Genomic DNA, 71,805 nt, shown 5'->3' on the forward strand with positions numbered 1-71,805 from the left:
AATCCGGACTGATTGCGGACTATAAGGACCCCCGGCTGCGCTGCAGTGCGGTCCATCGAGGGAATTTGGGTGTCCTGAGAGGTGCTCTGTGCTGCAGGCACAGTGTTTGTGGTGGTTTGGCCCTTCTGGTTTACCGAGTGGGGTCTAAGCTTATCTTGGGCTCCTTGCCTTCAGTGTTTTCATAAATAAATAGCCAAGCTGTGTCTCTTAAGAGTATTTTCGGCCATTTTCTAACAGTAGGAATGCTGAAGTGTTAATGAAACAATATATTCTTCTTGAGTCCTACCATTAAAAGAAAAATTAATACAACCGAATAATGAGCAAACACTAATCAACTTTAAACAATAAGGGATTACAAAAAAATGCATCTGTCTTTACCTTGCCAAAATGGCAAATGTTTTTGTAATAGTAAGTTCCAGCGAATTTGATGTGCTGATGTTATTTTGCTTTTTTTTTTTTTTTTAAAAAAAAACAACTTTATCTGTAAAAGAACAATGGTTACTTGATGAATTTTGGGAAGGAACGGAATGGTATCCAAAACACCAGTGCCAGTGGGCAGGTCACGCTTCGGTTTTGCCAGTTCCACTCCTCCGCAGAGGCGTCCAGCCTGAAGCCTTAGGAGAGTGACCGGGGAGGCTGTGACTGCCGGCCACAGAACGTCAGATTCCCCAGCCCCGCCTCCTCTGGCCGTCTGTGCCGGATCCGGCAGAGACACAACACTGTAAATCTCTGCCAGGAGCTGCGCAGGCCGCAGAGCGCCCCGAGTCACCACCTTCGCCAGCGGCGGCGCGTCGGGCCGGGACGACACGGGCCTTGTGCCCAGGCAGCGCCGTGCGCCGCAGCCAATGGGAGCCGGCCGCAGCCGCCGTACCCGCAGCCAATGGGAGTCCGCTGCCGGCCGCTGTTGCCAGTCGGAACAGTAACCTCGCGCCGCGCGTGGCTTGGCTCTGAAAGCCAGGACTTGGAGGCGGGGTGATTGGACGCTCAGCAGCGCCAGCAGCCAATCAGAATCCAAACCCGCCCACCGCGCGCATGGACTGGCTGCAGCCCCAGGACTGATCTGAGCAAGAGCCAATCGGAGGCGGCGAGCGAGGCGGAGGCGCGCGGTTTGAATCGAGGCAGAGGCGCGCGGTTTAATCGGGGCGGCAGCGGCCGGGCGCGCTGCGGTGAGCGGGGCACGCTCGGCCGTGGGAGCGGCCCTCTGCCATGGAGCGGGATGAGGAGGTGCAGGCGGGGCTGGGGCGCAGCAATGCCCGCTTCATGGCCTCCATGAACCGCATCCTGGAACTGGTGAGATGTGCGACCAGGGTGGCCGCGGGTTCCGGGCGCTGTCCTGAGGCGGGCGGGGAAGCGGGAACTGAGAGCCGCGCGCTCCTGTGCCTTGGCAGGAGCGGGCTGGAAGAGGCACAAATACAGCAGGAATACAGCTACGAAACGGGTGCCTGGGAGTGACCGTGTTGGATACGCCACTCCGTCACAAGTGCGAGCTGGTTCGATAGTGTCCTTAACCCCGATTAGCTTGCGTTGGACGGGACGTTTTCCATGTATCTGCAGCAAGCGGGATACTCCCTCCGTGAATCTTTCTCCCTCGAGAGCCATTTTGTGTTTAAGGTTTAGGAACGGCTCTCCTCCGTGTACAGACGAGCGCGTTTGTTCCGGGATGTGAGCTTTGCTGTTCGGGCGGTGTTTTGTGCTGTCACCAGACTAAATCTGGCTCTCGAAGGTTTTTCTCGGCTAGTGGCACATTGGGTATTTTTACATGCTGTGAGCTGTCAGTCTTGGGTGGGGGCTGCTTTTAGTTTCTACAGTGGAAGTTTGGGTGAAACTGTACGAGAGTGACTTGGGTGCTTTTGCAAACTCTCTGGAGCCCTGTTTTGGCACTGGCTGGTTTACACCTGGAGGTTGAATGGCTTGCACACATGCTTAAAATACGCCTCTTTCTGGAGTTAATATTTCCAGATTGCCGATTTCTCGCTTTAGCCAATAAAACAACATACCGATAACTTCATGTTTAGGATAACTAAAAGTTGTTCGAAAAGCGGTACATCAAATGGATATTAAAGGTATTGCTTTGATCGTTTGTTCTAATAGTTAATGCTTTCTTTTTTAAAAAAATTAGTATAATCATCCTTTTGAAGATGACTTTGTTGTTTCCCTGGACACACTCACTTATGATACACCTGAGGGTAAGAACTCCTTAAACCTACAAGTTTATGTTCTGTACTTTTAGACTTAATAGAGCATGCAAGTATTGGCAGCTACAGAATAATTTTAAGTGTGACAGAACTGAACTTTGTTCACTAAGGTATGACATGTCATATGTAGACTTTGGTGCAATACTAAGAGTTTACTCCTATGTGCACTTTTAGTTTATTACATACTCCCATTTTAGACAAGACAATAGTTACTATCAAAGTTCAGGGAAAAAATGGGTAATATTTGGATGACTTGTAAGAATCAAAATGGAGAAGACTGAGGAAGCAAAGGAATGGAGACATTAACAGGAGTTGATATGCATGAATGGATTGTGTGTTTTCATCTTCACTTAGTATTCTGAATACTGCTCTGATAATTTTCTGCTATGCCAAACATCAGGGTGGAGTAGGTAGACTGTCCTTAACTTTTCACTGAATGTTCCCATGTGATTAGCACAAATCTAAACCCTGTGGGCCCGTGACAATATCTACCTGGTTTTTCATTGTAATGATTGCTCTATTATAGAGCAATAATGCTTATGAAAACTTATCAAGAAATAAAAAGCTATTGTTTTAAAATATTTTGCTCAGGGTTTTTAGTGGGACTTGTGACTTAGACTCTTGGTGGCTTTTCTGGGAAATTAAATGCTTCTGGCAGGTTTTATTATCACTGGAGTGAGGATTATGATACCTTGTCAGGGGGTGACGCTGGCTAAATGACAGTGCACCTATGAGAAAAATTATTCTCTGCTATAGTTGAGCAGAGGAGGGGGAAGAACAATTTAAAAACTCATGGGGTGAGATAAGTGTTAGGAAAAAAACACTTCAAAAGGTATGAAGGAAAATTTATTAACTGAACTGAAAAGATGATAATGACAACTAAAACCTTTAGAACACTTCTCTCGCCCTTTTTTTTCTTAACAACAGCATAGGGAGACAAAAACATGCGGGTTTTGGTTATTGTGTCATTTAAATTTTTCTTCAGCTCACTTAGGGAGAGGAGTCTTTTGCCATGAAAAGGGGTCCTTTCTACAGGAGAGTGTTTTCTCTGAACTTTTTAAACGTGGTTTTAATTTTTACATGTCACAGTCTTACCCAAAACATGAATTCAAGGTGGGTCTGTCAACAGGCAGAGCAGTTTTCTCACGACTGCTTTTCTCCCTGGGCCATTATTTCACAGGATGAGCTGTTCTACTATAAAAGCAAGGGCCCTCTGCCTCTGGAAGAAGGGGCTCTCCCTCTCCTTCTCTCCAAGGCTCTCAACCAGAGCAAAGCTCAGCATTCACACATTCTAGCGTGAGTGCAGGTGAATTCTCCATCCTTCTATGCACTTCAGTAATTACAGGGAAATAATTTGTAGTTTTACAGTCTTCACACAGCTGGTAGAAGAATTTCACCTCAGAGGCCCAAAGCACCTTTTTCTGCCCCTCCCTCCTTTGCACCGACTTTACTGTCACCGAGTTGTTTTCTTCATGTGTCTTCACCTTTCCTTTTTCCTTCGGGAGAGTCTGTAGGTTCGCCTGCTCTCACGTTCTCCCAGCTGAAAAGCTTGTCCAGAGTTCCGCAGTGTTGAGAGGTGGATCCCGTCCGGGCTCCTTGTGTCTCTCTCAGCTGATCGCGTTGTCCCTCCGGCTCCATTTCGGGCCTTTGCTCCATGAGGCCGCCGAAAAGGAAAAGCTGCGGCCGCCCTTGCCCTTCTGTCCGCAGCGTGTCTGGCTGACAGCGCCCAGGCGAACAAAGCCGACTGAGAGCCATGCCGGGACAGCAGCGGCCGGCGGCTCGGGGCCCGCTCCCGGCCTCGGCAGCGTGGGCTCCACCGGGAAAGGGACCGGCCGGCCCCCTCACCGCTCCTCCGAGACCGTGGGGAAAGAGAGCTTGTCCCGTCTGTTTTTTTTGCTTCTTAACATTGTCACAGAGGTATTACCGGCTTCTTTAATTGGCTTAGCAGAATGGCTGTTCTCAGAGCCAGCCAGCCAAGAAGTTTTTAGCAGCTCTTCGCAGAAAATCGCTTCTGTGACTGGCTTTTTCCCCTCTTCATCAAAAATCGAGCCCTGTTAAAACTGCCACATACATAAATTGCCATTATCGGTTCTTGTCACTTACTAGATGGACCCAGGAAGTACCAGCTGTGCACCAAAGGTTTTTACAGGCTTACATTTCATACACATTATCCATTGGGAGAGGGAGGAAACATTCATAGAGTACTGAAATGGTCAACTTTGGATTTGTAAAGGTTTGGTCATGCTTTTGGGTTAGTGACCTCTATTGAATGTGAATGAATATGATCTCTGTCCTGCAGAGCCTTAATTACGGCTTTAGCTAACCTCAAACACCACGTAGTCTGCATTAATCAACTAGCATCTAAAAACTAAAAGCATTTGCCCTTTTTTCCCCTCTAGGTAGCATATGGGGCTGTAATGCTCTTTGGATTTTAGCTCAGTCTTGTTAGACTCAGCATGTGATTGTTTTGGGGTTTTTTTGCCTTGCCTGACTTCTCAATTAACTTGAATTACCATGTTCTACTGGTTTGTTTTCCTCTAAATTTTTATTTCAGCAAATGTAGGGGAGACTGTTCATTTTTGATAATACTTCATTATTTTTTATTATTTATATTATTATTTATTATATAACATGTTCTTGCTACATATTTGTTAGAGTGATGGTGTTATAAGAAAAGATGTGTTAATATTGTCTCTTTTTGATTTTTCTAGGGCCAAAACGATGGGGACAAGTGTCAAGGAAGGATATTAAAAAATGGAAGAAGGAAATATTTAAGGTATTTAATAATACAGTCCTACCATGCAGCCAAAATGTAGCAATATATTTTATGTATGTGTAGATAAGTAGGATTATATTCTAATCTTACCATGCTGTATAATATTTTTGGTGATATTAACGATGTCAGCATCTGCTTTAACATAAGGTTTTAGGGTAGTTTAAGATTTTCAGATGCTTTAGACTAAAATAGATGACCATTTATTAGTGGTTAGCACCACTTGTAAACGATAATTTCTCATTTTTAATTTTAATTGCTGTCTGCTGGGACTGTGTGTTTTTGGGACTGATCAGAATGTTTTCAGTGAAGTTACTGTATTGAATCAATTTCTCTTGGTTCATGTAATTAGCTCAACAGTTCCACAGGGCTTCCTGATTTTATCATTAGTTTCTTTCATTTTTTTTCCCTCTGAGATATTGCCAAAGTAATGAAAGGATCTTTGCAGTGTGTCAGGTAAACACATGGCCTGTATGGTATGCCTTGGTAGTTAACACAGAAGCCATTCTGAACCCCACAGAGTGAGGCATGAGGAATGAAATTCAATCTGAGGGAACAAGAGTGGATGTAATGGAGACGAAAAAGAGGCTGTATTTGTGGTTCCCTTTCCAGTCCTCATGCACAGCCTACTCAGCATTGCTGCACAGGTTTCCCAACTAAATCCATTAAAGACTGTAAGGGAAATTCTCTGTCTTAACCTCTTACGTGGGCCAAGGGATGTTCCTGCAGTGATCTTAGCAGCAAAAGTAAGGGGGAAAGTGAATGATCAGTTGAGTTTTACTAGATACTTGTGACTTTTCTGGTCAGGCCATGGAAAACCTGAGGAAGTCATATGGTTATGTAGCTGTGGGCTATACTAAAGTAAATAAAGGCATTCGTTAAAATTATTTTGCTATTCTTATATTATTCTGACTACTTTTTCTTTATTTTTGTTACAGTATAATAGGCGAAGTCAAAAGAATAGAGGTAAGTTTTTTAAAAAAAACCTGTTTTAAATTATCTTATCCAAAGAGTCTTGTCTTAAAAGAAGATATAGGATACTCACTGGGTTTTGTGTGAGAAACCATCTTAATAAATTAGCAGTACTTACATCCATAAGGATTCAGAAGTGTAATTTGAAATGTTTAAGATGAGTAAATACATTACAGTTTAATCATAACAAGTTGATTAAAATAAGCATCCCTTACGAATTAATCCAAGAGTTTTTTGTTGTTTTTGTCAGATAATCATTGTATCTTAAAAATTCCATCTCTGACTTATGTGCATGTAGTGGAGAAATATGAATGTTGTTAGCTTTTTGAAAATTACTAGATAAGTGGGCACATTAAAAAATATGTACTAAAAGAATCTCATGAAGTTGCATAATAGGCTACCAAAAATCTAGCAGGTCATTCAGTATACTCAATGAATCAGGATGCCGCCAGGAAAAAATAGCATACAATTACCTCATTAGAAATCAAGTTCTAGGATAGAAATCAAAACAAGTCTATGCACCAAAGTGTAAATATGATACTATTTAGTGGGGGTTGTGACATCTGAACATTTTTCTGAAAAGGAGCTGTATGTTCCAATAAAATATGTACTTCTGCTGGGGTAAATGATGGGGGGGAGGGAATTTTCCAGTGTAGTACAGTGAAGGTATGTTGGGCTCTATTCTTTCAGAGTTTTGAAGTGGGATTTTTTTGGTGTTATTTTATGACATTCATCTGAGAAACTTTTATTTGGAACACCAATGGAAAAAGCACTGCCTAGCTCCTCTCTTCCTCCACAAAACTACCAAAAAATGGGTCCATAAAGTGGTCAGGTATAGGCTTTGAATCAGCCAAAGAAATTTAAATGTAGAGCAGGGAAATAAAAGTCTGGTAAAAAGAGTTTCAGATGGTCCAGGCCTTGACATCTTGCTCCATTTAACTGGTGGGGCCAAGTAGTACAAGAATTTGGCTATAGTCTGTGGTAAAACTTGGGAAGAAAGTAAGTTTTTTTTCAAAGATATAGTATTTGACATATTTTAGAAGAAATACTTTGCTAATCTTTTCTGATCTAATTCAAGATCTCAGAATGTCTAAGAAGCTCTTAAAAAGGGAGTTTACTTGGAGTTCTTCAATACTACAAAGTCTTGATCTTATTTTAAATTTAGTGTACTGTATTACAGATAACAGAAGCAGAAAAATGGGTAATATGTATTTTTGCAACCTCTAATGTAATTTGAGAAAAGTATTCTTTAATTTAATTTTAAGTTATCCTAATTAAGAAATATCTAACTAACTATTAAAGTTGTGTGAACAGCTTTCCTTATAAAAAGCAAGCCTGCATAGATTTGTATTTATACATGTATATTTACATATTCTCTTAAAAAACCAGAATCTTGTCTAGTTTATTCAAGTTAAGAAAACCATATCTTGCTCTGACTTTTTTTGAAACACAAAGACAATGAGTAAACATTTGAGCTGTCTGGTTGTGGTTGCTGTTAGCCTTAAAAACAGAAAAAAAGCCCCAGCCAACCTAAAACCCTCAACCCAAAAAAGAAAAAAGATACTTCTGACTACGTAATATTAAAACTAATGTATTAATTTTACTTACTTGTTTACTCTTATGTAGACCTAAGTGTTTTCAATTAAGATACATAAAGTCTTGTGCTGTTAAGTGTAAATATTTAACCAAATACCTATCAATTACAATCCTTTGAGTGGTGGGCTTTTATCCATATATATATATATATACACATATATACATATATACATACATATGGCATCTCTCAATAAGGGAGGACCAGGTATGTTAAATTTCAGCCTCCGAGAGAAGTGATATTTCTGTAATTTATTAGCCACTTAAAACGGTTTCTTTCCTTGAAAATTCTTTTGAAACAAAATATTCTCTGTGGTGTTTCATAGACCTTGCTCAGTAATGGATTCCAACTGGAAACTACTGTGTTTTTCTAATTTCCTGTGTACCTAATCCAGATATGTTTGGAAAATGTACTATTCAGCTTCTAAAAAATATATTGTAAAGGAAGTACTACAGTAGTGTTTTGCAGAACAATGAAGATTAATTTTCAGAGGTTGCAACCTTAAGCCAGATCCTTTGACTTGCATGCTTCATGAATTTCATGAGAGTGGTTGTATAGCCACTGGTTGGAAAACTGTGTTTAGAGCAATTATCAGTGGTGTGTGTCCAAACTTGAGGGAAACATGGGGGAGTTTTTTACAGGATTTGTCCTGTGTACTTTATTTAAGTACATAACAGAAGAAGGCATACCCTTAATTAACTCTCTTGATTATACCAGGTGAGGTCGAGAACCAGAGAAAAGTGTCTGACAAATTTGGGCTAGAGCTGAAAGTAAAATTTGTTCAATTTCTTGCAAAGAAGTTGAAAGTGGTGGACTTGTTTTGGAATAATCAAATGCTGAAGAGACAATTTTGAAAGCTGCTTGAGGCAACCAAGGGTATCACACTCCACTGTAAAAATAGCACAAACCATGCTAGAAGATAGGCACAGGTACCTTGAACATAAAGCACACAGAACAGGTTTCCTGCACTGTTCAACAGTGATAAAAATTGTGCTGGCATACTTTGGGTTGTGTTTCATAGTGATGTGATTGGCCAGAGTGAGTCAGAAAAAGAAACCAATTACTAAAGCCACTGTGATAAGACATAAATAGAGGGAAAAATAAAAGGAATTTAAAACAAAAATAACAAGAGGGGCAAGATACACTAGAAATAATACATCTTTTTTTCCTTCCCATTCATGCTAAGAAAAATCAAAACAACAGAGCAGTGATTTTGAAGATGAACACTCAACAGTACAGCAGGTATGGGCACCATATTGGTCTGTGTTTATCAAGTGTTCCACATCAGGCTATGTTACACTTTGAGTAATCTGGCCATCACAGAGGGGTTGGTACTAGACAATCTTTAAGGTCCCTTCTAGCCCCAACCATCCTATGAGAGTCTCCTAGAGGAAATATATTTATGTAGTCAAAAGCTAATAAATTATTTATGAGCAGGTGGCCCTGTATCATGCTATCAGTTGTGGATTTAAACTGAATTATTAGGTTTATTTGAAGGTGAAGAGAGAGCAGTTGGATATAGGCTTTTAACCATCAAGTGCCTTTTTAGTTAGACAATATGTGGGTCTAACTAATAAAATTATTTGTAAAATCTGTGTAATCTAGAATAGCTTCTTTTGACTCACAGTAAATTTGTGTGTAGATTTGTTAATAAAGATGGTGTGATTTTGAGAGAATTTTGGAATACAATTGTGTTTGTTTCACTACGACCACCCTTCAAAAACATTGAGCAAGTAGTGAAAGCAGAACATTTTACAGTTTAATTAATATAGCTTAAGGTACCAGGTATTAAAATTCCTTTCATGCTCTTTTAAGGAATCTTCTGAGAACTCTGGTGTGGATACATCTGATACAGGTGTGTTTTTTAATTTACTACTTATCTACCCGTTTAACTTGCTGAGAAAAATCCAAATAACTTTGTCATCACTTTCTACTATAGTAAAATTAGTTTCTGTATATGTTCTGTACACTTTCAGAAGGTAGAGAAAAGGAAAAGCAAGAGTCTGAGGTATGGGTAGTCCTAAAAAATCAATAATAATATTCCTCTTTGAAGTTTTAGTCCTGATCCCCTAATACTTTGGAAGATCATTGTGGAATGTGTTCAACTGTCCTTCCTTAATAAAAGAAAGGAGTGGAATAAAAATCTTGGCCTAGGTGTCAGTAGAAGTTTTATTAGTAGTTAAAATAGATGCATTAATTATTAGGGGAGTGCTAAACAGGCTTGCAGTCAATTGCAACAATACTTTGGTAGTGTTTGTAAAGGTCGTGGCATCAGTCTGGTGAAGTATTATGGGGAGGCTTTTCCCTTGTATTCCCAAATAATTGATTGTGTTAATTAGTGGTAATAGTCTTTGACAGGGGTTTTTGATATTTAAAACTGGTATTGCTCAACAGTTTTGATTCTTGAGCAAATAAAAACTTCTATTTTTCATAAATTAAGCTATGGCTGGGCAGTAGCTAGCAGTTAATGGATGAAAGAGCAGTTGCAGTAAAGTATGATTACCGTAGGGTTTAACTATTCAGGTAATAAATTAGCTTGTTCATATACCTACCTGCTTCTAAGGCTGATAATTACTTGTCTGTTGAGGGAAGTGTTTCCTACTATTATTTCAGAGGAAAAATTCAAATAAATATTTGAATGATAAAATATTCTGGCAATTTAGAGAGCATTACTTTTTTCCTAGCCTCCTCATTGAAACATAGGAAAAATACTTCGGAGCCAGCTGTAGCTTGGCTTCTATAAGAGTCCTTTGTCTTTTCCACTAGTTAGATAAATGAATGAAGTGCTTCAGACTCTGGTATTTTCAGAGGAGCATACAAGACAGTGATTATCCACTTTTCTTCCTCTTATGAGTGGTTTACAAAGAGAAGGGAGAGAAACAGCTTTAAAAATATTTTACTCTCTGAAATGTTTAATATAAATCTTCAGTGATAGCAAACAACTTTTCTTTAACCTTCATTGCTGCACTCATGTTATTCATGAACCCAAAAACCAGGCTTTTAAATTAGAATTGAAATGAAAATGTAATACACCTGAAATTTATACTGTGAAAAAGTATTTCCTAGAATGAAAACAGTACATTCAATAACTTGTACAGTGTGTGCTTAAAAATATTTCTATTTTGAATTCAACTATATTTAATGTAATATTTACCTTCCAATTGCAGTTGGAGAAACTATTGATACAGTCTCAGTAAGAAAAATATTTGAGGACATTCACCTCCAGGTAAAAACTTTGGATGTCTAATATGTCAAGCTAATGATTTTGTGTCCAATAGAAACTATTAACTATCTGAGTAGTTTACACACACCTGATGAGGTGATACAGTCAGCAGAGAACTTGATATAGTCTGCATCTTAATGCACGTTTTTAGCCAATGGAGGGTTCAGTAACTAGTGTCACAAAGAGCAATGACAAGTGTTGTTATTGCCTTGGTAATACCAGTAGGGCAGAGAAAGCCATACAGTGTGCTGCATCAACAGGCAGCCCTGAGAAGGGCTTTCCTAGGTAAAGAAGAAGAGTAACCAGATGGATCATAATGTGAAAATGCCTATAAAAGGTATGGTCATTCACCTGAGAGCCCAGCATAAATAGGTGACATGATGTAAAGCAAATGGTAAATGTGTGGTGATGGCTGCTGTAAGAAAAGCAGACTGGAATCTTCTGCTGTTGCTCCCCAAACTGGACTATGGCCAGGACTACCCAGAGTATTTACACTTTGGAAGAAAAATATGACACACGCTTTGTGTGTGCAGCCATTTTAATCCTGTGTTCTGCTTGCTCAAACACCATTACCAGAATAGGGATTTACTTCCCTTACTTGTTCTGCATGGTTCTAGTGTCCTCTCTCTGACAACAGCTCGTACAGTCGCTTCAGAAAGTGACACTTTCACTTGTGAATTGCCTTTTCTTACAAAACTCTCTTAGATTTTACGTAGGGGGTCGTTGCAGCATAGACCTTAATTTGTATATGAGTTCTCATGGCATGTGAAGAATACATGTGAAGATTTGCAGCTGCAGTTATCAGAGCTTTGACTCTCTTCCTTTTTTCTCTTTTTTTTTCTTTTTTTCTTTATTTAGTAGATTTGTTTGTTCTTATCAGGGGTTCTTTAAGGCTGTGTGTGCTCTTTCCTGAATCAACAACATAATTATTCCTTTTTATTATATATATATACCTTTGCATGTTATTCCTTCTTGGGGTTTGCAGGGTGATTTTTCGTTTTGGGTTGTTTTTTGTTTTTTTCCGTAAAACATATACATTAACACTAAGTTTATGCTGGTGTCATATGCTCATTTAAAGATTACTGGTTTGCAGGAAGTCTGAAAAATCTGTTTGGAGCTGTCTGTGCCAATAATTTCTCGGTGTTTTAGTAATTTTCTTTCCCTTTAACAATCAGAATACAGATGATGGACAAATCCAAAAGACAGAAGGAGTTCCACTGGATTTGATAGTACGAGCTGGTGAGAGAGAAATGCCCAAATGGATAACGGTAACCTCTCTCTCCTCTTCTAAGTTATTAGCTAGTTAGAATCAAAGAAGAGCTCTTTAAGTGGGTAGCACAATGAATTCTAACACAACTTCTCTGTGGCTCTCCATTGTTTGTCTGCTTGATGCCTGTGTAAAAATTACAGGCTCTTGGGGTTTTGACAGCTATGATACATAAGAAACAGAGCCCGTGATTTACAAATGCATTGTTGCTTGTTTTACTTTGTTCTTTGAACCTTGATGTGCAGGTTGATCTCTGAGTTGTAAGTTTTCCAAACTCGAAGTCTAAATCTGAGCCTCATAGAGAAAAAAAGACTTAGCTTTGTTTTGATTTGGTGGGTGAGGAAGATCAGAGGTGAAGTGTTGGGATAGAGGGCACAGCTTCTCTTTTCTGCTGGAGCTGCCTGAGATGTCCAGATTCTTCAGGGGGGTGTGTGTGTGTGTGTGGATATGTCCATGGATAAATTATCTTATATTTGCAAAAAGGATTAATACATGATACAGAATGTGTAATTTAGAACAAAATGATCAATAGTTTTCCGAGATTAAATTAGTCACTCCTAAAACTTCTTTCTGAAGTCTTAGACTAGATGTCTTCCATTTTGTCTTTACTTGGCTGAGCCCCTATAGACCATAACTGTACATGACCCTGAGCAGCAAGAGGAGAAGGAGTCCCAAGTAAGGTTTTGATGTAATTTTTAACATGCAAAAAGCTCAGCACATTAGTTGTTTTTTTCTTTCTTTTCAGATAACGCCTCCACGTTCGTCAGCAGGTCATCGTTCAACTTCCCCAGGGCAAGAACTGTTTGGTACGGTTAAGTCTTTTCTCTCTTGGTCAAATATATTAGGTAGAAAATGTGCTTTTATTAAAATTCATTAGAAAAAAATACTTCCTGTCTTGTAAACGCACAGGCATTATTTGTCCAGCTGAAAAGTGGAATAGGCTGGATTTCAAAGGGAATTTAGGCATGATTTTGCTTATGGCAAAATGTATTTGAAAAAGAGAAAATAAATAACTCGTGTACGTAAATCCGGCTTTTTTTTTGCGCAGCCTCAGGAGCAAATATGCATTGTTAGAAAATTCTGTGGTGTTTAGCTCACTGCAGGCAATATTTTTTAGTTCTGCTTGTAAGTGTCCTTTGTATTTTGCACTTGTGGGATTAACGAGTGAAGTGCTTCAGACTCCGGTATTTTCCTAGCAGCATACCATAATGTGATTATCCACTTCTCCTCTTATGAATGGTCTGCAGAGAGGCTGGAGAGGATTTGTAGAAACCTCCTTGAGTTCCAGCTGCCTCCAGCTACTGTAAGACATTAGATTCTTAGGGATATGGGATTGGATTCATCACGTAAAAAATTGTCTTCACCCTGGTGTTTGCCATGTGTGGTCTTTTGGCTGTTACGGTGAGTTTTTTCGGGGCTTTTTTTTCCTTGGTTTGGTTTTGGTGGTTTTTTTTTTTAATATATAAAAAGTTACCAATATGGCATACTAACTTAAGGAGAAAAGCTATCTTGAGTTGTTTTGGTTAAATTTTTAGTTATGGCAGGTGTTTTCAAGTTTCAGTATTCATACAGAATACTGTTCACTTCTCAGTGAGGGCAGAGTTCCTTGCAGGTATTATAGGCTATTTTTGTGTTGAAAGAATTCAAAGCCTGTCTACAGCAGGTACAAGTCAAGTGGAACAGCTCTCACCTGGACCTTGCAAGCAGTAATCTGTCCCTAATGGGGAAAGTTATTGGGATTACCCTCTTTGCTATCACAGGAAGTAGTATGGCAGAGTATACTTATACAAGAACAATTACTTGTATCTAGCAGGATACTGTCACAGAAAAATGAATTGATTTGACAAGAGGGATAAATAAGTTCTAACTTCAGTAATAGTCCTGTTGGGATGCATCTCCTATGAAACAGCTTTCTGTAGTATAGATCATATTTTGTGGAGTGAAAGGTGAAGGGTTTTTTTTTTTCTGTCTCTTTTTCCTTTGAGGTGCAAAGGAGTTAGTGAATTTCCCTTTTGGCCTTTAAAAGCACTTTGAGATTCCCTGGAGAAAATACTTTTGTTTTTCCATTCTGTGCTATGGCCCTTTGCTTATCACTGAAGTTCCTGTGATTTGCAAGTATCATTGCCAGTACATTGAAGATAGACTGAAATGCATTTTTTGAGGATCCCCTCATGAAAGAATATTCCACAAATCAATTCATTCTTTGATACAAGCTCTTTTCTAGTAATTTAGAACTGGCATGATGAAGTCAACAGTTTCTGGACACAGGAATTGTTCTGTTATCTCAAGTGCTACCCATTTCTGTAGCAGTCTCGTCTGTTCATCTTGATGAACGTTTAGGAAGCATTCTGACAGGTTTGTGCCCAGTTCTACTGGGAGAAGAAGACTCTGTGGCAGAAAGAGTAATTTAAGAATGCTATGATGAGGCGGTCATGGGGTAGGCATCATGACCAAGATTTTTTTCTGACTCAGTTCCCAGGGTTATTCTCCTTTTTCCTTCCCTCTTGTGAGTCCATGGAAATCCCGAAATCAGGGTTTAAAATGCAGTCCCATGCTTTGTGCTCACGTCTGACTGGTTTTAGCTAATGATGAATTGGAAGACCAGGCCACATCTCAAAAAAATATTTTGTTGTGTTTGATTCACAAAAATACCTTTAGAATACCTAAAAACTGAGTTAAAAGCTTCAGACTTGGTTTTTCCTATTCTGAAGTGTGCCTGATTTCTCCGTTAGTGAGTTCCAAGGTGGTCTTGAGAAAAGGAGGCTACTAAGAGGAAGTGTGACAGAAAGTCCTTGCTATCTTTGTTGGGATAATTAGGAATGTAGTGGAAATTAGGCATTAATGAATAATGAATCTCAGAGAGCAAGAAAAGAAAGAGCTTTGAAACTATTTTATTCCCTGAAATGCTTAATATATGCTTAAAATATATGAATGATACAAAATAGATAAAATGTTGAATAATCTAATCTTAAGTGATTGCTAAGACGTGTTCTTTACCCCTTGTTGCTGCACTCAAGTCATTCATGAGCCCACAAACAATGTTTCGCGGTTGGAATTGAAATGGAAATGTAATACAGCTAAAATGTATAGTGTAAAAAAGTATTTCCCCAAATGAAAACAGTGCAGACAATAACATGCATGGAGAGTGTTTAAAAATATTTCTGTTTTATATTCAACTATTTTCTGTTTAATATTTTACCTTCCAATTGCAGTTGGAGAAAAAGATGATGCAGTCTCAGTAAGAAGAAGATTTAAGGACATTCAGCTCCAGGTAAAAATTTTGGATGTCTAATATGTCAAGCTAATGATTTTGTGTCCAATAGAAACTATTAACTATCTGAGTAGTTTACACACGCCTGATGAGGTGATACAGTCAGCAGAGAACTTGATATAGTCTGCATCTTAATGCACATTTTTAGCCAATGGAGGGTTCAGTAACTAGTGTCACAAAGAGCAATGACAAGTGTTGTTATTGCCTTGGTAATACCAGTAGGGCAGGGAAAGCCATACAGTGTGCTGCATCAACAGGCAGCCCTGAGAAGGGCTTTCCTAGGTAAAGAAGAAGAGTAACCAGATGGATCATAATGTGAAAATGCCTATAAAAGGTATGGTCATTCACCTGAGAGCCCAGCATAAATAGGTGACATGATGTAAAGCAAATGGTAAATGTGTGGTGATGGCTGCTGTAAGAAAAGCAGACTGGAATCTTCTGCTGTTGCTCCCCAAACTGGACTATGGCCAGGACTACCCAGAGTATTTACACTTTGGAAGAAAAATATGACACACGCTTTGTGTGTGCAGCCATTTTAATCCTGTGTTCTGCTTGCTCAAACACCATTACCAGAATAGGGATTTACTTCCCTTACTTGTTCTGCATGGTTCTAGTGTCCTCTCTCTGACAACAGCTCGTACAGTCGCTTCAGAAAGTGACACTTTCACTTGTGAATTGCCTTTTCTTACAAAACTCTCTTAGATTTTACGTAGGGGGTCGTTGCAGCATAGACCTTAATTTGTATATGAGTTCTCATGGCATGTGAAGAATACATGTGAAGATTTGCAGCTGCAGTTATCAGAGCTTTGACTCTCTTCCTTTTTTCTCTTTTTTTTTCTTTTTTTCTTTATTTAGTAGATTTGTTTGTTCTTATCAGGGGTTCTTTAAGGCTGTGTGTGCTCTTTCCTGAATCAACAACATAATTATTCCTTTTTATTATATATATATACCTTTGCATGTTATTCCTTCTTGGGGTTTGCAGGGTGATTTTTCGTTTTGGGTTGTTTTTTGTTTTTTTCCGTAAAACATATACATTAACACTAAGTTTATGCTGGTGTCATATGCTCATTTAAAGAGTGCTGGTTTGCAGGAAGTCTGAAAAATCTGTTTGGAGCTGTCTGTGCCAATAATTTCTCGGTGTTTTAGTTATTTTCTTTCCCTTTAACAATCAGAATACAGATGATGGACAAATCCAAAAGACGGAAAGAGTTCCACTGGATTTGATAGTACGAGCTGGTGAGAGAGAAATGCCCAAATGGATAACGGTAACCTCTCTCTCCTCTTCTAAGTTATTAGCTAGTTAGAATCAAAGAAGAGCTCTTTAAGTGGGTAGCACAATGAATTCTAACACAACTTCTCTGTGGCTCTCCATTGTTTGTCTGCTTGATGCCTGTGTAAAAATTACAGGCTCTTGGGGTTTTGACAGCTATGATACATAAGAAACAGAGCCCGTGATTTACAAATGCATTGTTGCTTGTTTTACTTTGTTCTTTGAACCTTGATGTGCAGGTTGATCTCTGAGTTGTAAGTTTTCCAAACTCGAAGTCTAAATCTGAGCCTCATAGAGAAAAAAAGACTTAGCTTTGTTTTGATTTGGTGGGTGAGGAAGATCAGAGGTGAAGTGTTGGGATAGAGGGCACAGCTTCTCTTTTCTGCTGGAGCTGCCTGAGATGTCCAGATTCTTCAGGGGGGTGTGTGTGTGTGTGTGGATATGTCCATGGATAAATTATCTTATATTTGCAAAAAGGATTAATACATGATACAGAATGTGTAATTTAGAACAAAATGATCAATAGTTTTCCGAGATTAAATTAGTCACTCCTAAAACTTCTTTCTGAAATCTTAGACTAGATGTCTTCCATTTTGTCTTTACTTGGCTGAGCCCCTATAGACCATAACTGTACATGACCCTGAGCAGCAAGAGGAGAAGGAGTCCCAAGTAAGGTTTTGATGTAATTTTTAACATGCAAAAAGCTCAGCACATTAGTTGTTTTTTTCTTTCTTTTCAGATAACGCCTCCACGTTCGTCAGCAGGTCATCGTTCAACTTCCCCAGGGCAAGAACTGTTTGGTACGGTTAAGTCTTTTCTCTCTTGGTCAAATATATTAGGTAGAAAATGTGCTTTTATTAAAATTCATTAGAAAAAAATACTTCCTGTCTTGTAAACGCACAGGCATTATTTGTCCAGCTGAAAAGTGGAATAGGCTGGATTTCAAAGGGAATTTAGGCATGATTATGCTTATGGCAAAATGTATTTGACATACAGGAAATAATTTACTTTTGTGCGTAAATTCAGCTTGGGTAAAAAATTCAGCACTATTTAGCTTACTGAGAGCAGTGTTTTATTGCTGCGTATTTTAAATTCAAGGAATTTAATACCATGGCTTTGGGTCTGCTGGTAACTGGTAGTCTAAGTGGGACCTTCCTAGTAAACTTTCTTTAAATGCTTTTCTGACTTGGTGCAAGTCTAATAGGTTTAGTATAAGTATTTTAGGCTTAACTATTCAAAAAGGCATTATTTTCGTTATGGTTTATTAAAGCCAATGCTGCTCTTTTACTTCTCGAGTATAAAGCTTTCAAGGAAAATGGGAGAAAAAAGAAATAACAAAACCTTTTGGATAAGGTTGTTTCTTCTGACCAGTAGTCACAAAGGTCAGAGAAGTCTTTCTCTGCAATGAGTGTCCTTATATTATGCTGCTTTTAATAGTGGGTTTTGTCCGATACATTTAATTTTTTTCCTCAGTAATATTTGAAATTCATATGGTTAGGAATTGTATTCATTTCTTCCCTAATTGATTGCCTGTTAATCGTCCATTTAGCTTGGCCCTAATGGATGTTTAATTCATGATTAAGCTTAGCACTTAATGAAGTATGCTATCACAGTAAGGCTGTCTGGATCAGGTGCAGTTGTTTTTAAGTCATACAGTGTATTACTGGTAGCGTCTTAAGAGTTTTGAATTTTTTTCCGTCTTGTTTTTGTTTTTTGACTCTTTTTTTGTTTGTTTTTTTCTGAGCAGGCAATCAAGCTGTTGTTCGCAGAAGGAAGCTAGAGTTGTCAAATAAATGTTCTCTATCCAAATACCTATGCTTACACCGTTCTGGTGCTCCCATTTCATCAAATACAGTAGCCTTTCCCAGGCATCAAGCTTGTCCAGAACTGAGCTTGACTTCTTGTGAAGAGGATGGAGAATACCGGTCTGCAGATGAGGAATGCTCCTGGAGCAATATGACTCTTGCAGACTTGTATCCAGCAATGGTAGAGATATTTACAAAGCTCATGGCAAAGCACTCTGAGAGGAAAGTGTTAAAATACATGTTTGGACACTTAAGGTCCAAGAGGTGGCCTTCTAGAAGATCAAAGCTCAGTGTCACTCTAGACAAAATGAGAGGGTTCAGACCCACTAAACTAAAGGGAGCATTTCACAGCCCATGTAGCTGTAGAAGTGAAGACAGCCAGAGTCCAACTTCTGGAAATGAGAGCAGAGAATTCTTTTGTGATAACAGCCTCATTAGTAATTCATCTGGTCTGGTGCCTTCTGCTTATACTGATACAAATGATATCAAAATGGTCCACTCTAACTCAAGTTTAGAACATTTGGCATCTGGAAAGGACCAAGAAGTCTGCAAACACACTGCTTCTCCTGATATTATGGATAGAATGGGAGAGACATTTATAATTGAAGATGAATTAGAGACCACTGCCTCACCAAAGAATTCAGAATACACAGAAAGTGAAAAATTACCTTACAAACGTTTCTCAGAACCCAGTTTTATAACATCTACTGCCAGTTCAGGTTCAAGAGTGCCTCATCTTGTAAAAGAGAGAGAGACTGAGAAAGCTGACTTTTGTGTTGGTTCCTCAGAGTTCTGTTCATCTGTTTGCAGTTCCCATAGCGATAGTAACAATGCTATACCTACCACAAATTGTTCTCCTGCAAGATCATCAAATACTGCATTCATATATCCTGAAAGACAAACTTCTTTCCAGCACAAAGGCTCATTTTCCTCCTGGTTTATGAAGCAGAGTCCTAAAAAGATGCCAAACAAATATGATGATGCGTTTGAGGAACTCTACTATAAAGTGTGTTCTGAAGAATTCCAGAAGTCTTTGACATTGACAAGACCTCTTATAAACTCACAGAACCTAGAAGAAAAAGGAAGATTAGTGAAGAGTAATTCAAGTGATTTTGGGCCATCCACGAAACAGTGTGATATGGAGTTTGACAGGATGTATGAGAAACTGTGTAGGGAGTCTGTTCCAAAATTTTTTGGGTTTCAGACAGCTTCAAATTTCAGGAAATGTGAAGAAATACAGGTGCCTGAAACTGTAAATGCTCTTGTTAATTCTCCTTTCCGAATTTATTCTGCAATTTCCCAAGTTAAAAGAGCAGAAAGTTTTCCTAACTGTCTTTGCTCACCAGTAAAGCGACTGAAACTTACACCAGAACATTGTTTTTCTTCAAGGCAATGTCAAGAGCTTTCCCCCAGCATAAAGGGTGATCTTCAGACAGCTGGCATGCCTTTTTTGAGCAAGTACTACTGCAGCAACCCCCACTTTTTTGCAGATTGCAACTGTCATAGTCAGGTATTTAAAGGACCTTGGGGGAAAAAAATGTGCACCTTTAGGTATTTGGAGAAGGGCTTAAGAATGGATTAGAGCTGCAAGATGTTGGAACTAGTGATAGCTTACTTGTGGTGCTTTTTGGTCAGTAGGGATGTTTTACGGCTCTGGAGGCTTGGGGATATCAGGTGTCCTGGCTAATATGAGGAAGCACTGAATACTTATTAAAATTGAAATGTTTCTAAATGAAAAATTTGATTCCGTTTTAATCAACAAGGTCAGTGGTTAAAATGGTCTCAAATAGTGACTCAGTTATGGTGTTGTCCTGAAATGATGATATTAATATTTTAGATAGACAAGGTGAAGTAAACAAATTCATCTTTGTAGGGTTTCACAGGAATCATTAAATTTGTTGATTTAAATCAGACGATTTATGAGTTCACAGTCATTTCTTCTGAGGCAAGCTGTGAAATAGTGTGTTTTTCTCATGAATGTTATATGTTGCTGCTTTATTTTCAGGGCTCTGGATCTCATGGTTCTTCCAATAGAAGTTTTCTTGGTATTCCTGGAACTTCCCTGCAAGGTTAGTTTCAGACACTTTATTAATTTGCATGAAGAGTATTTTCTTAAGGAAATTTGCTTATTTAAGTATTTCCAGTGTTTAAATAGGCTAATACTTAAACAACATTTTTCTTGCCCTTATCTGCTGTTTCTCATCACCAGAATCTGGGACTGCAGGTGTGCACCCTGATTGGCATGGGGCAGTGGAGGATTGCAGCTCTCTTAGAAATGTGAGGAAGTGTCACCGAAGGTAATAGTAATAGCCTCTTTAAAAAAGTTTTCAAAGTGAATTTTTACTCCTCTACACCTGTAGTAAAGATATGGAGGTGACATGCGTACTTGTAGAATGAAAATGAGTGTGGGGAGAGCCCAAGCTAATCACACCTCCAGACTTGAACACTGAGAGGTAAGTGTCTGTGGTCAGAACTAGCCAGACTCCAGCAAGGAGAGCTGGAGAGCACAAGACAGGAAGATGACCTAACTGGATACCTGCTGTAATCCTTATTTGGTGTTCATTATAATGGCATTTATTATTTTAGATATGCTATGGAATTGTTTCATTGTGACTGTGTGTTTAAGCTGACAAGTACTCTCAGAGAGGAGGGCAGCATATTGTCATTTAAAAGAACTTGCAAAGGTTGCTGTCTGTGCAGTTGGGCATCACTACCTGCGTTTTGGCTCAGTGTAAACAAGTAGTGGCTCTGCTTGGAATATATCAGATATCCTCTCCTCCTGCTATTATCACTACTGGCAGTGTATTTAGATCTCTGGAAGCAGGACACTCTTTCCAGTTCCCCGAATACTGGCCTAATATGTCCGTTTTTCTTAGAAAATACGTAACTTTAAAAGGAATATTAAGCTTCAGATCTCTTGGATTTTTAATTACAAACATTTGATATTCTAAGGATTAAAAAAATCATTAAAAGTGCTCTAAAAAAATCCCAATTTTTTTTACCAAAACGTTTTTTTACATGCTTTTTTGCCCTAAATGTAATTTGTCACCAGAAGTTATGCTGGCTTCCCAAACGCTGTCAAGAAATATTTTCACTATGCTTGAGATGATCGTACAGCTGATATCAATGTTTTGTGACAATGTTTGAACTAGAAGTTCAAAGGAAGGCTGAAAGCATTTTTAAACTACTTGTATTGAGAATTTAACAAGAAAAGAAGCTTACTGATGTAAAGAAAATGTTCAGTTTAAGCAAATAAGGAATTGAAATTTAAAGGCTTGTATTGCAAATGCATACAATATTGATAAAGATTATATTTGGATTATTTTTTATATAATGGAAGATTGGAGACAAGCTGATGAATATGCAAGGACATTTCTGTGATGTTGAGTATGCCCACTTAGCTGAGCCAAGTTCTCAGTTCCTGGATTTACTTCTGTTTTTCCTTACTACGTTAATCCTGTCTTCCCAAACAAAATAGCCATTCGTCTAAGATTAGTTATTGTTCTAAAGGAAAAGGTATTTCTTTCTTTAATGCATGTAAGTAGAGAAATCAAGATTTCAGAGTGTTCTTCCAAGTCATCTGGAATAAAAATCTATTTCTTTGTTCTTTAATTACACAAAGAAATGTTTGCTGATTTGTAGCCAAAATGGACTGTCAGCTGGAAAGCTTCCTGGTGCCTGTGGTGTGGTATTTTTAGCTTTCTGTCGTTCCCAGCAGTGAAGCTTTTTAATGGCTTCAGATTGCTCAGAAGTTTAATGTCGAAGCCATGTGGAAAAATGCTGTACATTGTAATGAATGGTTGTGAAAAGGAATATGGCCTTTCTATCTGGAATCAGATTTCTAATCAGCTTCTAGAGAAAGGCAAAGATTTCTGAAAAGTCTTCATAACTAATGAACTTTTCTTCAGCTCTGTATGAATGTTGTCCTACAGCTTTATTGCTATACTTAATTGTCAGATGTAAACCAAATTAGCTCAAAATATGAGAGAAAACCTACGCAATTTAAGTAATATGCAGGGTGGTCACTTGTGTATTTAACTTTTAGCTAGTTGTGAATACATTCCAAGATTGCATCTCGAAGTTTAATAGATATAGCTATTTATATCATAACATTGATGCAGTAGCACTACTGAGGCCTTAAAATGACACAGCATGAAAAGCTTCCTCTCCATCTGAAAGCACATGGGAAAGCAGACAAGAAGCCATGTTGTTTTTCACAGTCAAAATGTTCAGATACCTTGCTTTGACAATTGTTTCAATTTCATTCTGTTCATTGGAGTTTCAGCAAATATAGTATTTTTGTGTTATTTACTTGATCATCTAAACAGAAGTTTTGCATTTTGTTTTTCCCTTAGGGTATACAGAAAACTAAGCTACACTGATGAGAAAGACTAATTGTAGGAATCCCTTGGATGATTCTGGTTAAAGCTCACCAAGAAGCATTCATGGACTGATACAGTTAAGACAGTTTTATATAGGCAGGGTTTTATTCAGTGTTGTTTCTTCTTCCAAGAATCGAGGATTTATAATTATATGTAGGCAATACACAACTACTTCTGGTTTGTACTTCCTTGTAATACAGATCATTGGGGAAGGATTTGTCCCTTTTGACAGGGCACTTCTTACTCAATTTATGGCCAAGTTGCAATTTTATATTTGGCAGTATTTGTAATAAAATACTGTGATTTGATTTTATTTGCTAAAGGAACAAGCTCCTTTACCTAAATTGCTGCCTATTCATGTTTTTTGACTGTATCAGTACAGAACCAAAGTCACTGCTGTATGCCATGTTGATGTTAATAGTTTTTAAGTAGATCACCAAAGTTGATATAAGCTGTGATTCTTTGTGTTAATAATAAGGAACAAGCTCATTTACCTAAATTTCTTCCTATTCATGCTTTTTGAATGTATCAGCACAGACCCAATATCACTGCTGTCTGCCTGTGACTTGAGTTTTCTATGCAATGTTAATGTTAAAAGTTTCTAAGTAAATTACTAAAGATGACTGTTTAATAAAATGTTATACTTTTTAGTAGATTTGGTGATTGTATTTTGTATTTTGATAAAATTCTACCTGAAGCAATAAATGTTCTAAATAAAAAAACTGTTCTGAATAAATACCTGCCTTCAACATTTTTATTATACTTACGTGAATTCTCAGGAGGAGTTTGTAAACCTGCATGAGCAAACCCACGAGAATTAAGTATGAGAGTCCCACAGGTTTTCACTGCTGTGGCCTTTCTTGGCAAGGGGATTGTGTTAGTGGTCAGTGTCAGATCAGGTACTGGCTGTTTTATCAGCACTGCCCCTTGTTAGCTTTCTGAGCTTCAGAAAAGGAAGAAATTGGGGGTTTTTTGCTTTACTTTATTTCCAGACACATGGGAGGGTTTTATTTTAGCTCTTAAAACCAAAATCTTTTTATCTTAAGTATTGTTCTTCAATAGGACAAGAAGCCATTTCTAGCAAGGTTTTCTCTGCAGTAAGAACTTTTGAACACATATACCATCCTTCATAATTTGGATGTTACCTTTCTTTCCGTGACAGCAACAAAATGCTGTCCTTTTCGGAATTCTCTTGGAGCTCTTTTTTTCTTCCCTTTCCAGACATGGATGCACTGTAAGAAATATCTTTTATGACCTATCTTCCTCTTGAATTTGTTGATCTAATTATTTCCCAGTATTTCTTGATAACACCAGTACTGAGAGATTGCATAATTCATTGTTTTCTGTTCTAAAGTAACTTAAAGTCAACTTGGAATTGGGTTTTGGTCCTGTTCTGAATCTACATATAACTTCTACACAGCAACTTTGATGCAGCTCACACAGGCAAGGAAGGTAAGTTTGTTTATTCAATACAGCAAAATTGTCTCCATGAAGATTACTTTGAAATAATTTAAAGAGGTCATTGGAAAATCTCTAAGTGTTGGAAGACAAGATCATGCCAATGGCATGTTTTGCTAGCAGTAGGAAAAAAGGAAGAAAGAGTTTGTATTTTTAGAGCTGATCCTTCCACACCATGTGAATCAGCAGACTCTTAATAGCATGATATAAGCAAAAGTCTGTATTGTTTTTCCTAACTATACTGTTTAGCCAGGTACATCTGGAGTGATTATCAAATGCTGTAATTACTGCTGGAATACATCTGTCTCAGCTCACAAAGATGTCAAGGGTGCTACCTGCTCTCTTGTTTTGAGTTCCATTCTTCTACCCTTCCAAACAGTTTTGCTTTTTCCACTATATTTTCTCTTTTTTACTCATTCTTTACTGTTCCATTGAACTTGAATGTTGAGCTTACTGTTAATAAAAACACTTAACACTACTTCTCTTTGCTGTAAACTTTTTTTTTAAGGAACAGTGGAAAAACAGATGAGGTTACTGAGACAGTATAAACCTAGAACCTAGCACCTCCTCTTATGTTGTAGTTAGTTGAAACTTTCTTTATATGTAAAGAATTTAACCAGTATGTGGTAGTTTATGTAGGTCTTTCTCTAATGTCTTGAATATCTTCAATATTGAACATGTTTTTCATGTAAGGATTCAGTAGTCACTTGAAAACTACCCCAAAACTCATTTAAAATATTAGGTAGTTTGATTGCTTATTTAAGCAGATGGGGAGGGTAAAGAGCCAGAAGAATAAAGCTAAATTTGAATGTGGCATTACAAATGCCTTGGAAATAGTTGATAGGATGTTAAAGATCATCCTGTCTAAGACCCACAATCAATTTATTGGAGGCAGTGATTAAATGTGGGAAGGAAGTTTGTGTTTGTGTGTGTGTATATATATATTTATAGCGAATATTTACAAAAATGCCCTACTTTTTGAAAAAAACTATGTTGTAAGGGAAAGCAGCTGATGAAAATTGGTGTGAACACGTAGCTGGACTAAACAATGAAGACTGAGACTAGAAAAGAAAGTAAATGTACTTAAATCCCACGAAGTGGACTTACTGTTACATGTACACTCAATGAGAGAAGTGGGTACTTCATTTCCACTAAATTAGTTATCAGAGTGAATTGACAGGTTGAATTTAACCATTGATTTTTTTTGGTTTTTTTTTTTTTTTTCCCCCCCATAGATCTGTCTTATCCCTTGATGTATCCATCCATTTCTGCTGTTAGGTGGTGTTTGCTCTCTGTACTATGGGCCTTTTGTTTCCAGGTCTGTCTCTTTCAGGACCTCACGCAGTTTTAGGGATCTGTGCTTCAGAGTTTCAAGCTTCTTGCCACCACTTGGTGTGGCAGAAATCTGTGTGGATTTTAAAGGCTCCAATATCCTGTTTTTTTTGAGAAGGTGGAAGTGTCTGACACCTAGAGGCGGACACAGTACATCAACTTGCTTAGTTTCCTGCTGCAACTACTTAATGACTCCTAGAATATAAAAATAGATACTCACTAAAAAGTTACCATTTACAGAATTTAGTCTTCAAATGAATGTGCACACAGTAAGTTAAGGGTTTGGGAAAATAAAAGATCTTTTTGGTTTTGTTTTGTTTTTGTAAAATAGTAAGAATGGCACTGGAAAACAATAGGAATGTAAACATGAGTATTAGAAGGAAGAAATCCTCCCTAGATTTATTTTTATTGATGGTTTGATAATGTCTTTGTGGACCTTTGAGTACATCTGTATACAATATTACAGTAGTAGAGGAGTTGAGGTTTGAGATGTATTCTAGTATTGTTAGAGGAAACTAAAAGTATATAAAGATACTGCTAAGTTTCATGAGATATACAATTACTACTTTAAATCAGCTGTTAAATTATTCTCCAGTCATTGCCATAGAGCGTTTGCAGTCAGAAAGTTTACAATGTGGAAAAGCAGATCAGTTCTTAACTGGTAAAACAACTAATCACCAAGTGTGCAAGTATGAAACACAATCTCATTTCAAAAGCATTGAAATTAATATAGAATTGTACTCTGCTAGAGCTCTGTAGACAACAAGGGAGTCTTTTAAAACAGCTTGAAAGATGATGATGATTGTTTAAAACAGGATTGATTTTTACTGGAATCACTACCATGTGAATGGTGAGCTACCAGCTTCTGCAGCTCTTTCAAACTGTCTTTTGAAGGGCAGATGCATCTGAGTGGCAGTCTGGACCTCTGTCTTGCTTAGTCTATAAATATGCTTGGCAGACAGTTTGGAACATTTACCCATTTCATACCACTGTTTAGTATGTCAGTTTTCTGGAATACTATCCCTAATCCTTCACTGTTCCTCCAGAATGAAATAGCAAATCTCACTTTATGGTTGCATATTTAGTTCATTACATATTCAGTTCTCCCCTTTTGTATTATGAATCAAGCCCATTAATCTGATGGGATCATCATGAATGGCTTCTACTTTTGCCGTGTTTTCAGCAGCCAGCTGCTCACTATTGAGGTAAATGCTAACTTTGGAAGCCAGCATGGGGTTAGATGATCTTTCTTCATCTTCTAATGAAGGATCTTTCTTTCTCCTTGGTTTTCTGCATTTTCCCTTGGCACTGTGATCAAGTGAGGCATAACACATCTGATTGGCAGACTCCACCTAAAAGAAAATTCACTTTAACTTTCAGTAGTTATCCTTGCTCTAAATTTATATCTAAGACTTCAAGTATGTCTATACTCAAATCATAATTCTACCTGAAATTTTTTGTAAACTAGCTGTAAAGCAACTCATTAAAAGTATGAATGATTAAACTGTGGGAACATGGAAAACAGATCAATATAAGCTAATGGTAAATTACTCATAGTGGCAATATGGAAAAATTCATTAAGGTATTATTGGAAAGTTTCTCTGTGGGAAGAAGAGAAGCTTATGTACTAAGTCCAGGTTCTTTGGGATGCAAGACATTATTGATCTGGTTTTCTTCTCATTTTTTAAATTTTTTGTTAGAATCCAGTTATTAACAATACTATTAACAGCCTTTGTTTGTGCAGAAAACCAAAGATGGATTATTCTTGCCTGTATATATGATCTCATTTTTAGTGCTTTTTGCAGCAATGTATGCTTTTTGTGTCTTCCCCTGGTTTTTTGTGCTTTTCAAGCCAGACCATCAATGACTATAGACATTGGAATGTCTAGATTTAAAAAGTTGTTCTTTACCTGCTGTTCCTTTCCTCTCACAGGGAAATATCCTGTGAGAGAGTCTGAAAATCAGTCCTTATGCAATACATGGCAGTCAACTCAGGAAATTGATGCTAGGAATGCTTCAATTACAGGCAAATTTCATTTGAAGCTTATGTGCTTGTAGGCATACAGGTATCTCAACAAAGCATAAATCAATAGAAAGCAATCTTTCCCGAGTTAAGGCATGTAGATTTTGCACTGGACAGGAGAAAGCCAGTCAAACTCATGAGTATCAAGTGGTGAAGCTTGTGGTTTCCCTTGATTGATAACTAAACCAAATAAAATTATCTTTACATAAGCCATGGTTATGGATGCAGATTTAATGCCACATGACCTGCATGCCTGTGGCTGAGCTTTATTATGCTCTATTGCATGGAACTGAACTGTCTATAAGGATGCTTCCTTATTAATGACTCAGATTGAATGGAAGATCAAGTTTGTACTGAAATACCTTGATGAACTGAGATACTAATGCATGGTAATTTTTGTGAGAGTGTGAAGGTTTTTGTTATATACTGTTATAGGATAAATGAACTTGGAAACAGACCATATTATCCTAACTAAGAAATCCATAACTAAAATTAAGAATACCTGTAGCTGGTTAACTGGTCTTTGAGGCTGGGACTTCATCTGCTCATAACAACATTCTCCTGTAATTTATCAAAGCAAAAAAAAAAAATATTTAGACATGCTACTGAGTCTTAAAAGATCAGACCAACAGATTCTCTCTGTTAGAGAATGCACACGCCCCAGTTTGCTTTGGTAGGAGGTTTGTGCTTGGTTTGAAATCACACACAGATCCCCCCCTAGGGAGGGTAGGTATACCTCCTGTAGGAGGTAAATAGCTAAGAAATTCAGTCACATACTGTGAAAATGAAAATCATTTTGTGTTCATATGAAGGAGAAGTTTCTCATTATTCACTATATGGGCGTCATTTTAGAGTAGTGGAAGGACTTCTTGCAATTAAGAGGTAGCCACATACTGATGAATTTTTCAGGACAGGAAGCTTTTTCTTTGCCTGAGAAAGAGGTTGTGAGTTGCAGCAGCTGGTGATTATCTTCTATTCCTAAGTCTACTCCAGTTTTCTGTGAAATTGGTTCTAGTTATTTTCTCATGTTATATCTCATTTTAGCCACTGGTAGAACAGATTACTTCCTTACAGTTTTCAGACTTTTACAATGTCACTGCATTTGAGTGTTGACTTAATTAAATTTATGCAAACTGTGTATGAAAAAGTTGGGTTTGTTTGGGCTTTTTTTTCCCCCCTGCAGTTTGAGTGCTTTAGTTTTGTTTAGCCCCAATTAAGGCTTGCAGAAGAAGTTGTGTTCTTGCTACTTAAATGCTGCTTTAACTCTGTAAGGACTTCTAGAGACAAACCCTCAGCACATCTAGCTCTCGCAGCAGTTATATGACGTTACAGCCTTTAATGTGGTGCCTCTCTGCCAAGGATTAACTTGAGCACAGTAAAGCAAAGCCAAGCTGCCTGCCCACCATTCAGCTGCTGGGCTTCTGCACATTTGTCAATGTTGCTGGTGGTGTGTGGATAGCCATAGCACAGAACTGGTATGTGTTTGTTTCTGCCTGCTTCTGTGGGAGCACTGACCTTGGACTGTGAATAATATGTGCTTTAGATTGCTTTAATAGGCATAGATCAAGCTGTTGTTTCAGTCAGTGCAGCTTTACATTTAGAGAAGCCCTTTGTTTTGAGATACTTGGCTGAACAGGACCATATGGACTGTAAAAAATCAAACTCGGTATGAGATCTGTTCTTATAAATAGTAGTGCAATATGAAGGTTTGCATTTTAAGTATCTTTTAATAATTTCTTTTAATAATTTCAATTATAACAATAGTTGAAAATATGTAGATTCTCAAGTTTGCCATTTGAGAAATGCAAAATATGTCGGTCGTCATTTTTTAATCATGCATTTTTATAGCCACTCAATGGCTATAAAATATAGACATATGTTCCTAAAATGAAGCTTACCTAAAATATCTTGATTGAGATTGCCGTAAACTGGATAATCTTCTGTGTCATAGCCATCACAGCTACAAGGGAATGAAAAAATAATTTTAAATCACAGAATATGCTTTATTTAACACCCCAATCTCTATTTTGCTCATTTACTCTATTTTAGTAAATGTTTTATGGACATATGCAGATTGTGTGTGTATCTATATATAGAAGATTGTTTGTGATCTTATAAATAAAAACAAAAATATCAGAGGGGGCAGAAATGGCAGTGTAGGTATCCTCATGAGAGATTTATTTCCTAGCCCAGAATTGAACTCTCCTTTCCTGTAACCTCATTAAGCACAAAGCTGAACTCAGGACTATTAAGCTACAGTTTGAGGTAGGGTAAGAAACATTAATGATCAGTGAAAGGAACCCAATTCATGTCCTCTGAGACCACTCTGCAATACAAACTAAAGCACTATATGTCTTTTGGGATGATGTTCTTAAAAGATCCCCTCTTGATTCAAATAAAATATTCATATCAACACAAAGAGAGAGGACCGAAGCCAAATTCAGCTTTGCACTTTTAATTATATGTTGTGTTTCATTAGCTGGTGTTATTTGAAAATGTTTCTAGGTGGGTCTGTAAAATGGGAATTGCTAGTGGGAAGCATTTTCTACTGCACCCATTGCATCTCATCAAGGGAGTGAAGTCGTGCTCTAACACCACATTCAGTGGTATTTTTCATCTGAACAGGCAGTAATAGACAACCAGAGACTTCCAAATTTCAAGAAAATTTGTAATTGAGAACTGGTTTTCGGTAAGAGGTGCAGGCTTTTGTGTTTTTGTTTCAAAGGCCTTTTATATTTGGGTTGAGATGAGACTTTCATTCATCTGTTTTCTAAAATTTGGGCTTGGTTTGTGTTTTTTTTTTTTTTTGTATGGCATAAGAGAGAGAGACTTGAAACAGATTTGTGTAAAAGCTCATGAGGTATCCTGCAGCTGTAAACAGACGGTTTTATTGCTTTTGGCCATGTGTAAAAGATGGTTATGAAATGTAAATACATGTAAATTATTGCTCCACAAGTATTGACTATCAAACTGTAATTTATCACCGTTTTGTGAGAGCTAAGAGTTCTTTTAAATTATTATGGAATTATTAAGTGATAGATAATGGTGGTTTAGCTCAGTATCTTGCACATTCAGATAAAATTACAGTATTAGCTTGCAATTATTTCATTGTTGATAAAACGACCGGAGGATGTATCTCACATGTGAATTTTTTTCCCTGAGTTTTTTTGAAAATGATTTTTTCCAGGCAGACTGTATGAGATATTGAATTTTCCTCTATGCCATCCCTCCAAAGCCATGTGTCATTATTTATTGCATATTTTACCCTTGCCAGAAAGAAACTTTTTAATGCAACTTACCTTGGATTGTCCTCTTTGTACTCTTTATGCATTTTAGCTGGAAAATTTGTTTAAAAAAACAAGAGAAAATGAAGCATGTTATTTTAGAACACTTCAGATAATTGTCTCTACAGGCCTGCTTTTGATTTTATTTTAGAGAATACAGTTGAAAGCTCCGATTCTCAGGATCTTCAGTGGTCCCTCTACTTTTCTCAAATACTTTTGTCAAATACAAGAAATGTTTGTGTTATGGCCCTGTGCTGTGGCTGCAAAGTCTACATTAGTTTACAGTACCCAAAAAATGTATCATAACACATATGATTCATTCTTTATGTCCTCTACCTTCTGCTTCTCCCTCATCTTCTTCTCTCAGATTTTCTCTGGGGAGGTGAATCATGTTAATATTACAAAGTGATGGGTTTGTTTATTTTAACTAGTTCTGCTGGTATGTCTGAAAAAAGAGATCCTGTGATCCACACAGATGAAGAAACTGAAGCAGAGAGGCAATGGCTACAAAGAGATTTCATGCTAGAGCTTGATTAATAATTCAGGAATGCCTGATTTTCTTAACTCTGCTCCAGGACTCCAGAATTTACCACAGTAAGCTCCAATTCGATGAGTAATGCAGCACCAGCCATTCTGACCTAAACCTTGGTCAGGTTAGTTTTATAAAGGACTGTGGTTCTGCCTCACAGACATACCTGCCCATTAGCCCTAAACCAAAAAGCTCAACCCACACTCATCCCAAAAGACTCCAGCAACTCTTTTAATATCCTGTGAATGTGTGATTCTCTAATACTTGTTGAGCTCAGTTTATAAGCACAGGCCTTCTGTTTATGTAATTATATACCCAGGTGTATTTAGCCCTGCTGAAGTCACCAGTGTTGGCCTGCCCACCCCTACATGTACAGCACAGGTGCAGTTTTCCCTGGGTAAAGGGTATGGTGAGGATTGTACAACTTCCTAACCACAGAACTGCATGCATAAGACAGGCTGCATTGGCACAATCTGCCAAAAAAGTAAAAGTTAATTTCATCCAAAACCAGAGTGTGACTATAGTCATATGAGAGACACATTGCTTTAAGAAATACAGTAGAATCCCATCATGAAAAGCAATTAGAATGTTTTTCCAAAATACATTGATAAGGCATAAAAATCAGTATGAAATCTGAAATTTAAACGAGCATTCAGGAATTTGGGGAGGAGAAAATTTTCTCCAATCCATTTTGTATCAATGCATCTACTTAAAATAATTTTTAAATCAAAGTATAAATAATAACCAGTTATAGGAAAAGTATACTTCCAAGGCAAGGAAATCGCAGGTATTAAAAATATACTTAAAAAAATTAAAATTCAGTCAGAACTAAATTCTTCTTGTTCTGCTAGTTTGCCTTCAGAGAATGGATTTGGGTACCTGTTTTTAGCAGTGGATCGGGCAGTGAGCAGTCATTCTATAATCATACCTGACTCTCCTAAAAATTTTCGAAAGCTAAATCCTCTCTAGTAAAATCATTCTTGCCAAAATATAACTTTAAGTTTCAGAAGAATCACTTTGCCGACTTGATATCTCTGGGCAGGGACAGCTTCAAACACTAAAACTCGATTCCTTACAAAGAGACATTACTTACCTTGCTTCTTTTTCATACAGTGTGAAATATTCAGTGACAATGAAACAAGCAGAGCCAAACTCAGGAAGGCCAAAACTCCCCAGATAGAAAAATGGCAGTCCATTCCTGTAACTGAAAGAAAATTTGCTATTTTTGTTGTCTAACAGTTTTACTATATTCTTCATGCTTGGCTGATTTTTGCTTTCTCTAATAGCAGTTGCTATTTTGTTGTTTACTCTCTGACAGCTATTGCTATATGAGCTAAATTATTAATATCAAAACTGGATGCTAAATAATAAGGAAGCAACTTTAATAAACTGTTAGCAGAAATACTGTTTCATTGGAATTCAGCCAAAGATTAAGCTATTGGTTTGCCTGTAAGATGCAGTAAAAATCAGAAATTAATAAAGAAAAAAGCCATTTTACTGGATAGCTTTGAAATTACTTTTACAGTTATCTTTAGGTTAGTAAATTCCTAGCTAAATTCTGGAGATTAGGAAAGTAGTTCTGAATTTGGGAAAAACAAATTTGCTGGATGTGTATCTGAATAATAGGACTCTGTAACATTTTAACAATTCCTGCAAAACAAGTCAAACCTGGGTTATGTTTTCTTGCATTGTTTTCCAGTTATTAAAACCACTTACTTTTACATATTTTCTTGCCTGAGAAACCAGAGGAAGTGATGGTAAAGGATAAGCATCAGCTGGTAACCAGTATTACTGCAAAGAAAAGTTCAAACAGCTCCTGGAAAATCACTTGGTAAAAGGTGGGTCCACTTATGTGAACAAAATCATTTTTTGCTCTAAACTTAAAATAAAAAAGACAGGGAAGAACCTCCCTGCACAAAATCTAATTTTTTTGTGTTTATTAATTCAGCATTGCTGCGAATGGCCTGCGAAAACCTTCCTTGTCAGAGGAAACACTGGGCCGAATAAATGAGTGCAAGGAGCTTGCAGCTTGATTCTTAACTTTCCCCAGAGGCATGGTTCATGCTCTCTGAGATTTGGAGTGTTTGAAATAAAAGCCTGCCTGATGCCCAGAACTAATGAGCTCCTCTAATAGTGCATACAAAGAAAGGTGTAGCTGGAGCAGAGCAGTCAAGGGGCTGGATTGGACAATATCAGTCCTTAATGTTGTTTTTTGACATATCTGGATTCCCTAGGGAAGCTGACATTTTGTTTGTTCCTGGAGTAAAGCTGAGTTGAAGGAGTACAGGAATGCATTTTTCCATGTTGCTGGCCAGGGAATGGTGGCAATGCATTTGCTCCTGCTGAGAAGACACAGCGTTGTTCCTTGACTGACTGGCTCCAGCTCAAAACCTTCTTACAGGTTTTGCCCCCTTGTTGTGCTGGTGTTGCCAGTGCTCTTTTTGTTTTGTTGTACTCCAACCCCCAGACGTCTTCGTAATGACAAAACAAGAGAAGAGAAGCCCTGGTAGTAAAAAAATCACAAATCACCTGGGGTTCTGGGACGCAGGTTTCTTTCCTGCTCAGAACTCTCTTTTAAAGGGAACAAAGCAAAGCAAATAAGCTGCAATTTTCTGACAGACTCTTAACTATTTTTATTTTTTTTTTTGCACATGGTACTTTCAGTGGCCACTTATTCTTCTTTTTAAACTAAGTATCCTGTTTCCCTTCCTTTCTACCATATGAGTTTTCCTAAAGGTGTCTGAGAGTTCTTTATCACTGCAAGACTCCTTTCCATGTTGAAAGGCACCTTTTTTTTTTTTTTTTTTTTTTTTTTTTTGCAAAGAGATGCATTCATGAGGAGAGACAGCATCCCCATGAAGCAGCTCTACCTAATTCCAGTTTCTCAGGGAGGGAATTAAAAGAATGGGAGATCCTACACTGAGATGATGTTATCAGGGTGCATAAAGAATCACCAGTCTTTGGAACCTGGTTACTGTGCAATTAGTCACTCAATATTGCATTCCATGCAACCTGTCCAAAACTACAACTCTGTCCAGGACAAGAAATTTCAAGTTTCACTGTTGTGCCTAAATAATCAGAATAATCTCTCATTCTTCAGATGTCTTTTTATCTTTTCTGATGTGATTGGTTTCCATTCTTCTCATCTTCATTTCACATTTCTTTTCCCTCAAACACTTTTTCCAGGGAGCAAAAGCAGTATTATGGTGTATGAGAAGTGAAGAACATGTAACTGCAATAGAATCACAGAATCAATGTCGGAAAAGTCCTCTGGGATCATCGAGTCCAGCCTGTGACTGAACAACACCTTGCCAACTGTACCATGGCACTCAGTGCTGTGTCCAGTCTTTCCTGAAACACCTCTGGGACAGGGACTCCACCAGATCCCTGGGCAGCCCATTCCACAAGCCACAACACTGCGATTCACTAGAATAAAAAGAGGGAGCAGGTACCCAAAGTACAGTTATGATCTAGTGTTGTTCAATTTTCTTCACATAGAATGTTGTCATTTATCCCTCTGATTCAGGATTTCAATTTTTCCTCAGTGTTTCCAGAGTAAAAGGAAAATTCTTAGTTTCAATTTGACTATTTTCAGCCCTTAACCAGCCTACTTTTTGTTGACAAGTATTATTTTCCTCTTTCAGCTTTCAATTTAAATTGAAATTATTATCTGGAAAATAGTAAATGTTGGATACAATTTTTTTTCTTTTTAGTTTTCAAGTTTAAATTCTATAGTATTTGAACAATCCTACTTCTCAGGAACTTTAAAAACATTCTAGGAAAAAAAGATATGAAACTTGGATTTCTCATAAAATGTACCAATGTTTTAAATCTCACAATCTATAGTTCTTTCTTAAGCATGATTTAAGAAATTTTATGGGTGTGGGTAGATTGAGAAAAGTACATTTACATTTCTTCCTGGATGAACACTACTTAGTTTATTTTTGTTTTCCTCAACACTGGCTTAAACATCTGCTTGTGTTTCAGTAGAATGTATGTAAACATACCACAAGTCACAAACTGTGACTTCAGTATATTTTTGTTTGCTTGTTTGTTTTTGCAATACTAGCTATTTGTTTGTCAGTCAATGCTACTTATATGAGAGAAACAACAGCAGTTTTAAGTTAGCCCATAAAACAATAGTAAACACCTTGATCAGAGATGTACTGGCACTGTTCTGAGAGCTCTATGCCATTCTAACGTTAGTTTCAAACTAATTGTATTACCCAGACATAAAATACGAGAAATTCAGGTTTTTTTATCCTAGCTTTACAGATACGCAATTCCCAGATATTTCCCAAGTCTTCTTGTTTTTGTAGGTGTTTCTGAAGTGCTGCTTACACTTACAGCTGCATTATTTCAATATTAACTACTCTGACAACAGCAGCATGAGAAGAAAAGCTGACTAATTGTGTGAAAAATAATTTGGTCTCCACAGATAACTACACTGCTCTCCCTAAATGTACAATTTGGTCTCCACAGATAACTACACTGCTCTCCCTAAAAATACAATAGCAGATGCAACCTCTCACAGTTAACAGGTTGTGCTAAAGACAAAAATACAATAAGGAATCTGTAGATGGTGAGTGACAAATAAACAGCAAGTCTAATAGACTAATCTCATTCCATTTTAAAATGGTGTCTTTAATTCTATTCTCTAATTTTAATTCTTGTTCAAGTAATCTATTCTCAAATGGAGTAAAGCTATATTCATTCTTTTTACATAACATACAGTTAGTCCAAAGAACCCATGACACTGTACTGAGGATGTATTCACTGTATTCATTCAAGCCATCAAAATAAATATTTTTTTAATTGTTGTAATTTTTTAGAAAAAGTCATATGGAATAATTAGGCTGCTTGGGAATAGGACATCATGATTCTAAAACAATAAGCTCAAATTCCATCAGCGTTTTCTGTGATAATCTATCCGTGATAGGAAAACTTAAGGATGGTTCATTACAAGAAATAATATTGAAGAATTCTTAAAGTAATGTGCTCCTCTGTGAGAGGAAAAAGTTCATATACCCAAAGGTTTCAGGAGAGAGACAATACTAGTTCTGTTGATAGGAGAGTTTGGGATGTGTGAGTGGACAAGTAGTGTATTTAATAATTATAAAGATGACAGTATTTTGATTAACTAATATCAGACTCTCTCTAGTATTAATGATATATTCTGCGGGTGTTCTTCCATTTCTCTTTGAAAACCAGGTTAAACTTGGAGTAGCATCCAAGTAGAACATCTGTCTTAGGTAAATTACTTCATTTGGATGTTTCTACTTTTCTGACTTTAGGGATGGGGTTACTCACCACCTCTTCATATATTTTACAGTGTTTTGAACTGAAGGTACCATATTCACACTACAAAATAGAGACAAACAAAAGATCTTCTAAAAACATAGTTAATTGTGATTTCTGTCTTTAAAAGTCTATTGACAGCTTTCTCCAACAACAGACAAGATGTGAGAATAAATAGAGTAATAGAGTTTTGGTTACTTGGTCTTAGGTTTTCTCTTTGCGGGGTTCATTATACTGTCACTGGAGGGCTGTGAGAGAAAATAAGCAAAAAAAACCCAAAACATTCCAATCTTTCTTGGATTAATTTCTGCTATTTGTTTTATTGCAGCTCAAAGGAGTGGACATAATCCTGTACTTACCTGCGGTGAGTGGATACAGATTTAACCATTCACGTTGGATATTTGTCCTCTTAACAACATAAGAATAGGTAGCAGAAGTGCTATGTTTTGTCCCTTCTTGTTCTAATGTATTTTGTTTGGAGAGTCCATTACAAAGGATAACAGGGAGATAACATACTTCTACCAGGTTTTTGTATTGGAAAGGAACATGAGGTGAGGAACAGATACCATCCAGCTGGACGTGTCATCTGTGGTATCAACATGTTATCCACAGAGGCAGATTAATTTCTACCAACTTTATGGAGACAATCTGGAGCACAAAATGGTTTTCCTTTCTTTCATCTTGGTTTTGTCTACAAATTTGTTAAAGATTAGATAAAACTGTCTTTCCTTCCCCCTTCCAATTAAATGTTGATATAAATAATATTTTGTACTAATGGCCCTTAGAAAAAGAAACCCATTAAGAGACTGATTAATGTTAAATTAGCATTAAAAATGCTTTCACCTGTGTGAGATTTTAATACAGGATTAATTATCTGAAGAAGATTCCTTAAACTGCAATTAATTAGTGCACAACTAATTGGTTTGTAAGATATCAACTTCATACTTCAGAAAGGAAACAGCGCGTTGTAAAATAAGAAGACCCACAGCACAGGATTTTCAGCATAAAACTAATGCCAATGCTTAATCTTCATTACCAAACCTTAATTAACTGAAGGTTTAGCACCGAGACACCTTCTTGGAAGGCTGCTAATCTACCATAGGGTGGTTCTACTGCTCCTATGTTTGCGAGTTTAAAAGATAAGGCTTACCTGGCTTTGTTGTTTCTAGGAATACTCCCCTCCCCTTTATCCAACAGGAAATCAAGTTATGTTGGCAGATGTTGGATACTCTTTTGTTTTGAACCAGACAGCATGAACCTGTCTTTAGAGTTGCTGTCAATTTCAAATCCCTCCAGTTTTTTCACCTCCTTTCTTACAAACAGGAAATGTGGTTCAGCTTTTACAAGCAAAGGTGCGTTCTCCTTTAATGTTTGCCTCCAAGAGAGAATGAAAGTATTTATGTGTACCCTTGTATTTATTATCCACCTGTCTTGCCTCAGAAGAACATGTACAGGACTATTTGTTTCATTTATGTGATACAAACTTACCTTTTAATATTCATGTTCACAGTCTAAGTCTTCTTGGGGTTAATGTTAAGTTGAATTCAACAGAAGTATTTAGTTCTTAAACTAAATTACAGAACTGTTTTACCTAGGAGTGCTATGTGACTCTTCCTCTCTTGAAGCTTCTAAACCAAGTCTGAGAATCATTGCTGAGAGCCTACAGTTTAGCAACATCACGATTCAGAGGCATGATGAAGGAATTATAACACTGCCAGCTCTTGAAAGTCAGGTTAGAATAACATAATTAATTCCTCCATTCTTTAGAGTTTATGAATCTGGAGCCACAATCCAGTACAGCTGTAGAAAGAAAAGATAAATCAGCATGTGGCTCACTGTGTGTATTTTACTTTAGAATTTAATGAAACGTGTCTCTGCTTAGGTAGAGAAGCTGTTTTATTCTCAGAATCAGAGTAGCTTTTACCAGAGGAAGCTTGCATGCTGAGCACTGTCATAGAAACCTTCTGTTAACTTCTGATGGTTTAGGCATAGGTTGGGTTTTGGGGTTTCTCTTCAGAGCAAACAGTTTGATTTCCTACAATGCATAATTAGAAGTAGGAGGGGTTCTTAAGAAAAATATGTGAATCGCGTGACCACGTTTGTCTTTTTGGAATATGTAAACTCAAATAGCTCTCAGTGTAGTCTAAGGAACAATGTAAAGCTCTGCTCTTCAAGAAAGACTCTCGTGAGAAAATGGCTTCTGCAATTTGTGTTTACTCTGCATGCTATTACTTTGGATTGTTATCTTTGTATTAACTGCCTTGGATCAATGCTTAAGAAATAATTTACTGGATTCGCATTTTAGTTGAACATGAAGGAACAGATTAGTCCTGATTAATAGAATATATCCCATTCACGTCTAAGGGTGATATAGACTCTTAACTACTCAGAGCTTCATCATAATGAAGTGAATAGAGCAGGAGGAATTAATCTGGAAATTCTCAAAATGGTGGGAATTCTTATAGGAGGATACTGAACTGAGAGAGAAACTGGAGAGGGTGGAAGATGTGCATTGTGAAAACAAAGACAGTTGCTTAATTTCTCAGCTAAGAGCACAAGGAGTAAATCTGAGATCTACAGAGGATTCAGAATAAAATGCTTATCAGCCTAAACAAGAAGCTTACAAGAAATAAACTCCTTTGGAGATAATTAGCAGCATAATGGAAAGGTGAATACTGAGAATGCAGCAGGGGATTTCTGGGTTTGTAGTCCTGCTGGTGTGTTAATAAATCTGCTCTTCAAGAGCAAATCATTGCTGTACTGTATCAGCTTCAAATGGCTGCAAAAGCAAAGCTTATTGGAATAAATGTGAACTTGGTATGCTATTTTGGGCAACCTGTAAGAGACAGAAGGCTCTGTTAGATAGCAAGAAAATATTCGCTTCAGGCAGTAAAATCCATTGTGGAATATGAGGCTTCTTTTTTTTCCTTTCCTTTGTATCAGTGCTGTGTTAAAATTTTAGGGAGCCAGTAGTCTGCCTAAAGTGCTGTTATTCAGCATAACAGAGACAAGGACAAATCATGACTATATTTAGAAAGACAGGACATAAGGTAATGCTACTTCATCCCCATCTATTGCATACAAAGGCATTTCCTCCTCCTTTCTAAGTCCCCAAGCTATAAATTCCTACAATATTCTGGGAAAGTATCTTTGCCTGCTTAACTACTTATGTGATCTTTGGTAAACATATGATGCTGGCATCTCAAGAAGAAAGCCTGTCTCAAGTGGACATTTGCCTTGGCTGGGAATAGCTCTTGCTACTGAAGTTCTTGGAGAAGGTAAATGGAGCACAATTAAATATTGTTGTGCACAGATGTACAAGGAGGAGTGAGTCTGTGCTGAAATGGAGTCAAACAGTACAGAAGTATATTTTGTAATGTATGCAAGTTGCCAGCAAGTTGTGCTTTTCTAAGTCTGCAGAATGCATGTTTATTCTGGCTTCCTGAAGGTGAAATAACTGGCACAGCACCATCAGGCCTCAAATGCCTACTTTCTCTATTACTACTCAAATTGCAAGCTTTCTTTGAAAAATCATTTCATTTTCTGTGCTAAGTGTTTTAGTGGAAATCCCCTTGCAACGAATGTAAGAGACACTGTAGTAGAAGTCTTGAAAATAATAGGTTTTCCTGCAAGATGCAAATTATATTTATGTTTGAAATGGAAATTATTTTTAATAATGAAATTTCCGAATTTTCTGAGCAAAGTAACGATAGCAGAAATGCTTTTAATTTGGTTTATGCTGAAGTGTAGTCTGCTCTGGTTCTAGTGTCATAAACATATTGGAGAAGTAGAACTGGTTTTTTTCAGCTGAGCATGTGACTCTCTACTTCAGTGTCAGGTGCAGACCTGGTCTCTTTGTGCAGTGAACACAAATGAGAACATTGCAACAGGAGAGAGGTAGGTTTAAAATAGCTGCCAGAAGGAGTGAGGCCTTTCAAGTGAGCTTCAAATGCTGCAGAGAGCTCTTCTATCTCTCACAGTGAATTTTGTATTTAATGATAAAATTAAAAAACTAATCAGGGTCCTTTTTGCATTGTAGACAAGCCTGTCTTTAATCACCACTTCACTTAAAACCAGTGCGAAGCAGAATGCTATCTCATTAACTACCCCTGAAATTGTGGCTCCTGTTAAAAGCAGTATCATGGGTTTCCCATGGGGAAACCACTGTGTTTTATTTCTGAATGATACATAACCTTATTATCAAGGGCTATAAAGAGAAAATTTCTTATCTTGATAATTCTGAACTGAAAAATTTCCCTTGAAATCTAGCACTGCATACTTGTGCAGCTTTGGGTGGGGTTTTCTGTGCTGCATGCTGTGAGATAGCAGAGCACTCCCCGTGTACTTAGCAGAGTGAAAACAGCCCAGATGCCACTTAGTTCAAAACCTGCAGAAATAAAGCATGGCTTTTCCATCGACTTCACTAGATTTTGTTTTCTGTTCAGATAGACACTGTATCCTGAGAGAGATGTAATCTCTAGTGATTTTTCTTTCGATAGCCACAAGGAGAATGAATTTCCTATTAAAGTGATATAATTCATTTTTACCCAGTTTTAGGATTTCTTTTAGTTCCCTCTTTACACACTTATAAAAGAGTGTGGGCAAATACTATGCCCTGGGCAGCCTAAGGCCTGGCCCTGCAACTATTCCTCATGGGAGAGACATCCTAGTGAAGCCAGCAGGCTCCACTCTGTGCTTGGTAGCGAGCTTACAACTCTATCAACTTTGACCAAAGTGTGAGAAGAAGTTGTGAACAAGATGGCAACTCTAAAATACTGAGCTTGTTCTTTTAAAAGTTTCTTGCATGTCCATGACCACAAGCACGTCCATGGGGCTCTGTTGGAGCTAGTGTAGAAAACACAGACTCATGTGCATGTGGCCTGAAGCCTCATGAAGAATCACCCTGAGCAGCCTAAATCCCTTGCTCTGCCCCGAGCTGATAACCTGACTCCTCACTTGTCCTCATTGCTGAAGAGATGAAGCTGACTCCTGATCTGCAGTGTGTCCTTAACCAGCCCAGCCTTTATAGTAGGCTTTCTCGTCATGGCTAAGAGAATGTCAGAAGCTTTTTCTCTGTGTTCCAAGCAGTTAACTTGTTCTACCTTGACTGAAGAGTTGCCAGACACAGTTCTGAATGAAAATAGCCCTTACTTTGGGCAAACCAACTCTACTGAGTGTCTGGTATTGCCGGTAAAGAATTGATGTAATTCAGGATGCTGTCTCTGCATTTGAACACTGTCTCTTCCACCAGTTTTTAAAGCCTGTATTGTCACAGCATGGTTCATGTTGGCCTGTCCTTCTGGGCACAAGAAAAGTCCTGAGCTCTTTATAATCTGATGGAGACCTAGTCTAGGCTGTCTTGTTGAGGGTTCTTGTAAGAAGTCAGACTCTGGTGTATATGTAAATGCTCCAACTTCACTTAACAATGACATTGCAGGTGAAAGCACTTGAACTACATGGTCTTCTTCTCTAAAATCCCTCCTGCATTTTATCCAGAGGGACACCATTTCCCTCACATGACACAGTTGCCAGGGGGCAGTAGGAGAACCACTGAACTGGAAGTAAAGTGCAGATCATGCACATGTCTGACAAGTCAGAAACAGTGACCAAGGAAATGAAATAAATGTATGAGCCTGACCCAATCTGTGATTGCAAATGTTTACCAGTGAGCCAAGGTACCTCTGCAGTGCAGCGTAATGACTGCTTAGATCTAATTAGTGTGTGTGTAGGTTAAGAGAAAGATTTGAAGTAACTGTGAAGCTAAGCTAAGCCTTAAAAAGTTAAGAGAAAGATTTGAAGTAACTGTGAAGCTAAGCTAAGCCTTAAAAAGTTAAGAGAAAGATTTGAAGTAACTGTGAAGCTAAGCTAAGCCTTAAAAAGTGGTCAGTGATGCATTGGAGTAATGAATTTGAACTGAATCACTTAACTACTGAACCTTTCAGCCTAACAGTGTTGTGGTTGCATCTCTATTTAAAGAAGCTTCTGGTAAGAAGATAAAAGCACTCATCTTGCCACATTCACGGCTGTTAAAACATTGTTTTCTTACTACTTCCTGTTGAGCAGCACATTTGAGCACCACAAAGGGTGTGCTGCTTCTTTTGTAGTTGAAACTGTCAGAGACCTGTTAGCATTTACAGAAAATAAGAACACAGGTGTGTGGAAAATGGCTCTCTAGTCCCACAAAATGAAAGCCTATGAAGTGACTGTCCTACATTTTGGTGTTTCTCAGAGGCCAAAGTAGGTACTGCTCCAGCAGTTTTCTTTGAGCCTGAGTCTTGGATTAGAGTCTGTGTGAAGGAGGCAGGGCATAGGCAGAACTCCTGTTTGTGTGAGAGATGAAAAATGCAGTTGTGCACCCCTTTAGGTATTGTGGGTGACCTTACTCTGTCATGCACAAGTGCTGCAGCTGCAAAGGGAGGACTTGGGTTTGGAACTAGATGATCTTTAATGTTCCTTCCAAACCAAACCATTCTATGACAAATTTTTCCAAGAGAATTTTCCCAAGAGAAATGTCATGGCACATTTCACTGAACTTCCTGGTTAACAAGACCATATTCTTTCAAAAGTTTGGTATTGCTTAAACACTGAAAGGCTCTAAATAAGCTCTGTTGTGGCTACCTTGAACTAGCAAAATAATCCCATGACTTCAATTTTTGTTTTGTTTATAATCTAGGCTACTAAATTTCTTTTTATTCATGTTCTGTCCTTAATGACTCTTATTTTGAGTTTGGTTAAGAAAGGTGTTTTTCTCTTTTATGAAACATGCTCCTCAGGAATATTTTCTCTCTTCTTTATTGTGTGTGTGCAGCTCCCACTTCCATAGTTGATGACTAGGAAAGAGTTGCTCTGTGTGCTATTATTGGTGCCAACAAATTCTTGCTGGGTTGCTTAGTCAGTGCTTTATTTGCAGCACTATCCAGGGATGAAGAAATATTTGCATGAGTGGAGTGGATTTTCTCTTTTTATAATCTAGAGAACAAAATTACTTTTAAATAATAAACTGATATTTAAAGGTGAGAGCCAATTGTGTGATTTAGTTGCTATTCAGAGATTTCTGTTCAGACACTGATGTAACTGATGCATAAAATGAGATGCACATCCTTCTACATCACCACCGATGTGTGTGTCAGTTCAGTTCTCCACGTCAGATATGGACGGGGGAGCGAAGAGATTGTGGCTGAGATGGGAGTTGAATTACTTCAAAGCAACCAGCAGGGCTATCCCTCTGTGTGAACACTGCAGAAATAGATGGCATTTCCATCTTGAAAACTGGCTGTCATTTTAGCAGAAAGTGTGCCACAGCTATGTAGTTCATAGAATACTCCTTAGGTCACGCTCTGCAGCTGCTGAAAAGTAAAATTCTTCTCAGTGAAGCTCAGGAACTTGATGGAAATCCCTTCAAGCAGAGGAGGCAAGTAGATCAAGCCATTTTTCAACCTTTCCTACACCCCCCTAATAAAGAGGTAGCATGGTTTTAAGTAGCATGGGGGGGTAGAGAGGAAAAGAGAGGTGGATCAAATGCTGTACCCACATCTCAGTGAGGGAACAGAAAAAGTACTGGCATGCCTGAAGCTTGAAAGCAAAGTGAAACAAGCAAGAGAATAGTGTTAGTGTTAGTATTTGATCTTTGTGCACTGAGCTTTAATTTCTTCTCAGTACATAAATAAATGCGTGCTTAAAACTGTTCATCTTTGCTGTGACTCAAGCATCCTGGATAAAGCATCAGTTTCAAACACTGCTCTACCTTTTAATTGAAGTGAAACAATTTTTAGGAGTTAGACCACCGTGCTAAAATTGAGGTAAGAGTGTAAATTATTTTCTGTCCGTTTTGAAAAGTTGTCCGTTTTGAAAAGTTATCCATTTTAGCTGAACAGTCACAGGCTGGGTTTTTCAGCTACTTGGGGAGGAAAAGAATGTGGTGAAGGCTGACCATTCTGGTTTGTGTCTTTTTCCTACTGAATGTTTTCATTCTGTGTTTTATATCGTGCACATCGTGACTTTACATCATGGGACAGACAGTTCACAGAGGATCACACAGAGATGACAGGTTCTGATGTGCTTTGCACTAGTCTCCCTGGAGTTGGGCTCAGCTCAGTACCAATAGCAAAACTGTGGCATGCAAAGAAAAGCTGGAATCTTCTCCATATATACATGGCTGGTTTTCTTTTAACCATTGTTAAGCTTCAGTATACATCAGAAGTTTGAACAGATAGCACTGTTGAACAAACATGCAATTTTGACATCAAAACCCAGAGTTTTTCTCCATAACTGAAGGCTAAGGAGGTTCTTTGTAAGACACTGTTGATAGCTTCTCTTTTTCTCATTTGGGAGGAAAAAGATCTGAGGCCTCACTAAGTTTTCTATGTCACTGGTTAAATGTATAATTGCGTGCATGATTCATACGCTAATACTGTGACTTGAAGCTAATTTTTTCCCTGCTATCATATAATGGAGTTCTGTATTTTAATGTGCCTGCTTATTTCAGGCAATGAAATCCAGAGACAAGGCATACAAAAATGAATCTGTACCTGGTATTATTACAGGACTGCCTGTCTTTGAAATGTAGCAAAATTATTCATGAAGTGAAACCCATAAATACTATGCACCATAGACAGCATGATCATACACCCAACTTTGAATTAGAATGCACACCTTCCCCAGCAGCAGCTCTGTGAGGTTGTTTAAAGCCATGATGATACCCAGTGAGGAATGCAGGTTGGCTTCTACTGAGTGCAGGTAATTACACAGTTTCCTACACATTGGAGCAACTTTTTTCTCTTTGCACAAACAGATCTATGGTATATATGCACAGTCTTGGCTCAGCGTTTCCGCCGAGCATTACTGTATTTGCAAGTTCATGTCTCTAATGGCTTGCTGAGAGCATTAATTCATGTCTAATTTAGCACTGGAGAAATCTGAAGATTTAATGCATTTCTAGATAAATGTGGGCAGGTTTCAGGAAGGGCATTGTACTAGTACTTCTACAATTCCTGGGGTGAGGCAGTTCCTACCCTACCTAACAGGCTTGTGGTTCATAGCATGACTTATTGTAGCAACTGGGTAATAGTTCCCTGTGGCTGTAAAGAGCCTGACAAACTATGAAATACTAACTGTACTTCTCACTTTGATGCCAGTGTTTTTAAAGATGTCATATAGATGACATATAGATGGTTAAATTTCAGGTTTGGAGAGGCAAAGGAGGGAGCAGAGCACTGCTATCAGGCATCTCGCTAATGTGTGGCTGGCAGCACTTAACAGTGCCATCCTTTTATGTCTCTGCTTTTCTGCTGTGACACCTGCTGCTGTGAGCATCCTGGTCCTGTGGTGGGTGAGGGACTCCCCCTGGGTTGAACAGCTGGCAGCTTGCTAAGGGCAGGCTACGTTTGGAGCTCTGTCTTTCCTGACATGACTTGCTTCCCTAGCTGTCGAGCAGAGCCGGAGTGTCTCTCCTGCACTGATTCACAAAGGAAAGTTCTGATGACAGTGAAGCGTGTGATGGCAGACAATTGGGCAAGGTTGTCTTACCTCAGAGGAGCAGCCTGACAGCCTTAATAGGAAAAAGAGCAGAGGCTTGGCTGCATGCACAGGCCCTTAGCAGCGTGTCACTGGTGTCTCCTAATGGAAGGCGGAGGGGAGTGCGGGCAAGTCTTTTAAACTTGGAGAATGACAATCGAGTAGTGAGGTGTCACCTATGAAACTAGCATTTCTTAGAGCCAACTCGTTTCTCGAGTAGTCAAAGAGATCCTATCTCACTTCAGGGTTATTTTGTACAGATCTGCCGTATCCATCCCTTGGCTCACCAGCACGCTGAGGCTGACAATTAATTGGCAGCTGCCCTGCTGCAGCTCAGAGATGAAGATGTTTGTTATCCTGGAGTGGAATCAATACCTGTGTTGTTTCCTATCCAATGCCTGTGATTTCTGGCAAGCATAATGACTTTTCTCCTAGCTTAACCCTAACTAAGATTTAATTAGAGGATTTTAAAATGGTAAATACATCCATCTGTCCTGTGCGAAGGCTTTTTTACAATGATAAGCTGAGCAGCCAAAGCACCAGATCCTTCTTGCAGACATCTGTGTTAATTTGGAGAGCTTTTCAAGCTCCTTTCTTTCAGGTCAGCTCTGTTCTGTACTTACCTTGCTACCTTTAAGAATAAAACCTGTCTCATGCCCTCAGCTAGAATCTTCCCAATGCCAGTAAATTCCATACTCTTTTGTTACCATTTCCTCTGCCCATCTCTATTCAAAGCCTGTCTTATCTAGAGAGAACAGAGCATGGAGTGTAAACAAACCAATTTATATGTTCAGTAAACATCAGGTCAAGATACATAATTCAGTTTACCACAGCAGGGTGGCATTTCTGAGCAAGGTGTTTAAGGTACAGAAAGGGATTTTCTGGGCTATCATACATGGCTTCTGTTGGGAGAAGAATACTGGGGTTTGTGTTGCTTCATTGTAATAAGGAATGAAAAAGCAGAGTGCACTGTGTGCCAAAGCTGTATTTATCTTCATGCCATATTCAGTGCTTTCTCAAGGCAAATATTCTAGCTCAGAAAGAAATGATGAAAATGCAGACTGAGACAGCAAGTTCCAAAGTCTCTGTGGATGCTTTTCAGCAGCACATTTTCAAGCTGAATTCCTTTGCTCTCAGGAAATTCCTCGGGTTATGGATACTTGAGTTTAACAATGATTCTGTCACATCAAAGGTTGAATGGGATCATGAGTCTTACTGGAAAGGATAACTGGGCAATACTGCAGGGAAAAGAAAGGCAATATTCAAGATGAAAAAGAGGTAAGAAATAAATATATGTGGGTGAAAAAACGCAGAGCAGAACTCTAATTGTTTCAGTAAAGGATAGATAACAAAGGCCCCATGACGTGAGATATACTTCATTAAAGCAGCCAGAGGCATTGAGCCTCAGATGATGGTATTAAACTCTGGTGGAGCTCTTGGACAGCATCCTTCCTGAAATCTTTGGGAGCCCTGCCACAAGAGCAAAACTGAGCCTTGACATAAGGACTGTGCAAGGTCAGGGGCAACAGGTAATGGAAATATGAACATTATCCATTTATGTGAAAAAAAGTCTGTGGAAGTGTTGAATCTTGCCACTACATCCTTCTTCCCCTCACCTGCTCTAAGGAAATACTGTGCTTCCTGCCAAAGACAGGAGCAGGCTCTATGCAAAGGCAAAAGAGTAACTTCAAACAAACAAAACAAAACAAACAAAACAAAACAAACAAAACAAAACAAAACAACAACAAAAAAAAAAGGAAAGAAAAGAAAAAAAAAAACAAGAGGGGCTTTTCTGGGTTCAAAAAGGGAGCAGCTGAGGAGGAGTTAATTCTTGACAAAGTCTTAATTCTCTCTGTGTGGTTTGCTGTGGGTTACCTTCAGTGCCAGAGATTTAAAGACTCAATCTCAGGTCTCTGAGGAATAACACCTCCTGACCAGGTGTGCTAGGGAATTAAGGCAGCAGTCCAGGTTACAGATACCCCCTTGAAATTTGGGGATTTTTTTGGGTGGGGGTGAAATTTTTGGCTGATTTTATTAGTTTGTTTCCCCTCTGGGAAAGAGGGGAAAATCCCCTATTGCTACCTCAGTGGTGTCAGTGCCACTTTTTTGTGGTTTGCGGTCTTACCACTGTTGTGGACTGGCTGCATTTTGCAATATTCTGAATAAATTTATGTCATTTCACACTACACATTTGTCTTTAGAGCAGCTTCTAGAGCCAGACTCGGAAGGAAGCCATGAAGAAAAACAATGCTGTTTATAGAAGCCTATAGACTTAAAGATGACTCAGAAAGGACAGAGTTCTGCTCAGTACTGCATCATTTATAGCACTTTCATGTAAGTGTGCCAGCTTCCTTGATTTATGTGTATGTATATTTGGAGTTATTTTCTTCCTATTATCCCAGAAATTGATTCTCTTTCGTCATGCCTCTGAGCCTATTTACAGACTGCGTGATATTCCATCACCTGCCTGAGTTACAATGAATTCAGTGGAACAAATGCCCAGATGCTCCATTTCCAGAGTAAGGAAAGGGCATTTGTGCCTTCCTGTGGAGATGAGGACAGCTGGATTTACTGCTAGATAGATCATGCATGTCTGTTTGGGTCTCAGAAAAATAGGATGGTATTTGTACTGCTTTCCTAGGATGCCTCCTCCCTCATTCTGCACTTGGAAATTTTATCTGAATGCAACTGTTTGCAGTGTTTAGGATTCTGAGAAGCCTAAGAGTAAGTGGTTTTACAGAGGTGTGCAGGGTGGTTTCATGCACCTCCAGTGTGTTAAATTTGTATGCTGGCTGTAAACATTGTGCACCCATAAGCACTTGTGAGAGGTGGTGTCACTCTGCTGCTCAGGACAGCCAAGGACAGAAGCATGGTGAGACCCCTTCAGAAGCACTTAGAAAAGAAGAATCACATTAGTATTTACTGAGTAGTAGAAGGCACAGAAATCCTCCATGTTCTCTGCCTCCTTTGGTTATTTACCATGACAGATAATTCTAAAGGTCCTGACTGAACCCATTCAGCACTAATATGATTATTGTCTAGCCACTTTAGAGGGAAGAGGGTCTGGCAGTTTAAGGAGATGAAGAAGGGGGGGTGGAGATTTCACTCAGAGATTTCAGCTCTGGCCATGAAAGCACTGTGCTTAGAAGTAACCTCTGAGAGAATAGGAAGAGCACCATCTACTGATGCAGAAGAAAATGAACTATTTGTATACAAAGCTTTTTTTTTTCCTTCTCCTTAGACAAGTTGTTGGTGGCTTTCTGAATGCAGACTTTAACCTGGATTTTGATTGTCACTGGCAAGATATTTTAACTATTGACTCCCCTTGCTAATGGTGCTGATAGAGAATGGGGTGTGTTTGTCCATGGTCTGTTCTGACCCTCAGCAATCCCAGCAAAGAAGGGGCCTCGCTAGCACCCTTGATATGCATAGATGTGCATGCCAAATATATCAGCTGCCTTCCTAATCCTTATTGTCATGGCAGTTGCTTTCAGTATGAGCTTAGAAAAGCATGTTGAGCTGCCACAGATCGTCACGGTCTCTTTCCAGTGCCAACTCCCCTCAGCTTCCTGAGAGCTGAATGATTTGTGACAAACTTACCTGATAGCTTTATGTGCTCCATGCTTGGAACATTCCACAGCCTTTAGGCACTTGACACTGTCATGGCTTGTTGTGCATGGGAGTGGATCCTGAAGGTGGTCCTGTTGCTGTCAGTTCCTAGGCAGACTGTGCCATATTCACCTGAGAAATTTGGAATTCATCCTAAAATGAAAATGCACTTTTTCTCCTCTGGCTCTCCCAGCCTGCACCCCTCTGCTAGGGAGGACTAGCTCAACATTCAATCTTGTTTCCTCCTCACTGACTTCCTCTTTTTCAGTTAGATTGGGCATGAAGTTGCATCATTCAGAATCTCAAGTTAGTTAATTTAAGTTTGCCTTAAGGGAGCTCTGACTGGAACGATTAGACCTGCACAGATATGTGTCTCAGATGTTATAATCTTTCTATCTACTTACTGCCTGAAGATGTTTGAAGAGGGAGCATGGCCTTACTTCCTATTTAGCGAAGCACAAGGTTCCCTCTTTTGTTGTACACCAGCTCTACTTAGTGCTGAGGTGTTCCAGAGGTCACTAACAGAAAAATATATTTATATATGCTCATATTCAATTTCTACATGAAGCCCTCATTTATGAGGCTTTGTATTAGCACTTAATTGTTTTTTGGTCTGTCTTTGCTTTTTCTTTTCTGCCTACCTCCATTTCATAGAAATTATAGCATCTTTTCCTACTGGAGCAGTATATTTGCTTGTACACAACTTATTCCCTGGAGTCTAGGGTACAACTCATGTCTTGGGCCACCCCTTCCCAGCCATCAGCCAGTCAGTTCTAAAATTACAGATACAGAAACTGTTGCAGTTACAAATTTAAAGATTCTGGGTGTTTTGCATTTCTAGGTTTCATAAAATCTAGTAGGTATGAACAGATTGGAAAAAGTCAGAATATTAACAAGGGAGACAGTGTCTTAGAGCTGGTTATTCTGTTTTGTGAAAAAAAATACGAAAGTGATCTTCAGGATAGTGAAGTGCTGCCAGCTTGGAGTTGATTTTAGTTTTTTTTTCCCCATCCATTAATCAGCTGATTTAGTAGAGGGATTTTCTTCTTACCGTATTTTACGGAAACTGAACAATCTGGTGAGTTTAGTTCAGTGCAGATGATTACAGAGAGGGGCAAGAATCTTTTTACCTGCTTGTGTCCATTGTCTCTGAACTGAATAAAAAAATATATCTGGAACCATAGTAGCATCTTGTTTCCTAGGAGGGAAAGGGACAAGTAAACCATTGAACCATTCAACTTTTCTGAACATGTTGTTCCTAATGTCAGAGGAAGGTAAGACTTGGATCAAGCTATTGCTGCCTTACCTTGCTCCAAGATATAAACAAACATGAGCAACAAGAAATATGTAAGACTTTTATACATCATAGGCTTGTACCAAATGGTACTTCTGGCTCCTTACACGTGTTTAAATGTGACATTTTGAATACAGGCTTAAGCTGTGTCATAACAAATTATTTCTTTCATTGTCACAGAGAGCGTTTGGTGGTCGCTTTCTGAACAAGAAATGCTAATGGCTTGTTTGCAAATAGGAGTGCCTAAGGCAAACTGGGAGAGGGAACACAGGACACCTGAGCAGAGCCCCCCTACATAACAGGCAGCAGAAATCGTCGTTTGTGTCACACCAGGTTCTAAATGTTTGGACAAGGACAATATCCCGATGTTTTGATGGCAGTTTTGTGAGTGCCAATAATCTCCATAGGCCTCCTCAAAAACCTGCTTGGCGTGGTACCCATGTGTAGTAGGAAACAACAAAGTAGAGAGGTGACAGCTGCAGAGGGACAGAAAGATCTCTGGGATCAGGGCCCAGGGGAAAAGGAGATCCCTCTCATGAACGTGCCCAGCAGTCGTGCATCAATGAGGGACTAGGGCCGAAATATCTTCATCTAGCAGGAAAGCGCATCAAGCTGAGGAAAGCACTGGCTCTTTTTATTTCACTGTGAAGGGAAATATGTTCCAAAATATTCAATAACTTAATATGGAACAGCCCTTTTGCTCATATAATTATTTATAATTATAAATAATAATTATATTATATATTATTATCAAATAATTATTTATTTACACTGGGTTTTGACTATTGCCATACCCTCTGGTTTTCATGTAAGAGTGGGGAAGTGTGGATATAAAACAATGTAAAGCTTTTAAGTTTGTCAGAGTTATCTGGCAGGAAAAACCTGCCAGACCAAAGCATCTTTTGCTTGCTCAATGCGTTGTTTAAGCCATTTTCTTATTTTTTGGTTAGACTTTATTTCCGATTACTGTTCACTCAGCAACTGAACTGACAGAAAACTTTGTTGCTCTTTTTTCTGTACTAAATAATTTGGTGGCACTAAGTGATTTGACTAGTAAAGAAGATCAAATGGACAATTTGTGACAGTTTCTACAGCTAGAAGAATTTACTATTTCACAACAAAATATATTTAGGACCAGAAAGTGATCTCGAGATTGAACAGAAGATTTTGTGATCTAAATTGTTTTTCACAATGAGTAGTGCAGCTATTGTATCTTTGCATATTGACTAATAATATAGTTCAATTTTTAAAACTGTTTCATTATCCTAAAAAATGTGTATAGATTGAAAAAAAGGAAAACAAACAAACAAAAAAGCACAATTTTGGGGTGGGCTTTTTTACTTTGTATCTCTTTATTTAGGTTTGAAGCTCAGGCAGACCTTGCAGCAAAGGTGGTGTTTCAGGTACAGCAGTGTGAAATAATCTACTTTGGGACACTTCTCCTCTGTAAAATTCAAGGGTTTTGTCTTAAACTGCAAGGCAAGATTTTTCCTGTACAATTTAACACTCCAGCAAAGTAAGGCTAAACAGAAATACAGAAGTATTCTAGCTGTGTATTTGTCATTTGTTCCATGCCAATGGCTTGCAAAACTTAAAATTTTGTCTTGAAACTTGAACCTTCTCTAGGAATTACTTTTCTTTTATTATAATACACTCCTGGGAAGTTTGGGGAACAAGTAGGATAGTGAGACCTTATGTGTCGTTTTGGTTTTGATGTTGCTTGTCTGTTTAGTAGTAATTCTAATATTTCTATGGATATTTTCCTTTGTATCTAGGTCCAAAAACGTCTAGATAAAAAGAGCCCTATCTCAAGGAATTCCCAGTTGCTGCCACACATGAAGTTTGTGGAAGACTCACTGCGCTGCCTATGCAGGCACAAAGGTAGGAGGGAGAACAGTGGGTGCCCTGGGAGTTGAGGCAGGGATGGAATCCTGCATCTGGAGTTCATAAGTGATGTAAAAGCTGATCTCTAGCAGCATGGGGGCAGGTGCCCCGTGCCTGCCCATGGTTTGCATCAGCACTGATACCTTCCTTAGCCCATGAGCAGTCAGCACTGCCAGCTCTTCCTGAGCCACAGTGGGGACACAGCTCTGGCCTCTGCTTTGTGTGTGCACTTTGGGGACAGTTTGACCTTCCCATGGGAGCCTGAACTGGTGCAGCCCTGGTCCGAGCCCAGCCCAGGGCAGGCTGGAAGCACATGTGCTGCAGGGGACAGTGACTCCGTGGTGCCATTTGCATCTCATGTCTAGCACTAATGACCTTTACAGATGTGTGTACCTAAGATAAAGCCATTCTCCTGTGGTGTCAAACTTGACATTAGCCAATTTTATATTTACCCAATGAGCGTGTGAATGGCAAATATGCACCTTTTTCTGTTTGAGTGGCTCAACTAGAAAGCTCACAATTGGAGATGGTAACATTCACTGTATGATTTTTCCTCCAAAATATCATCTTAAATGAGATGTAAACTTTTCATTAAAATTGTTTTAATGTTTCATTTTGGAATTGCTTGAGCAGGTATTTCTTGAATGCGTTCTTGAATCTCCTGTTTCAGAACCATGCCACCATATATTTCTTCCCTTAAAATTTTTGGATGTATAGTACGTAGTTTTCAGAAACTCATTTTAAATGGTTGACTTTTTGTCCCCTTTGGGGTCAAAAATCTTTGAAACCTTGGATTCCTTCAAAGGACAAAGTGTAGCTATGACTAGTCAGACTATGGTGTCACCACAGTGTAACTGTTCTTCTGAGTTTATTATGAAAACAACTTTTATTTCTTCGAGTGGGTCTACAGAGGAAAATGAGAACACTAAATGGAGAAAGGACTGAAGAGACAGGAAGGTATGAAACAAAACTAATACATATATGTGAGGGAAGTGGAAAAATATGTAGCAAGGAGCAGTAATTAAGGCAACAAAAGACATACAACTGAACAAATAATAGAAATGAAGACACCTGAATGAAAGGGGATGCTTTTATTAATAAAAAAAAAAAGGAGACCCTAAAGGAAAAGGCAAGAAGGGCTTTTTATCACTGTTGAAATGAGACGTGTGAAGAGATGAAGGGACTAAGACCTGTGGTGAATTCATAAGGAAAGGAAGGTGAGTGGAGGAAGAAAGGGAAAATTTTCTGTTGATTCTTTAAGCAGGTTCAAGCCAAATCTTCAGGGGCTGGAACATTTCCCTCCCTTACTGCAGCAAGCATGTAGGGTCGCTGGTTAGCACCTGTGAGATGTGAAGTGACTTGCTGAGGACTTCAGTCAAGTGGTGCCTGCTGGCTCTGCACTGTTAATGATGCTGCCCACCTCTGAATGCTAATAAATCTCAACAAGCCTGAGGACCCCCAATGGAAAATGCTTTTATGGGGACATTAAGTAAAGTGAGTAGCAGTCAGCTCCCAGAGAAAATCTCTGGGACTCTCTGTGGGCAAGAACAGTGTCTCAGAACGCACAAAGGGATTGCTGAGCACAACCAGGCAAATTAGAGGAATTAGACAATGGTTTAGAAGAGGAATGCCAAAGGTACAACAAAAGGTCATTGACCTTTCATGATATGCAGCCCTTGTTTGCAGCACTGCTGCACAGTGAATTATCCTTTCTTCATGTTGCTTGCCTGACTGGCTGATAAGCCCATTTGAACCTTTGCAATTCAATCCAATGCAATTCACTACACCCTCTTCAAATCTGAATTCTGTCCCCTACTCCTACCCCCTATTTCCGTTGCAAAACAAATAAGCGAGGCTAAAGCCTATATTTAATTTTCATGCACAAATTAAAAGCTAGATGACTGTACTGTGCAGACTCCTTGTAGTAGTAAGTGAGCTATCCTTTTGATAGTGAAAGCAGTGTATGGCTGAAGATGTGATGTCCTGGAAAATTAATTTCCTCAGGAGCGTCTTGGCAGCAGTGTTCCAGGCTCCATTTTAATATCTCTCAGCCAGTGTCCTGGACCTTAGTCTTTCTCCTTTTAACTCCTGAGTAATTTAGGTCAAGGAAGACAGTGAGAAATCAGCCCCCTTCTGAAGGTCAGGAAGAAAACCACTGCAAGAGCACCAAGTAAATCCAGATCAAGCTCATTTAGCAGCAGCTACACTAAAGATGTAGGGAGTTGCTTGGTGGGTTCATAAACTAACTGCTGGAGCAAATACCAGCAATAACTATTCTGAGAAAAGTTATAATGGCAATTCTAGGCTAAAAAAGGGATCTAATTCACAAATCCTTTACTACTGGGATTCTGAGAACGTGTGAATCTTGCTTCCTCCTTCACCCACACGTTTATTATGAAGGACAGTTTGTAATGAAGGAGTAAACTGGCTTGTGGAAAAGAGAGCTGTCTCCAGGAGGTCTGGTGACAGGATACCCCAAATGGCTAGAGCAGAGTATAGCAGAGCAAATAATTTCCCCCTTCAGTCAGCTTTTTTGAATTCAGGAAAGATGGGGTGTGATCCCCTGAAATACTAAATATTGAATACAGGGCAGGTGGTATAACTTAAGATGAACTCAGCCATTATGATATTTCATCATTTGGTCAGTACTGGAAACCCAGAACTTAAATATTCTTAAAATAGTTCTGTATGTTCTTTGCAGCCCTGCTCTTCTTGGCTCTAGCACTTGCCTCATTACTGTGCTGCTGTAAGAGGGAGCACCAAGAGCAAACTTGTTTTTATTGTTAAGAGAACCTGAAATGCTGCGGCATTTGAAGAACCCTTGGGTTTGCTGCTAGACTTTGTCTGAAGCCTACAGATACGTGCAGAAGGGATGTGGAGCATGCATACAAATCCCATGAGTACTGCAAACCTTGGTAAATCCTAGGGTTTGCACAAATCCATTACCCAAGTAGTGTCAAAGTTTGGAAGTTCTCTGGCTGAAGGAAATGGCTGGTTTATCTACTCTGCTCCCTTTTTGCTTTGCAAGAAATAGCTGTCTTGTAACTGGGAATATAAGAAGGTAACACAACCAATTTCCTCCTATGTTTCCTCTTCATGCAAGGTTGTCCAAAGAAGAATTGAAAACCTGGATTACTACTCAGTATGCACATATCCATGCTTTTTTGAACATCTACTTTTTAAAAGCTACTTCCACACACAAGTAACTTAAAAATCTACCTTAAAACAGAAATTAGCTTACAAGCCAGAGAGGTTATGCCTATGGGTTTGGGGTTTCTTTTATTCTCACTTCTGGCTAAACTACTGCAAGTTGGAGAATGCCACTCTATTGAAAAGGACTGTGAAAAATACTTGGTTTTGATGATCATCTGTCTCCAAACTGGAAAAAGTCCCATTTCAGTATTCTTGCCTATGTTTTAAACTTTGGTGCAAGATAACTTTATTTTAAAGATTTTGTGTGCTATGAACTAAAAGTTATTAATGTTTTGGGGAAGCTTCCTTGGACTGAAAAGTAACATGAATATTTTCTTCATATTTACTTATATTTTTGTGGCACTTGGGGTTTTTGAAAGTCTTCCTGTCCTAAATTGTAGAATTATAAAGTCATTTGGGTTTGAAGGAACTGGGTTTAAAGGTCACCTAATCCCACCTCCCTGCCATAATCAGGGACATCTTCAACTAGATCAGATTGTTCAGAGCTTCGTCCGTCCTGACTGTGGACACTTACAGGGATGGGGCATCTACTACCTCTCTGAGCAGCCTGCTCCAGTGTTTTACACACAAAAAACAGAGTGTGGTGACATGCAGTTCCATGCAGCGCTTTCTTTTCAGCATTTTGTTCATGCCAGCAACACAAGGTTGTTTTACCTGTTCACTTCAAATCATCACACATGAGGGAAATCATAATTCCTGGTACCCTGTATGGAGAGAGATTAAAGAGATCCATAGGAAGTGTTTGTCTCTTGTCTCTTAGCTGCTTTCCTGCTAGATGATGTGCAGTGTGTCGAGGCTGTCATGACTCCTGGTCAAGTGGCTGAGGACATCCAAGAGCAAGCCTGCTTGGAAAACAGTGGTGTGGAGTATAGTTTGTGGCATGGACTCTGCAGGATGGCTCCACCAAGGTCAGCTAAGCATGTAAATTCTTGACTGCTTTTACAAACGCTGGCTGATATAAAACTAACAGGAATTACAGAAGCTGGTGCTAGCCTTTTCTGGTGCTAGTGAACACCAACACATTATTTTAGCAGAAGGGGAAGGGGGGGAAAAAGCAGTGATTTGTGGTGTTCAGTAATTCCTGCGTACTACTGGTGTCATGGTTTAACCCTGGCTGGTAACTAAGTACCACACAGTCTGAGAGTAAGTGTGAGGTTGGTCCATGGTCACTGAGTATTTCTCTTGGGTCTTTAGCTGTCTCTAAGAGCACTGTTAGTTTCATAAAGTATTTAAAATATTTGAAATACTGTTTGAAGTCCAGTGGAAAAACCCAGCGTCTAATCCACAGTGTTAATGAATGAAGGCATATTGAAAGCCAGCATCCAGGTTGTACTTGATGTGAATGGTAGGTCTTAAAAATATACTGCTGTGAGAAGCACCCACTGGATCAGTACAGCATGTAAATAATATTTGCTTGAGATGCTCACCTTAGGATTTCATTATTTTGATTGAAAAGAAGAATTATTGGTGGCTTGTAAAGAGAATTTGATTTAAAGCACTTAAAAAGAAAGAATATTTATTTTTTCTTCAGGCCAAAGAATAAAAACTGTGAAATATACAAAAATCTTCTAAGGATATGAACATTTTAAATAAAATTAGAAAATTAGTCCCTTTATATTCATAAGACTTGGGGATTGCTTTTATTCCAGGCAACTGAAATACTCTGTTGGCTCTGAGACTGGCTTGCAAGTTGCTACCTGAAGTTAAATGTTAAAGCTCTCAAGAAAAAAACCAAGTAAGGCCTATGCTACTTGCATGCTGTGCTAAAACAGTGTTTTTCAAAGTAAAATGCACTGTCTCTTCAACTTTCCTGGCAAGTTACAGGAAGAATGGGAGGAGAACATAATTATTATTTTTAGTTCAGGGTCATTCATCTGTCACTCTTGGTACTCAGTCTTCTAATATTCATATCCATATATAATAAGGAATCTCTTGGTGGCTGTAAATGTGATCTGGCAGATGATTTTCTTTGAAGCTGGAAAGAACATGAAGGAAACCTGCAGGTGTTTCATGCATTATTTTATAGCTGCAATGGTAAATGTACATATTAAAAGGCTGGAGTTAGATTTCCTTGTAATTAAGTTATTATGTGTATATTTTAGGCAAGGATGTTAAAATTCTTGGGATGCAAGAAAGACTAATGTTGTCTCAAAAACTAGATGTATACATAAGTAACTATGAATATTACATTGCTTGGCAAACATTACTACAAAAACATGAAAATAGGAATAAAGGACAAATCTTTTATATATTCTAAATATTCCACAAACTACTTTGTAACTACTTTGTACTTAGTGTTCTGGACTAATATTCCTTTGCATATATGCTTACAAGTATATGTGTGTGTAAACATTGCTCCATATCCCAGTTCTCACTGTCAGGCCCCCAGAATAATTCAGCAGTTTACAGGCATAATTACTATAATATTTATGTAAGATCTTATAATTGTTATGATTTATTGCTTTTTCTCCCCAGTAGGCTCCTTTCTTTGAGGGCAGAAAGGATCCTGGAGGAGGGACTATATTTATCTCTGGTTGCAAAGTGTCAGACACTTAGTAGGGAGAACTAAAAATGAACTGATGGCAGGTAAGTCCTTTGTCTTCTGGCCTGATCCTAAATAAAGGTTTGGGTCTCATGCAGATCATAGGCAATATCTATTTTTCTATTTTAAAGTGATCTTCTTTTGGGAAAGCACTAAGCTGAAGTACTTTTAACTAACCTTTGTCTTCTTCAGCAGCATAGCTACCTAGCCTAAAAATGGTACCTCTTATTCCCCTCATGTTTAAACATTTCCTAAAGTTTCAATATACTAATTTCCAAACCTGTTCATCTGAGTCGTTGTTCCCTCTCCAGCACTTAGAATGCAAATGCTGTGAAATAGTGTTGCATTGGAAAGTGCTAATTAGCTCTACATGAAACACAAAAATGAAGAGAGTGTAGGTAGGTTATCTGTCTCCATCAACCTACTAGATTTTTTCCTAATAACTTTCTCATTAATTTAAAAATACATTTGCTAGTTTCTCATGGCTGTTGAATAAGTCCTACAATAGTTAAATAATATGAAAAGATTGAATGCTTTGCAGATCTCTAAATGGCCACTTGAAGTTATTTAAATCTTACAGCTGCTTTTCTTAGATAACAGCTTCTGATAATTAAACTGAGCTTTTTGAAGGCTCATCTTTCTTCCTTTTCAATATAAAAGGAGACCAAAACAGAGTATTTCATGGGAACTCAGTAAAATCTTAAATTATCGAAAGTTCCTGCCTCCCATGAATAAACCAGAGATTACAACAGGCTCAGAGGGAAGCAAGTTGAGTTCTGTAGTTACTAGTACGACCCTCACTGTGTCAGTGGTAGGGAGGAGAGGATGATTCAGAACTATTCTGCTTAGCCTCACACCAAAAGGGAATTTGTTCCCTTATTTCTGGCATCAGCAGTCAATAGAAAACATTCCCACTTGGATATTTTAGGATTTCAGGTGGATTTAGAACTTTCCAATCATTTTCCTAAAGCTGTCTTGAAATACTGTTTCATATCTTAGTAGAACATTAGAAGAACAGGATTAACAGAAGAAACTAGAGTCACAGAGAAACTTGAGTCAATGTATTGTTACCAGCTTAGGGTTGTGTGGTTTATAATTATAAACTGCAGGGACTTTCTTCCAGTTTCCCTGTTTTCAGATTAAAGAAACACTGCAGAGCAACTTTGTCACACTGAAGTTTCAAGACCAAACATTAATTTAATTGCTTTGCATTTTGGGTAACGAGGACAGCAAGTAAGAATACAGCATGATGTCCTGCCATGGCATTGCTGGGGTATCTCTTTGTTTAGGTTATCAGAATTTTGGCAAAGCAATAGGACAGGAGATGTCACAAATTTAGACAAAAAAGAAGGAACCTGTAGGAAGAATTGGAGCAATGATTGAGCTAATTTATCAAATCTGGCATTACTGGCAAAAGAACCCCTTTGTACAGTAAATCAAATGTGCCTTAATTTACACCTGAGAGATACATTTAAGAGGTATTTAAAAACACATTTTAGAGGGAAAAAATAAAAAAGAAATAAAATCAACAGCTACTTAGTTATATTTTACTTATTTTCTTCAGTTTAACAAAGGGTCTACCAGCTCAACTCAGGTTTCCCAAGAGGGTTCAGAAATACTTTGTTGAAGATGCTTTGCTTTATTGCAACCTTTATTTTTCAGATGATGTTAGGACAAAGTAGGAAACATGCATTTTGTCATGACTCAGAGCAGCTTTGCAGGTGTTATGCCTTGGAATTTGTGGGATCTTACACTGATTATGGCATGAGAAAAGAATTGCTCAGGAAATCAATTACATATGTCCATATGCAAAAAGTCATTGCTCAAATTTAATTGGGTAGGATTACAAGTGAAAAATGGCCTTCATTAGCATAATGTTATTTTCAGGATACTGGTAGGGATTAGGAGTTTCTCCAGAGAATATGCAGACCACATTCATCAACAGAAAGCAACAGCAACTCTGACTTCAAGAAAAACTGATTTACATAACTAGCCTTGAGTCATGATGCAGGTTTTATAAATGACTTTGTCAATCTAAAAGATGCTTGCTATTCAAATTATGAAGCCCCTGTGAGTACAGGCCCATTTCTCTGAATAGAGAGACCATGAAAACATCAGTAACTCTGGCATAAAACTGATGTATTGTGTAATAATGTTTCACATAGAACCTGGTGCTTCATTTATCATCAATGTCTGTAGCTAGGTTTGGTACAGGTTACAAATGAAACCCCAAACACTTCAGTCACATCACAGATGTTAGTAAAATGGCATAATAGAGAGGTTGAGCGAGATGAATTTGGGATATAATGACTCCTTCAAGCCAAACACTCATGAAGATTAGCAGAGGAGGATGGATGGGAATCTGTGCTTTAGAATTATGCTGAGCATCTTCCTACCAATAGCAAATTGATCAATCTGCTGTGGAAGAAGAATACAGATACAGGGCAGGTTTTTTACCTGTCTACTTGCATAATTCAGCTCATTTTAGCAACTTTGACATATCACTAGTTGCTGGTTTTGAACATTAACATTCCTTATATGCAGATCAAAATCACAGGGAAAAGTAGGAGTTAAAATCCAGCAGAATGCAGATTTGGTAGCAAAGGTGAAATGGGGTAGAGAGCAGGGTAGGAAAGAAAGGGAAAAAGAGACAGGATTCAGGAAAATCTAAGGATAAATTTAAAGCTTAAATGCAAAGAATGCAAAGTAACCCATATAACTGAAAGCTGGGGTGCTTATTATTTTTTTTCTTTCCCTTACAGTAATCCATGTGTGAATTAACAGTGAGTAAAGAGTTAAAGAGTTCTTGACCACAACCTGGATCTGGAATTCCTCTGACCAAGCCCTAGAGATTTAGTTTTATTTCCTTAAGAGCTCTTGGCATGTGTCTGCAGCATGGGAATAAGGCTGCTTCCTGATAGCCCTGACTTGTGTCATGTGTGAGCAGTTCGATGTGACAAGAGAGACTCATGCATGGGAGGTCAAGGTTGTTTAAGTTGCTAGTCAGGATGAAAGCCAACTGCAGCCTGGCCACTTTCCTCAGTTCATGTACTCTGTTTTGTATCTGAAAGCAGCTGAGACAAAATTAAAGTCAGCAATGCCTCCTGTGAAGCCTAACTGCTCTTGCCTTTATGTGTCTTTAAATATTCCACTCCCTGATCCTTCTTCCTTGCCAAATGCTCTGCTCATGGATGGGACAAAGGCTTTCAGAGGTGTCCATTATAGCATTATTCCCTGTTATATTACCTAGAACAGATCTTGTATCTTTCGTTGTTCATGTTGCATTCAGACAGGGGAACATCAGCAAGGCTGTAACAGGATTTTTAGGTAATGTGTCTTAATTTCCATAGTAGGTTGTATAGGCACATCTGTGGGCTCCTGTGCTTTATACTTCTAATTAACTGCTGGACAGTGGGGTTTCTTAATATCTCACCATTCCACTTGTTAGAAAATATTTATTTATAGGAGAAAAAGGGAAGTATCTGTATAAATTGCAGAATTCTAGCAAATGTATTAGGTTCCTTTTGAATTGTTTCTGAGATGCAATGATAAATCTTACCTTTTGCCACTCTCCTTCTAAGGAGAAAACTACTTTTAACAAGAATGTAAAAGAGCATGCAGTATCCTTACTTCTCTCCTAAAATCCAGATTATAGTTAATCCTGTGCTTTTCAGATTTGCAGTTTTGATTCCCACAGGACAACCAGTCTGCTTCTGAAAGCTTTTCTCTCCTGCCTCTCTCATCTTGATCCCACATGCTGTTTTTCAAGGTGACACACCACTCTTCAAACCTAGGAGGAGGTGGGGAAGGAGCGGAGGGGGAAAATAATTCCATTTTAAATTGCTGCAAAATGAAATAAGACTTTAAAACGTTAAAAAGAAAACATTTATTTTCCCAAAGTATTACAGGGCCAGCACATCCCCACCTTCTGCATACCCCTAATCTTATTAGATAACACCAGGAATAAGCAGCTGGCACAATAAAAAATGCCAAATAAATTATTTTGAACTGCTTGAAAGTGTGAGCAAAAGAAGTAAGATGGATGAAAAGCACTGGGAACGTGACAAGAATATGAGAGTATTTGGCCCCTAGTCTTGTGCATAATGGCTGTCACTCATGTGTGTCTAGTTCAGACACAGAAGAAGATACTCATTCCACTGGAGACTTTTTGATCTAGGTATCATTTTGCATGAAACTTTTCATTAATTGTTTCTTTCGGTAGTTTTATGATATTTCTTTCTTTGCTAAATGAAGAGATGTATTTCTGAGAGCTCTGCAATTTGAAAATGTTTTCAAGGAATATGATCATCTGAGTGCCTACCTCTGCTTTTCAATGTATCCTGTAATTCACTAGTCAGGAATGAGGGGGTGGTGAGGTGCTGCTGATACCTGGTGCCCCTGTTCCTTCAGATACTCCTAGCAGCAGAATGCTCTGGTGAATGTCCTGGTATTTGCTGGGGTTTTGATTTTTTTAGTCTGATGCCTCTCCATTTATGAAGTGCAAAGTATTTACATAGCTGTCACTTCTGCCTCTCATTCCACAAAGGAAACTAAGGCAGAGGGGAAAGGAATGACTTGCACTCAAGGAGACAATGTTAATGCAGTTTAGGTTTCAGTCCCTGTGTTTTCTCTGGTGATGTGTTCTTGTCTCCAGTTCTCCAGCAGAGTAGGAGAACTACTCTACTCACTCCCTACTAAGGGAAAGTGTTGAGCCCATACAAAGTTCCTTTCAGATGCAAACTGTAAAAAGCTTCCCAGGAATCTAACACCAAGCCAGCGAACCTACATTTGTAAATCACATCTGTACCAACCCAGATTTTCCAAAATTTAGTTAATTTGTGAAGTTTGACTTTTGAAAAGTCAGATGTACCTATAGACCTCCTACATTCTTATTCCACTGTGGCAATACGGATAAACTGTATCAAAAACTTCTTAATAGGGTCACTTTTTTTTTAAGGCAAATTAAGGCCTTGGAAGAGGCGGCTGGGTTTTTTTTCCACCCCACTTAAGACATACATGACTTTAAAGCAAAACAATTGCCCATTACTACCCACGGCTGTGACAATGCCAGATGCACAAGTTGCCACAAATTGTAATGCAGACAAGAAACTTTGCATCTGGTGTCCCAGAAGAGGCTTTTACTCCTAAACAGAAAGTAGCACAACTTTAGGATTGAGATCCAGTCCTGGTAACTTTGTTCATGCTTTCTTAAAATTAGGGCAAGGTATTAGTCTCAGCTACAAGCAGAGCCCAAATTCAGGAAATAGGGAGGAAAGGGAAGGACAGGTGAAAAGGTTCCATTGTTATAAACCAGATCCACAGATTAGAAAGAAGGTGAAAACACTCACCTGTGACAGGAATGTTTTAAAAAATGAATGTGCCTAAAATAGCAAGTGTACACACCTTTTCTTTAGAAATCCTTTTTGTTTCAGAACACTTTGTTAAAGTTGGATGTAAGTAAACAGGGAAGACATTGGTGGAGACTGACACCTCAGCAAGCTCTAAAACAAACTCAATGTTTGCTGATTGCATGGCAGAAGTGTGGCAACGATTATAGGATTTCATTTCCAAGACATTTGATAAATGAGAAGCCACTTTGAGTGAACTGATATGTGAAATACGTGATATGTCCACCACCTTGCTACTACCAGGATTTTGAACAGCCACAGGTCCCTTACTTGCTCCAAGCCCATGACTGGAGCACACCTTTGTGCCAAAACCGTGAGATCAGCCTGTGTGTGCTCAGAATACAGGGTTAGTTTCTTCTGGGTGTTGTTTAGGCACTGCCTGTTCTAGTAGACTTCAAATGTGGCATCAGATAGAGACTTGAATATAAAAGCAAGAAGTGCCAATGTGCCATATTTAACACAGGCTGTGCAGGGAAATCAACCTTAAAGATTTGTGTGTGTTCTTCTGCTCCTTCTCTTCTTCAGTTAGTGTTTCAGAATTATTCCTAGGTATTCCTGGTAGCTTAAAGAATAACTTATATCCTGCTGTAATCACTTAATGACATTATTGTACTTAAAAACAGCCTCTATTCTAAGCCTAAAACCCCTGTTAAGATTGTGGAAGCACCACTGCTAATATTGTACAGCAGTTGCCAACTATGCAGCCTTGGAGTGGGGAGATGCCCAACTGTTGTCCTATAACAGCTAGTTTAACATCACTGGTTTGTGTGCAGGTCAGTGGGAGAATCCTGTTCATTTTGTAATTAGCACAATTTATTCTGTAAAAAGTTTTTTAGGGGAACCTACATAAACTAAACCTCTTGCATCCAAAAATAATGCAGCTTCGATTAGGCACCAGAGCTGGATACCCAAAGTTCCTGTTCTATCCATCACCCACTAAAGGAGGTTTGGTGATTTGCCTTTCTGCAGAGCCAAGTGCCAAGTGCCATTGTCATTTGGAGCACTTCCATGAGCACTGGCCTCTGGGGGCACAGCAGCAACACCTGCTTTTGTGCTCTCACCTGAGAGGGATTTATGCATGTGTACATTACACTGAGAGAACAAAACTGAGAAACCCTGCTCAGATTTTAATAAGTGTCAAAGCAGTAGAGAAACCTAACTCCAAGCAGAGAAGTCCTTTGACTGGTTCAGCATTTCTTCAGAGGCTGAGAGAGATACTGCCTTTTTCCAAGCTACTCAAGGGCTTAGAGATTTCAAAGCAATTTAACACTGCCCTTAATTTAATGTGGAGCTGCAAAGAATACTTCTAAGTACCAGGCAGTGCTTGTGCTACATGAACTGTGAAATACTTAGCAGCAAAGTACCACAGCAGCCAGTACACCTTTGTGCTCCTAAGGCTCTGGAGCTTTTCTGAAAATGCTAAATTCAGATTCACCTCTTCAAATGTTATAGCTAGAAATAGCCCTACCCACAGTAATTTCCTGATTCAAGAAAACTCTACCTTTCTCTGCATATATTAATAAAAACAAAACAAAAAAAACCAACAACCAAAAAAAAAACACCTAGAGATTTCTTTACCAAAAGCTGAGAGCCTACAGACTACAGAACTGTCTGACAGGTAACTAATTCATGGATCCTGGCAAGACACACAACTAAGGAAAGTGATGCAAATAATTGTGTTTTTCAAATTTATGTGTAATAATCACTGCAATGAGTGAAAAATTATTTTTATGTTGAGACAATGGGAAGCAGCTGGCTGCATGTAGAACAGACCAAAGAACATCTTACTACTTCTGCAGAACAGATAAAATTCAATTTACCCTTTTAATGCTCATAGCTAGGAAAATCATCACATTCTTGTGTAAGAGGCCCAGAAGAAGAAGCAGGTGGAGAAAAGATGGAGCATTTCAGCCAACTCATGACAACTGAGGTTTTAGAGTAAACTCCTGCTTTTAAAGTCAAAACAGGTATATTTTCTATAAGGAAAACATTATTTATTTCCCTTTCCCATTTTTGATCAGTATAATTCTCCAAAATTTGGCATAGTAATTAGTCTGAAAGTTTCACGGAATAACAAACATAAATTTTTAATCATATTGTATTTAATTACATATGTCATACTTTCATTTTATAATTACCTTTCATTTATAAGGTTGTGAAGATTACTTTAATAACTTTTCAAATATTTTGCAATTAATTGGTTTTAATTTCCATGCTCCTTTTTAGGGATGTCTGAAAATTACGTTGTGGCTGAGTGAGGAGGACTGTTGCAGAAGGTTCTGTTTCTGTTTCTTTTTCTGAAAAACAAGTTGGTGAAATAGAGTCATGCATTTGTCATAAATTAAAAGCTCACATGACATTTGGAAAACAGTTTGTAACTAATTTTAGATGCGATGATAGAATTGAATTGATGGCTTAGAAACAATACCCTTGGTGAGTACCTGAAACTTATAGAAATTGCCTTGCTGAATAGCTTGAAGTGTAGGAGCTCCAGATCTGGACCCAAGAATCTCACCCAGCTCTGGACTATCATTAATTTAGAATTAAGTCTGAATGTGTTTTATTCTTGGTGTTAGGAAAAAAAAATAAACACCAACAAAAAACATAGTGTAAATGTAATTTTTATAAATATTTGAGACAAATAATTTGGATAGAGGTAAACTACCATTATTTGCTTCAGCTCTAAAATGGCTTCCCAGAAGAAGTATGGCCTGTCATAGCAGCAGGGATATAGTATTCAGTTATACAGCAGAAGTTCCTTGTGATGCTACTTCTCCTTTTGAACTGATAAATTAAGTTTTTAATTACTGAAGTGTGGTGTTTGAAGGCAGACAATATTTGATGTTTCAAAGGCTGGTTAACATTTCCTGTGACCCATAAAACTGTGCATTTTCTCTTACATCGCAAACATCCTGGGGAAAAAAGAAGCCACTGTTTATTTTCTTAGATGGTGAGAAAGAATCTCCATCCCACTGGTAATCAGTAAACCATTTACTTTGATTATTTCTGGTGTTTGGATTTCTCCATCACACTGCATTGGTCCTACATGGAATAACAATGATCACCTGAACTAGAGGAAAGTAAATAGCAGGTGGGAAGGGGTAGCAGTTCAACAGTCTATAAAATATGGATGAAAACAATCAAAATTCTCAACAATTAGTAAGGCTTTTTGAAATAGCTGGAGGTTAACTCAGCAGAACCACAAGCTGAAAGAGATACTCTTACACTCAATTCCAGAGGTAGACAGACCAAAAGCCAAGTTGGTTAAATGGACTCCAAAGACAACAAGAAGTCTTGTTTTGGCACATGAAACTATGGAAGTGTTGCAAATTAGAGATTTCTATTACAAAACTGAATGTCTGGTGAATAACATGAGCTTTTTGCATAATTGGGACAAATTCAGGTACTCAGGAATTCTTTAAGTTTAAATGTGCCTCATCCTCAGAATATAAATATATCATTATTGCAGCTGTTTTTACAAATAAATACCAATCTTTCCTATTACAAAAGAAAAAGAAAACAGAGCTTCAGATTCAGATTTGGGTCATAAAAGGTGTAGTTGAAAATAGAGAGTTTTAAGAAAGTGAAGCTAAAGCAGAGACTATATCAAATTCAGATGAAATCAATTCACTGTAATTTTGTATGCGTATTAAGTAGAAAGACAATTTGGGGGAGGGGGGGTGGTGGAGGAGGTAGGAGCAGGTGAGACACAGTCAGTTGAAGATGGACACATTCCACATTTCACCAAATCAAGGAGACGAAGGAGCAGTCAGGTATGGACTTAGAGCACTGCCTGCCTACAGCAGCCAAGCTGCTCAGGAGAAGCCCTGGTGGTCCACGTTGATGGAGATGGTTCAGGGACATGCCAGCAGCTGCTGCTCAGATTGAGTAAAAAGAACAGCTTGCAGTCCATGCAGGAAGCAGGTTACCCCCCCCCCCCCCCCAAATATACAGTTTTACATGGAACAAGGTCTATCTTTGATCTGTTTTCACTGGAGCATCCAGGTGTAAAAGTGCATATATGGGCATGATGCTCTTATGATATAGAGAAGAGTCGGCATCAATGTTTTAAAAACAGAAACTGAAATGCAAAATAGTTCTCTGCTCACTCCAGTGCTGACATCCACCTTGCTGTACCTCATACAGCAGAATCTCTGAGTATGTGAGAAAAAGGGGGGAGGATTTTAGATTTTTTAGTTATGCCACCTGTGGCTGAAAGGAAATTCTGAAATATAGGTGGGGCTATGAGTAGCTCTGTAAAAGCTGCAGGGAAGAGTCTGATGTATCCCTCCTCTAATTTCACCTCTATTCTCTCCTGTCTAAATCTTGCTCAGCCTCTTCCCACCTGCCCCAACAGATAAATATTCCTACTGCACTCCCACAAAACCCCAGAAGAGAAAAGGAAAGGTAATGTGTAAGCAGTAGAGGCCCTCAGAGCATGTAAGGGATGAAAAGGGTATTGGAAAATTGAGGGATAGCCTGAACCAAACAAATCTCTCCTTTAATTTTGCAGAATTTTTGAAGGCTGTTGTTATCCTACAACTGAATACAAAAGTATATCCTGGCTCCCCCTTGTGCCAATAGATACGACTCTGCAAATAGTTGCACATGTGAAAACATTTCACATCAGTCAGGTAGCTGTAATTATGCTTTTGTCTTCCAGGTAGAGCCATAAAAAGTACTTCAGATTAAAGCCCATCCTAGATTGTAGCCATGGGGATTGACTTGCTATTTACTGAATCTCATGGATCCAGATATATGCTGTTTGTGGGGAATGTGCTTGTTCCAGCTATGGAAAAGGGGATGTGTGAGCCTGGCTATGTCAATGTCTTGATTTTAGCCCTATGTGTTTTTCATGTGGCAAGAGCCTAAAATCCTTTTCAGTTTGGGTCACTGGCTACTTTTGTTACTACTTTAGCAGGTTCCTATGCACTATAGCATTCTTCACAGGTTTAAAGTTGTGAGTACCAGCAGAAGACACAGTCTTTTTTTTTTTTTTCACTCAATAGCAAAATTAATTTTGTCAAAGTCCCATAACCATGTAAGACCTGTAATAGATCTTATCAAACAAACGGCTGTTGTTTTTTTGGTTTCTTTTCTTGGTTAAGTAAAAGATCTATAACTATGCTCTATAACTCTGTAAAGACCACCAAAAGAACAAAACAGGTTCCAATTGGAAGGAAGAGTAGCCTTCTGCATTTAAAAGTAATTTTCTGTGTGGGAGTCTTGCTCTAAACTATAAAATCCCACTTTGTATAGGTAGGCTTCCTAGTGTCAAACATGCAGTATAAACTCTGAAATTTTAAATTGCTTACTTTTATAGACCAAGCTGTTATGCTTGCAAGCCTGTATTGGCCTTAAAAGTAATATCCCCATAAATATCAGTGTGAGTATCAAGGATAATGAAAATAAACCCTGTGTGATGCAATCCTGCAGGTCTTATGCATTCTGGTCATGATTCACCAAAGCACTGAGAAGCATATATTTTGTATTATATGCACCTCTGGAACTCAGCAGGGATATTTGCACAGTTAAAGGTAAGGATTCATTTGAGCACTGGATTACATTCAGACCAATTCTCAGCTGTCAAGAACCTGTTTACTGCAAATAAAGTAGCAGAACTTGCCAAAGAGAAACACTGATGTGTCGACGTCAAGAAAGTAAAGCACTGCTTTACTCCTCAGAAACCACCAAAGTTTAGCTACATACAATCAATGTTAATTATGAGCTTTCCTCCCAGGCTATAAATATTTATTTAACAGATGGGGGAGTGTTAATGTACAGAACAGTGCAATGCAACTAAGTAGTTAAATTCTCAGTATTGAATGCTAATAAAATAAATTTCAATGGAAGGACTTCTACACACAAAAATCCAGCTAGTGTTGAGAGCACATACAATTATTCTAAAAAAATGTACATGTATGATCATATTTGGATCAGTTTTTGAGAGCTGGATCGCTGTTAACCAAATTAAGATGTCCCTACCACCATCTCACCCCACCTACATCTTGCTGGATTCTTTTCTGTTAGCACATCACTACTAATCAGTGAACTTCTCTTACAGAATGCATTTTTTCCCTTTGTTCTTTTGATTCAGCAAAGTTTATGTCTAGATCTTTCATTCTTGACTTGCATGCAGTTCATAGCAAAATCTTTCCTTCTTTCTAAAATCATTCTCTTCCTTAAAAAAAGTGTAAGGAGAAAGTTTTCAGACAAAATATAAGGCAAATCTTTTTAATCAACTGCTATATCAGGTTTTGGGCTTGGTTTTCTGGTTTGGTTTTGCTCTAATATTCTAGTATTATTTTTATATGGTAGATATAAGGAAAAATCAAATATTTTCAGTCAGTCTGTTGTTCTCAAAGTTTAAATATACCACATTGAACAGGAACATTCAACTAGCCTAGTGACTGCTACTAATAAATAAACAAAATTGTAGTGTAAGAATCCTGAAAATCTACTTTCACTGAAGAATACACCCAAATATGCTCAAGAAGAATGCAAGTTACGTTTGCCCCTGTCTGTTAGTAATATATATAAACCACTAATTATGCTAATTTCTTTATTAGAATCAACATAATAATAACTAAATACAATTCAGACAGTGCCAACAGGGGAAAAAATACATATTAGTAACAAGTATATCAGTCCCATACCTTCACACTGGACAGGTAAGTTCTTCCAATGAGTTTTAGTTACAAAAAGTACAACAGTTCAGATTGTGAATACATTGTTTAACGTGGCTGCCAAGTGAGAAAAGTGGCACCTCCCATATAAACACAAAGTGTAACTTAGCTTTGTTTTCTACAAATCTGTTGGTTATGCAGAACGTTTTTCGGTTGCCTGTGCAAGGATTCTCAGTGGAAAAATAAAGTGCTAACCACAGAGGCAATGTAAAGCTAAACCATTCTTAAAGAGGCTGGTAAGAGATGGCAGAGATGGGAAAACATAACAAAATAAGTAATGAAATAATGAAATCAGCCCATGGATAGCATCAATCTTTAGGTAAATAATTTTAAAACAACCTTTAGCCTTAGGGAGATCATGTTTCATTTAGACATAGAATAAGCCAGCTGCATCAGCAAATCCATCTCTCAAGGGTTACCATTTATTCTGATGTTGAATGTTACAGCTGCAGGCAATGAAAATTACTGATCAAGATCTGTATTTTTAAAATGTTTTCACTGGGGTGATAAACTTCAGTGAGCTATATGAGTTGATGTTTCTTGGGGTAAGGAAATATCCAAGTATTATAATGGCCATGGTTGTAATTTTTTGTGAGACTCTCTGACTTGATCACAACTCATCTAGCAAATCTGTCCTTCATGTTGAAATGACATTTCATGGTCTAGCATGTAACCAAAGGCCGTGCACTGATTCTTCGCTTGTGGTTTTTGTTGTTTTTTTTTTTTTTTATTCAAGGGCTCATCCAACAGAGCTTCCTCCATTTGCTTCCAGGTTTTAGCAGTCCAGAAGGGCTGTCTGTAAGCAAGACCTTGCAATGGGACCTTCAGCATGGCTGCAGTAAGAATACTGCATGGCTCAAAAGGGGATGCTGAGGGGGAGTACTGGTGTGTTAAACACACAGAAAACTCCCCAGCTTTTTGCAACCAAAACAGGTTGAGAAGAACACACAAGTGCAAATCATCTAATCCTCATTCATCCC

General features: G+C 38.3%; 2 protein-coding genes across 3 annotated transcripts; one reads left to right on the forward strand and one right to left on the reverse strand.

Moving 5' to 3' along the window:
• Positions 1–1,209: 1,209 nt before the first annotated feature.
• Positions 1,210–23,469, forward strand: LOC134055630 (uncharacterized). Of its 2 annotated transcripts, XM_062512046.1 has the most exons (15): positions 1,210–1,290; positions 2,120–2,186; positions 4,907–4,971; positions 5,907–5,934; positions 8,721–8,776; positions 9,350–9,389; positions 10,702–10,760; positions 11,933–12,025; positions 12,770–12,830; positions 15,237–15,295; positions 16,468–16,560; positions 17,305–17,365; positions 18,313–19,610; positions 19,760–19,880; positions 20,376–20,439. In XM_062512046.1, exons 1-14 carry the CDS (start codon positions 1,261–1,263, stop codon positions 19,793–19,795), a joined length of 2,046 nt encoding a protein of 681 aa, XP_062368030.1. In that variant the 5' UTR covers positions 1,210–1,260; the 3' UTR covers positions 19,796–19,880; positions 20,376–20,439. The 2 variants fall into 2 exon arrangements, with proteins under 2 accessions (XP_062368030.1, XP_062368023.1); XM_062512039.1 differs by lacking the exons at positions 1,210–1,290; positions 2,120–2,186; positions 4,907–4,971; ... (2 more) ...; positions 9,350–9,389; positions 10,702–10,760 and adding exons at positions 20,580–20,667; positions 22,726–23,469 and having other exon boundaries at positions 11,444–12,025; positions 18,313–19,880.
• A 2,851-nt stretch (positions 23,470–26,320) lies between these two features.
• On the reverse strand, positions 26,321–32,582 carry LOC134055647 (T-cell receptor-associated transmembrane adapter 1). Its single transcript, XM_062512058.1, has 5 exons — positions 32,472–32,582; positions 30,865–30,901; positions 29,464–29,525; positions 28,068–28,126; positions 26,321–26,894 (listed from the first exon to the last, which is right to left on the reverse strand). The coding sequence occupies exons 1-5, from the start codon at positions 32,572–32,574 to the stop codon at positions 26,640–26,642; spliced, it is 516 nt and encodes a 171-aa protein (XP_062368042.1). The 5' UTR covers positions 32,575–32,582; the 3' UTR covers positions 26,321–26,639.
• Positions 32,583–71,805: the final 39,223 nt, after the last annotated feature.

This window comes from Cinclus cinclus, chromosome 2 (assembly GCF_963662255.1).
Source record: "Cinclus cinclus chromosome 2, bCinCin1.1, whole genome shotgun sequence".
In the NCBI taxonomy this organism is placed as follows: domain Eukaryota; kingdom Metazoa; phylum Chordata; class Aves; order Passeriformes; family Cinclidae; genus Cinclus; species Cinclus cinclus.

What these genes read in the sequence shown, in the direction of transcription:
- LOC134055630 (XM_062512039.1), top strand. An exon ending in TTAAGGACATTCAGCTCCAG is followed by an intron (nt 15,296 to 16,467) that starts GTAAAAATTTTG and finishes TTTAACAATCAG; the next exon opens with AATACAGATGATGGACAAAT. An exon ending in GTGAGGAAGTGTCACCGAAG is followed by an intron (nt 20,668 to 22,725) that starts GTAATAGTAATA and finishes TTTTTCCCTTAG; the next exon opens with GGTATACAGAAAACTAAGCT.
- LOC134055647 (XM_062512058.1), bottom strand. Translation starts at nt 32,574, where the DNA reads ATGGACTGCCATTTTTCTATCTGGGGAGTTTTGGCCTTCCTGAGTTTG. An exon ending in CTGTATGAAAAAGAAGCAAG is followed by an intron (nt 30,902 to 32,471) that starts GTAAGTAATGTC and finishes CAAATTTTCCAG; the next exon opens with CTAAAATGCATAAAGAGTAC. An exon ending in GACCAGTTAACCAGCTACAG is followed by an intron (nt 26,895 to 28,067) that starts GTATTCTTAATT and finishes ATTTTCTTTTAG; the next exon opens with GTGGAGTCTGCCAATCAGAT.